This window comes from Humulus lupulus, chromosome 5 (genome assembly GCF_963169125.1).
Source record: "Humulus lupulus chromosome 5, drHumLupu1.1, whole genome shotgun sequence".
Classification (NCBI taxonomy): Eukaryota; Viridiplantae; Streptophyta; class Magnoliopsida; order Rosales; family Cannabaceae; genus Humulus; species Humulus lupulus.
In genome coordinates this window covers 143,921,434-143,993,522 of record NC_084797.1, presented here as the reverse complement: position 1 = coordinate 143,993,522, position 72,089 = coordinate 143,921,434, and positions in this window count along the sequence as shown.

Genomic DNA, 72,089 nt, shown 5'->3' with positions numbered 1-72,089 from the left:
TTACCTACACCACTAGCACCTGTGAGCCAAGGCCCAGCAAGAAAACACAACATCATAGCACAAACAATCATAATAATCAAATAACTCTTTAAGCATGTTCATGCACTTAGCAGTCCACATTAACCACATAATCCATAGACATAACCGGAAAATCCACACACTAATACTCAACTATTCAACATGTCATATTCAGCAGTTAACAACGATAACCAAATCACATAATAGCCAGGGTCGACGCCCTTAGGTCGCACCCACTGTTTACCCCACTGACTCTGGTCCGCTTAAACCGAGCTCAACTACCAGTGGCTGAGCCGTGCCCTGTGAGCCAATGTAAACTCCAACACTCTTAGGCCATTTTTCTACTATTCACATGGCATAATACCATCATACATAATGCATACAAGAATAAGGAGCCCTTAGTCCCGTCATTAACTCACAATCGGGTGCAGTTTTCTTACCTTTAATTCCAAGTGTTCTGGTTACGAGAGATGACCCTTGAGCACAATCCGTTTCTCGAGCCCTAGATTACACCTAGTCACAGCCAAGATAAGGGATTCCATCAATAATAATTGTATAAAGGTTTCCAGACCAAGTTCTAGCCTCCGGGACATTGAATTCCACCAAAAATGGTAGTGGAATCGATCCCGAGCACCCTAGGTTAGGTTCCCGCCCCTAAAATCTCCATAAGGCCAAAAATGCACTTAAGAGCCGCGACCCAAGCTTCCTATGCCGCGGCCCGCCCCTATGCAGAGGCCCAGCCTCACCATATAACAGACACGGGCCGCGGCCCAACATTCCCCATGCTACGGCCCATCCCTCTTCCTCATCTCCCATCTGCTCCAGAGGGCTACGACACACCAAGAACTGAGCCGCGGTCTGACCCCTTCGAACCCAGAAAACCCACCATTTTTAACAATCAAACCTCACTCAAATCCACCCAAACCCATCCTAATGATACAATTCAATTATCACAAACATTCTAACATGTTTCCAGCAACATAACCCAACAAAAACCTAGCTTAGAAACTCATAAAAATCACACTTTAATCTTTGAAACCCACAAGCTTAAGAGCACTAAAACTAGCCAAGTAAACACAAAATTCAGATGCTAACTATAAATTAGAGCTTACCTTCACTGAAGAACCAATCCACCAAGCAATTCTTGAGCTAATTCCCAAATCCTTAGCCTCAATTTAATCTTCAAAACTAAGATCCCAAAACACTTAGAACCCAGCTCAAAACTTTAGAATTTATGTAGCTAAACCACAATCCAACACTTACCTAAATTACTGGTTTGAACCTTCAAATTGTTATTGAGATATCCCCAAGATTCCAGCTCAAACCTCTGAGTTTTTCACCCAAATCCTCCTTAGTCCCAATGGTTCCTTGAGAGAAAGAGAGAGAGTTGAGCTGAGAAGAAAGAAAGGGTCGGTTTGGAGGTTTCTAGCTAATTCCTTCTTTGTTTTATCTTACTTAAGTTAATCCCAAAGCTCGGGGTACCAAAAACGTCCCTGAGGGATAAATGGCAAACTTCCCCAGTATTCCCACCTAGGCTTCCTAACCTGAAATATATCTCCAATTATTTATTTCCATAACCCGATAACCCAAATAACCATCTAATACCCAAAATACCCCTTGACTCGCCCCAAGCCAAGTATCGGGTCCCGTAGTGACTTTCCCGCTACCTGGCTCCCTAGGATCGCCTCAAGTCGCATGTTGCAGATATATATTCACATAATTATGTGGTCTTCACAGTTATGGCATATAATCACATTTATGCCCTCAACGGGCTAAAATTACAAATATACCCCTTTAAGCTAAACATGGCCTACATGCATACTAATACTCTTAGACATGCATTTCATATATCCATATACTCATATAAGCATGCATATCACATAACCATGCATTTCACCATTAATTCCCATAACTTCCAATTATGCCCTCCTGGCACACTAATCAAGGCCCTTAAGCCTTATTAGTAATTTTGGGTCGTTACAACTATCCCCTCCTTATAACAATTTCGTCCTCGAAATTTACTCGAACACATTAGATAGTGAACCTCGTACCTCTGTCTATAATTTCGAAGGTCCAACGCCTTTACTTTTTACTCTTCAATAACATTCTTACAAGAGTAACAATCTTGTTCCACAGGATCTTGTCTGATAACTATACTTTCGTTAACCTTCGCTTGCACATCAAACCTGATGAAACTCCAGGGTTTGCTTATTTATTCAACGGTCGCTTTATTGTTTTATCATCGATACCAGAAATACTTATGAGTCATCACCCCTACCAGGGTGAGATCAGCTTATAGGCCCCCGGCCTAACCCTTGGTGCAACCTCTGATTTCCTGTTGAATTGGGAGTCAAAACTTCCCTTTCTGTCCCAAAATATCATACTCTTCCTTGTCTGCACTACTTGGAGAGATATAAATCTCTCATCCTGGAACTTTGTATTCCAAAGTTAACAATTTACCAACTCTTATGTCCTTTCAAATACGCAGATACTCCTGCCTTAAGAATTCCAACAACCTCTTTGGTTTTCCCCCAAACCAATACTGAACCGTAGTATCCACTACCTTTCATTTCTTCACTTAGCATAGTACTCCTTGCCTTTTATCTTCCATGTCCTATGCTATGTCACCTTAGCTGTACTCCAGCATTCATCACTGTGACTACCTTATCAAGGATTACACTTTCCTTAATATCTCAAATATCTGCACATTCAATGCGTAATCCCTTAAAATAACCGTTAGGTCCTCAGATTTCCATTCCATCTGCAATCAACCACTAACTCCAAGTTTCCACTCTATTCTCTTTGTTATCTAGTTTCTTTCCAAAACTTGGAAAACTATAGGGTTTTAACTCAGCATTATCAATGCTCTGCCCCATTACCAGTTCACATGAACCAAATTACATTAACTCATTCTGCTGAGTTAAATTTTTATTCCTGTCCAATTATCTTACTTATAGTCTAATGTGGTCCTTTGCTATGATCCACCACCACATCACTTTACCTTCCAATACCCGAGCATATTAAATTTTGTCACCTACTTAACCCTCTTGATACAATATACCCTAGGAGGTGGAACGATATCCACTTAGAATTCTCATTTCCACACCAACCTCCCATCGGACCACTCATCCGATCCTTGTACCTTAACTTGTATTACACTAATAGGGTTCTTCCCCATCTCCACAAAACCATCACTCTGGATTCCATTGTCCAAACGAATACGTATCTATTCATCACGACACACTAATGCTATACCAATCTCAATCGTTACCTTGTTCATTCCACTGTCGCCCATGGCCTTCTGTTTAAGTAACATACATCTCCCAAGTAGGAGATCTGCCTCCAATTAAATCTCGTCCTCGTACAATCGAGGATTCCTAACATCAACCATCCATCCATTACGTTTCACTAAATCTTGGTTTCAAGGTTATCTTTCTTACAAATGACCAAACGCTCAAATACCTTACACTATGCATTCATCGCCAACTTAACGTTCCATGCATGTCGGCCACGTTCCCATTCTTTCACCTCCCATGAGGCTCGATCCATCCTCTCGGCAGTCTGTGCCTGAGCGCGTCTCAGCCTGTGATGTACCACACACAGTTTCATGTCTTATCAAAATTGGGTCCTTCATGTTACCCCTTGTATTCGTCCATTACACGCATATTCCTATATCACCAAGTGCTAATCAATCCTCACCCTGTCTTCTGAACTTCTGATATGACACTATCCATTAAGTCTAAGTTCAAGTTTTTCTGTCATTCTAATCTCTGGTGTAGCTGTCTGCTAAGACACTTACGTAGTAGATAACGCGTTTACTGGCCTCGTTGTGCTCTCTATCCTTCAGACATTCTTCAGTAGCTTCTCTGTGGCTTCAGATCAAATTTCTTCATACCTGACCCATGTAGCATTATACTAAATACCCTTGGCGAGACCGAAACTGACACTTTCTGGAGCCTTACTTGTGACCCTGCTTCCTTGGTATTAATATCATGAGTGTAGTAGTCATTTGCATTCACTTCTAACTGAAGAGTAGTCAAACATATCGCCAATAAACCTGAAGGTGACTTATTCACACTGTTCTTATCCCCTTCTGCTTGTAAAATTTATGACCAATAGATAGAAGAAAAAGAAAAACAAGGATAGCGCTGCTCGTGTATAAAAGTTAAGCTTTTATACGACCATCATTATCCTCATAAAAACAAAATAAACATATGAGCAGGTTGGAAAAACTTTTCAACTCCAAAAATAGGCATGAAAAACCCAGTTTTTCCGAAATACCCAAAATTGAATTTTCACTTCAATTTTGGACCCAAAATTAGTGTAAATACAATGCTCCTTCAGAACATTGTTTTATGCATTATACTTCCTAAAATCCCTATTCTAGCATAGTTATTCTATTTAGTTTTGCTTAAACCCGATTACCCAAAAATAAAAACTTCTCAAGAACAGTGTGAACCTAGTTGTGAAAATAGGAAAATCATAGCCAAAATATGTGAAAATTGTTACAATAGTGAGGAGATGAAGTCGAAAACTTACTTGAAGTATGGATTTGTTGAAGAAAACATGAGAATGGTGCTTGAAGTTGATCGTAGATGCCACGTATCGAATTGAAGACACTGGTTTTCTTGGAGGGTTTTCTGAGTGTTCTTAAGGAGAGAGAAGGCTCACGTAAAACCTGAAAAGAAGTTGAAGGGTATATATTTATACTGATCGGGGCCTTAATGCAAAGTAATGATGAGATTTGATGGTTTTTTCATGGGAAATAGCAATAACCGTTGAATCATTTCTGGGAAACTGTAAAGGTCATGATTACTTGCTTTTTAAAAAAAGTAAGTGCTGACAGATGTCACAGGTCAGCTGGATGGCTACTCGAGTAAGTTTATTAAATGTTGATTGCATTAAAATAAACTTGGGGGGAAAATGTTTACCAAAAACTATTTGCTTGATGATGTGGCACGATTAAGGCGCATATGAGCAGCACGTGACTCTTTTTTGATGAAAGTCTAGTCGACCAACGACTAGGAAATTAAGCTACCCGATAGGCACGAGGGACACACTAAGTAATAGGGAAGCTGATGTAGTGACATATGCGACCAGATCTGCTCGTAGGACCGAAACCATAATTCAAATGCTGTTATGAGTTGGATATTTCTAGAATATTTAATTCTCTTTATATGTCAATATCATTATTTCTGTTATTATTCAAATATACTTGTAACACAAGTTAAGGATGGCCCATAGGTCCATATGTACATCCTTGAGCCTATAAATAGGACTCATGGGATTCATTGAAGGGAGAGGCAATTTTTTGTATTAAGAGAGAATCATTTGTAATCAAGAGAGAACTATAGTGTTTTTATCCACTAAACTTGTACTCACCTCCAAGCTTGTGAAACTCGTGAACCCTAGTTCACTTATCCCAGATTTTGGAGTTCTATATTAATAAGAACACGAAGTGAACGTAGGTCATTACCATTCTTTGGGGCCAAACCACTATAAATCTTGGCGTCGTTTACTTTCTTGCGTTCAATTCATCTTATTTCAATCGTTTTTAGTGACTCCGTGTCATTGACCAAATTGAAGGTCAACAATGTAATTTACATGTCTTAGTATTTAAGATACTTTTACGTTACCTTCAAGTCTATTTTAGAAACTAATTAGTTATCATATAATATAAAAAGTTACTCCTATAATTCTAAGTTACCATGTATAGCTTATTAGAAAATGATAATATTTAGTATACTGCATAGTTACTTTTAAAAGCTATATTTTCTTTGTTCTTAAAATGATTTAGGATACCAATTTGTTACCTTTTGATATATGACTGAATTTTTGGGTATGACACAAATTTAAAGCAACCAACGAACTTAGTGAATTACCAAAAATAACCATTTTATGTTCTATTTAAAAGTTACTAAACAATATCCTAAAGAATATTTTAAAAAAGTTACTTGAAATGTTTCTAAAATGTATCTTTTAAATGTAAAATAAGAATACACTTTTTGATATATTAAATTTCATTTAAGTTTAATATTTAGTTACTTTTTGGTTAACAAAATATGAAAGGAAACTAAATTGTTGCTTTTTATTCTCGTCATCTTCTCCAGCGACGACGAAAAAACATATGCTTCTCACATATCAAAATGACCACCTTGAAGAGTAGGTTGCGATGGTACCACTCTTGAGCCCAACCGACGAACGGTGTCGCCGAAAAAGATTTTTGAAGTTAAGGAGGAGTGAGAGAAAGAGAGAAATAGGTATAGGTGAAAAAAAATCAGCCAAAACCTGAAAAAGCAGTAAACAAAGAATGATATTTGTGTAAATTAAATGAGCCACAATATTTTTATAAATAAGATGCTAAATATTGTGCTACATGTAAAATTTCCAAAAATAAAAGCTTAATTTAAAAAAATACAATATGATGGATTCATCGTGTTTATAAATATTGTTGACTCGTGTTTTGGATGACAATTTTGCGAATAGAACAAACTCAAGAAAGGGAAAGACACAATTTTTTACATGATTCAGCTCCAATAACTATCCTATGTACATGAGTCACTTTTATTGATCGTGAGTCAACTGAACTTTCTTAGCACAAAGTTTCCCTTTATAATTCAAAAGCCTTCCAATACACAAATCACTCGTGAAGAATGTGTCAAGTTCCTATTTATAGGCTCGCATATGTTATATTTGATTAAAATAAAATAACAAAACCCCTAAAAATATGCAAAGGATTATTTAATTAAATAAAATAAAACAAATGATGAGTTTAAGAAAAATAGACAAGTCTCAACCTTTCTTGCTCTACGAGGTGCCTAGTGTTATAAGTACACGACTAGGTCTTCAGTGCTCTATTGACTTGTTCGTTATATACAATGAGTAGAAATAATATATACTATTTGATCGACTAGGCTCTTCATCTCACCATGCATCGTCCAAGTCCAACTCCATGTTATTACACTTGTTTGACATGTGCCACCAAATCAGCTTCTCAATTATTGACACATCATCACTTGAAAATATGGATAACATTTGTCCTCCAAGTCCATTTGGTGCTTGCACTATAATGGATTTAGACGAGTATAAACCTTTTCAAGTAATACATTCACCTTCAGTCATCAGGTGACATGTGGCAACTCCCTGTTGTTTCTAGGAAAAGAAAACCCTTTGGAATTTCAAAGCACCCAAACCTAAAAAGTCTTTTCGAATTTTATTGACTTTCTGAAAAATAAACATTTATCAGGTGAATCGTACCCACAGTTACACACATTACCCAAGAAATTGGGGCTTGTAAATATGAAATCTCCATCTCTGTCTAAACTATACACTATACACATTCATACAAAGCACTCAAAAGCAAAACCCAGAGAACTAGTGAAGAACTAAAGCTTCAATCCATTCAAATTTTGATCTCATCTAAAGATTTCGAATCCCACCCTTGTACTATCCTTTCATGTAAGTCTTTGAACTCATCTTTGTTAGGATTAATGCCCTAAAAGCATGTAAAGAAATTTTATTGATTTAAATAAAATTACAATTTCATTATATTTGAATGTTATAATTATTGTTTACATTAATTATATAATAATATCAAGAAAATTCTTTATTCATTCACGAGAATATGATCTTGTACTAATACGAGAGAATTAAGATCATATATAATGAATAAAATGGTCAGTAACATATTAAAGTAAGGAATCTTTAATGAATGGTTACTAGTGTGTTTTACTAAGCATACAGGATGCAAGTGATCTAGATTCAAATTATTGATGTGGGTAGACAACTTAGTAAATGTGTTATATATAATAGAGATTATATATGACATGACCGATGATAATTAATTATCTTTATAAACTTGTTGTTTGATATAAAAATTTAATTCTTATCATAATAAATGATCATTTGTAGACCAGTCTAAATCCTGAGTATTCATGAACTCCTGTTTGTGTTTATTGGATCTTTTGATTCACTTGTTAAGGTTTCTCAGTATAATGAGGCTAATGAATTTTATTTTGGAGATTCAATATCATGAATGGCTGGGAACATGATTTACAATAATATAATCTATACTTTCCTAACGGATCAAATATTGGTTCCCTTAAGGGTTAATTCTGGAACTATATAGTTATTGAGCTCAAATCTATAATTTGATTATAGATTAATTATTCACTAGTGAATGAGGTAATTAGAAGGGAAAAACAGTAATCTTGACCAACTCTAATTAACGAACCGATAAATGGAGGACAAAAATATATTTATTGATTATATATATCAATGGATTACAAGAGAAAACTTTGTAAATATAGTTCTATAAATACTTAGAGTACAATTCCATATTTATAGTGGAGTAATCATGGAATTAATAAATACGATTATTAGATTAAAGAGTTTAATTAATAATCTGGTTTATTGGAGCTTCGTATTATAGGTCCATGATCCCCAAATCACCTCTGACCTACACTGTCAAGGGTAAGGATGTCAAAAGAAATATTTGTAGAGATGACAAAATTGCAAAGGAATTAATTTTCCACAGCAAGGAAATAATTATGTGATAGTTATGGGCAATTTATTAATTATGAAATAATTAATTATTTAACTATATAGTTTTTTATTTTGAAAAACTATAGGTTAAAATTAATATTAATCATGTTTGGATTAATATAAAGAGAGATTAATAATTATCTTATAATAATAAGATATTTATTTATTTATTCAAAACTGATATTTTAGGATAAAGTTAATTTTGAATTAACTGATATTTATTTTGGAATAATTATATTTTCATAAATATTAATTAAATAAACAAATGAGAAAATTAGGGAAAACCCTAATGTCGCTCACGCCACTCACTTTATTGCACAGTGAGTGGCACCACACAAGGATATTTCCTATCCATGAGATTAGAATTTTGAATTTCAAATAATTTGTTTATTAAATTATACATATATATTTAATTATTATTTTTTAAATAAAATAAAGATTAATTAAATTAGTTAATTATCTTTATAAACCCGAAAAGAAGCGACACTTTTCAAGAAATGGTGTTCATAGACTGTAAGACTCTCTCTCTGGTAAAAAAGCGATAGTTTTTCCTAAACCTGAAAATCTATTCAATACATTTTGTCTCTATCAAACCTCTCTAGATCTCATGTGTTAAGTACATCTAGAGAGTCCTAAATCAACCTTTTGAATCCTACGTGCCAAGACACGTCCTTGTGTGTTTGAGGATTAATCTAAATCAAGTTGTGAGATTTCATTATTTGGATTGGAAGATTTTTGATTTATACAAAAAATCTGTGGATACTTGATAGGCTTCAAGAGGTATTCTTTAATCTATTTTTATGTAACGCCCGGCGTTTAGGGCACCGGGTAAACCTTAGTTCAGTTATTTTAATTCCCTATATTATGTATTATGTCAGGGGAACATTTTATGTTATAAGAAGTTGTGATGTTTGAATGCTAGTCATGTTGTGGTAAGTGCGTTTTTTTTTTAGAAACCGAGACCTTTGGTCGTGGACTGGGTCAAAAACTCTAATCAAGTAAAAATCTCGGATTAATTAAATAGGAAATACTATGGCATAAAAATATAATTTTTTCTGGTGCTTGGACTTTATAGTCGAGCCAATATGTTTAAGAAAATTTGATTGAGGTTTGAATATCAATCAACTAGGCTTAAGAATGAGAATTTCTTGCTCGAGCCTCTAAGGGAATTTTGGTCATTTTGATAAAATTACCAAAATTATGTGCTATGTGAAAAAATTATTTTGGGTCACATTTAATTTAATTAATTAGGCTTGGTGATATTTACAAGCTATAGGGTAAAATTTTAGGGAATTTTAGATAAGTAAATTTATCAGAAGGCCATTGAGTGGCTAAGGAGAGGGGTAAAGGAGCAAGGGCATTAAGGTCTTTTCAAAGGGAGGAGGGGGGGGGGGGGGGGAGGGTCAAGGGTGTGCCTAGGGCTCTCAAGAGCCTAGGAAACCTACCTTAGGAATTGGAAGAGCCTCACCCACTCATTGGCTTAACCCTAGTCATTCCACTCTTACACAACTAATCAATTTTTTTTTTTAAATTTCTTTTTCTCTCAAGAAAAAAAAACACCTCTTCTATTTCCTCTCCCCTAAAACCGAACCCTAGCCCCATCTACACTCCATTGCTTCCATTTTCACTCCATGAACCTAGGACACTCATTCCCCATTGAAGGAGGGAGGAGCTCAAGAGCACTAAGGAAGGGTAAGTTTCAAACCCTACTCCACTTTTCTCCTCTCTTTCTCTTCAAAATCGAAACCCTAACGGTTATGTTGCATGCATGTGATCTAATAGCCATGCATGGCTTTAATCTTGTGTTCTAGGGTTCAAGAGTGGTGGTTCTAGGAGGATCTCAAAGATTTGAAGCGTGTTAATGTTTTAGTGAGAACAAAAATAAATATTTCAGAGTTTTGGAAATTTTCCACTCATCTCCATCTTCTACCCTAACATTTCCTTTTTAAAAATCTGCATGTGGAATCTTGGGGCTCGGTTTGAGTGTATAGAACACAAGGAGGAAGTTTGAAAGGCTAAGGGAACCTTATCTCCAAGCTAGAACCATCAAAGGTAGATTTTTGGTTGGTTCTTGAGTATTTTTGGTTATTGATATAGATCTGGTTGTATAGGTTCTTTTGTTGGTTTTTGGAGTTGATTTTATGCTTGAAGGTTAGCTTGGTTGATTTTCATGCATGCATGTGGCTAGAGTTTTGCTAGTTGTGTTTAGTTTTGCTAGAATGTTTTAAAATGCATGCTGCCAAGTTTTCGTGGTCTAAATTCCAATGGGTTAGATTGTAACCTACTACCAATGTTTGTGGAAATAATTTGTATGTTTGCATAGTGTCGGATGAGTACTTGAGTTTAGGATTTTGAAAATTGAAAAAAGGTGTATCGCCCTACTACCTTAGAGCAGTTACTAAGTGAGGTTAAAATGTGCAATCAACTCGCTAGTCGAGGTTTTTAAAGCAAAAGTGTGATTAAACAGAAGTTTAGGCTGTAATCTTTGAAAAGGTACTCTATTTCATTAAAAGTTCAAAAGTTTACCATTTCGGGATCCCATAATTTAGTTTATAAAATATTTACAACTCAAAGCAAGTTTATAAGTAATTAACCATCAAAACTAGGGTTTAAACAGCCATTTCTCAAAAATATCCCCAACCAAGACAATCGGGCAGACCGAACATGTATGCGCCGCCCCCACGGCCTCCGTACTCATGGCTGGTTGACTTTCTCTTTGCCTTTACCTACAGCATAGAGCACCCGTGAGCCGAAGCCTAGCAAGAAAACTCAAACAGTACACAACACATGCATAATATACAATCACTACAATAGATATCTCAAATCTAGTAAGACAATCCATATAATCTAACACGTATACGACCATGTCGTCCTAGAAGCGCTACCAAAGCCTGGGATCTCGATCTACACCGTATGGATATCCCAGGTATCCACTGGGGTCTCACCCTAACCATGAGCACTCCATGTGCTAAGTGGTATTCTCGTCCCCACTGCCGTTCTCGGCCTTCGCCGTTCTCGGCCATTCACCGTTCTTTCAGCTATAATCACATATAGCACTCGCATTCAACAATCAAACATATAATAGTACATTTAGAGCTATAGCCTAGAAAAAAATATAATCTAGGGCTGCGCCCTGCAACAATTCAATGGGCCCAAGCCCTGCAACATGGGTGCTACAGTTCTCTTACCTGTATCCCGAGCTTTCGATGCCCCAAAGCCGCGAGCACGGTCCTCTACCCCGAGCCTCTCCAAAGACCTAGTCACAACACATATGAAACATCCTTTATCACTAACCAATATAAAACCACTTCCCGGGACCAATCCCACACTCCCGGAACCCCCAAATCCCTAAAACAATACACCGAAGACATCCCCCGAACCCCCGGAGCAAAGGCTCAAAATTGAAAAATCTCATGCTCTGAAATTGGCCTAGCGCCGCGGCACTGCCCTAGAGGGCCTCGACGCCCAGCAAATCAGAGAGCTCGCCCTGCCTAGAATCAGCCTCGCGCCGCGGCGCCCAAGAACAGGGCTGCGGCGCTCCTTCATGAGGCCAGAAATCTGGGTTTTTCCTCCGCATTTCCCCGAGCCAAAACACTCCCAGATCATCCCAAACTCACACCTAAGCTCCAAAACCAATTCAAAACCCCAAATAGACCCTTCAGCAACCTATAAACATCATAACCTAGCTCAATTACTCAATCACACCCAAAAATCCACTCTTGAGTTTCATGCCTTAGTAATTCAAACCAGAAAGTTAAAAGCTTAAACCCAAACCCAAACCACACTTCAAATTCCCTAACTCATAACAGAAATAAACTTTGCAATTACACAGAATCCTTACCTTGAGTGAAGAATCCAACCTTTAGCTTCCTTGCTTCCAGCTCCAAGCCAAGCCTTATAATCCCTCAAGCTGAATTCCCACAAAACCAGCCACAACTATCTCTGAATTTTCATTCTTCTTTCTAAAATCAAACTTAAAACTCAATAAAATAAAAGCAGTTCTTACCTCAGGGAAATCTTGGACTAAACTTGATCTTGGTTACTTCAAATATCTCAATTCTCTTCCTAGGGCTCAAATTCAGCTTCCTTCTTATTTTTTCCCCTTTCTTTCTTTCAAATTCAGCATAAACTAGGATATCAGCAAGTATAATACGTATTCCTTTCTCCTTCAGCTAAAACTTATCTATCCTTAGCCAATTGACCATTCTACCCTTCCTTTAATATCCCTTTCCTAACTAACCTCAAGGGCTCTCTTGTCTTTTCTTATCTATTACAATTCTACCACTTCTTCCAGCCAAGCTTGTTACTCTCAGCGGTTACTAACGGTTACACAAGTTACCAAATTACCAGTTACCATTATCTCCCAAGAACTAAATTACAAAATCCTCGGAATACCCCTAGGCTCCTCCCGAGCCTGGTATAAAATCCTGTTGTGACTTTTGAGTCATCTAGCTCGCTAGGACTGTCTTGGTACATGCATCACACTGATATCACCACACAGACGTGGTACAAATTACACAATACAATTATCGCATTCATGCTCTCAGCGGGCTAAAATTACCAGTTTACCCCTATCATGCAAACGGGGCCCACATGCACATTTATACCATCTAAATAAGCATTCTAATCACATATTCATTTAAATTCATATATTAACATATTAATTCACTTATTGCCCTCCATGCACGCTAATCAAGGTCCTAAACCTTATTAGCAACTTAGGGTGTTACAAAAGGTGTTTTCAAACTGAAGTTATGAACATTTTGGCATCTTGATGCAATCTGGAAAATTTCTGGGCCGCATGCACTGCCCACAATTTTTTTGAATATTGAACACGTTTTACCAAGCTAAAAGCCATGAAATTGGGTAAAATGTTAGTTTAAATATGTATAAGGATCACATAAATTTTTTAGAGGAAAATTCAAAATGGTTAAAGTGTAAAAGTTTTTCAAAGTTTGCCCTAATAATCTGAAAACGAAATTTCTGAGCAGCAAACATTGCTCAGATTGCCATACATTAATGAATGGGTTCCCCTATCATAAAAATTATGAAATTTTGATAGAAACTAAATTAGATATGATTAAAGATCCTGGTAAAATTTTAGAAAAATCTGGGCTATGATGTAAGAGAAATTTTTTTAAGAACCCTAAAAATCTAAGAAAAACTGATGGGCAGCAGGCATTACCCAGATTTCTGTAATGATTTAATGGGTTTTGCCTTCCCAAAATTTTAAAAACTTGGTGAGAAATTTTTTAAGATAGGTACTAAGGCCCTGGCAAAATTTTAGATTAAAATATGTCACATTTTAAGAGTAGTAAGTTTTCTAAGTTACCTAAAAACTGGAAAAAATAGTAATTTCGAACCTTAACAAAAAAAAAAAAAAAGAGTTTTGGGAGGTAAGTTCTCCTAATCTAAATTGAATTTTTGACGTGGGCTTTTTCCTAGTTCCCGTCATTAGGACGCATAATACATGAACAAGATTTTAAAGGGTTGTGGTTAGAGAACCTAACATTGAATATGAGCCTAAAAGTAGGATTTTTATCACTTTAAAATGAATAGTGAAAAAGTTAGGTTCAGAATTGGAAATGAAGTTGGTTTAACAAATAGCTAAAGTATTGGATATCTAACAAATCCCAAATTAGTTTAAGGTTATTGAGAATTCATTTTGTACCATTTTCTAAACTCGGGGTCAAATTGCCCTTTCTTTTTGAAAATGGCGTAGTAGAGATCCTAGGTTATGGATTTAAAGATGGTAAAAATGAGAGTTAGGTTTTATAAAACCGTAAAAAGTATTATCGTTAGCGGATAATAAATAATAAAAGATAAAAATGCGATATTTTGGGTAAAGAATGGAAAACGGTAAACTCCGTACCTGAGTAGAAAGTGGGTGGTTTTCTAAGATTAAGAGTCGTTTAAAACTTCTTTTATAAGTAACCAAAATACGCGTAATACGATTGAGAGAGTCTTCTATAGATAGAATATTAAAATGCACAGCATGGAGAGCATGTTGCGGTAAGGACGATTTTTCTCAGGAAACCGTAAATTTATTTAAAGCAGAATCTTGTCTTATACACTGTAAAGTGTATAAGAGAAATGTTTGTATAGAGTCTCCAAGAGAACTTTATTGAATGTAGCTATCATGGAATATTAATTATAAGAATATGCCATAGTTTAATCCGAGTCACTGTGTGGTTTCACTACAATGTTATTTAAGCATGAAGGCTCACTTCTAGATAAAAGGTTTCCACAAGAAAGCGCTAAGGAAGCCGGGTAAGACAACTTATGATATGTTTGACTACAACACGTTAATGACTAGTTTAGATAACTAAGTTATAAGCTAATAATTAGAACTAGTCTTAGAAGGTTTACTCAAGACTGTGGTCTATAGGGTTCGCATACTTATGACTAAGGTAAGCAGTCTGACTAGCTACCGTGAGAACTATGAACTTTGGCTAGCCACTGGGGAGCTAAGTAAGAAATTGGTTCGCCACTGGTGACTATGTAACTAAGGTCAGCTGACCACTGTAATATGTAATAAGTCTGGTTGAACATCCGTGACTTAAGAGTCCGGTTAAACTCTGGGATTCATAAGTAAGTTGATTTCGATTCCGTCTAGCTATCGTGACAAATATGAACTCCGGCTAGCCACCGGGAAAATAAGTAAGAAATTAGTTGGCCACCGATGACTATGTAACTAAGGTCGATTAACCACCGCAATATATAAGAAGTTTGGCTTAACACCCCTGACATAAGAGTCCGGTTAAACTCTGTGAGACGTAAGTAAGTTAATTCTGGAATCAAATCTCTATGTCTAAGAAAGTATGCCAAATTCTTCTAGGAGTCTGGGCAACCAGTGTAACTAGTTTACACTCGTCGATGCTATGGTAAGATATGTTAAGCGATGTTAAAATATGTTAAGTTATGTTGAAGGTTCCTCCGGAACCCTAAGTAAGTATGTATGCTAAGATATGAATGACTAAGTAAGTATGTATGTTATGATACGAATGACTAAGTATGTATGTTATGATATGACTGAGTAAGTAATATGTATGTTAGCAGTTAAGACTGTATGTTTGCTCTGGGATTTTCTTGCGTGCAGGTGTACTTTCATGATATAAATTTTTGTTATGAGGCATGACCATAAGTTTGCCAGGACGTTCGCACATTCTTAAATTGTATGTTAGGGTTTAGTTTCATCATAATCCTATTCTTGGTTGATTATCTTCCTATTTATAGTTAGTTTAAGTTCATGCTTCGTTTATGTGGTTATGTTTGTTAACTTGTTCTTACTAAGCGTTTCTCTTACCTAGTTGTTTCGTGTTGTAGGTAAGATCAAAGGCAAAGTGGATCAGTGAGCGCTAGAGTTTATCTGCAAGGATATACATGTGGACCAACCTTTTGGGAATTTATGTTTTGGGGACTAGAACCCATATGATAACTACGAAATTATTTTTGGCTTGTTGAATCTTTTAAAATTATGACATTGTAATTTTCTTTTTAGTATGCGCATACTTTCAAACTCTTGCATGTTTTGAAATTTTTTTATATGGATTTTTGGTTACCTTATTTTATAAAATTGTTAAGTTTTTCCACAAATTATGTTAAGAGATTTTACAAGACGTTATAGTTGGTATCAGAGCACCAGGCTAAACTGGTTCTGTAGACAAACCCATATGTTCATTGGCGAACCTACTAGGTTGTAGGACTTTTGTATAGTTGTAGCAGGCGTATGTAGAAACGCCACGCGTAGCTAGGGTTCTCTTTTGTATTTACTATTATGCTAACTAAAAATTTATAGCATGATCAATCATGATCATTTTGTATTGCTAGGGTATAGCCTTGGTTGTTATGACTATCTGTTTTGTATGACTTCTGAGCCCCGACTAGGGTTAGATTTCCTTTTACTTTTGTAAACCCTTTTAGACTTTGCGTTGACTGTTATGATATGGTTTAATATGTTTAAATGCAACCTTTTGTCTAATGGCTAAGTTCTATGATTGGTTATTGATCACTTGCGTAAAGAGTAGCATGCGTATGCTGCTACTAGCTCAGAATTCTCGCATCGAACAGGTCCATAGGAGGCAGGTGGACTCTAGTGCCCGCCAAATAGAGATGTTTTAGACATTAATTCAATGCTTCCCAATAGCAATGGCTAACAATTGGAACAAACCAGAAGTAGCTGCGGCTGAAGTAATGAACCAGAATCCATCAGCTGGTGGGGCATGGGTCGAACCACAGGTTGAGGCACCGAAGGTATCCAAATAGAAAACCAACTCTGAATGGTTTGGTCGCTAGAACCCACCCACCTTTGAAGGTACTGCTGACCCAGTGGTGGCGAAAGAGTGGATCAACATACTAGAGAGGATGTTCGATTTAATCGATATTACTGAGCATGAAAAGGTGGTTTGTGCAATTTATATGTTGACAAAAGATGCCCGCATCTGGTGGGATGTTGCAAAGAAGGGTCATAATGTGGCCGATTCTTGTTCAACTCTAAGTATTACAGCCATACCGTAATTGACGACAAGGTGGTAGAGTTTACGACTCTAAAGTAAGGGAATTTGAGCGTCCGAGAATATATCGGGAAGTTTGATCACTTATGAAAATTCACACCGGACCTAGTTAGTACTGAATCAACCAAAGTATGGAGGTTTATGAGAGGACTTCGAGGAGAGATCAAAAAACTCGTGGACACCGGGAAGACAACCCCGGAAACATATGCAGAAGCAGTGGAGCGGGCGCTTCACCAAGGGTCATGGTCTGAACTAGAAAGGAAGGAATCCTAGAAGTTTGAAGAAAGAAAGTTTTCCTTTGGCAATTCGGGTCAGACCCAAGCTAACCGGAATGACTCCAAGGGAAGGTTTTTCCCCAGAACCAACCACAATAAAGGGAATTTTGGAGCCCAAGGAGGCTTAAGGCCAAGTAGCAATGGGAATAACAAGGGAAAAGAGGGACCGTTTGACAGTTGGACTGGGGGTTCCAACAAACAACCCAAGCGCGAATTCGAGTACTGGCCTGTTTGTGATAAGTGTGGCCATTGACATCTGGGTGAGTGCAAGGCAAGGGCATGCTATGCCTACAGAAAACTAGGGCACCTTGCTATGAATTTCCCAAGTCCAAATTGGAAGGGCGACAACAACCAACAAAAGCAGATACGAGCCCCACCACTAGTCTACACTCTTACACAAGGCAACAAAGAAGCCAGGCCATCTGAGATGGTGTCAGGTAAGATCTCTATTACCCAAACCTCAGCATATGCATTAATGGACACTGGTGCATCACATTCTTTTGTAGCTGCTTCTTTTGTTGAAAAATTGAATAGAATGTCTGAGCTTATGCCTAGTGTCTGTGGGGTATCGTTGTCTTCAGGCGGTCATGGGTAAGAGCCGTACCAGTTTAGGTAAAGGGACGAGAATCGATAGTAGACCTGTTGATTGTGGACCTACACATTTATGATGTAATATTAGTGATGGACTGGTTATCTATGTATGGTGCCATAGTGAACTGTAAGAAGATGAGAGTGGCTTTCAAACCGGCAGGAGAAGAGCCGTTTATGTTCCAAGGCACAACCAGGGAAAAGAAATTTGCGATGATCTCTGCTATGAAGGCGAGGAAGATGTTAGGGGACGGTTGCATGATATATCTAGCCCATGTCATGGATAAGGATAAAGAAGGCATGCTACAACTAGCTAAAGTACCCATCATATGCAAATATCATAAAGTATTTCCTAATGAGCTTCCCGGGCTACCGCCAGAGCATGAAGTGGTGTTCGAAATAGAAATTAGTCTGGGGATGGCGCCCATTTTGAAAGCTCCGTACTAGATGGCACCAGAAAAATTGAAGGAGCTGCAGGCTTAACTGCAGGAGCTGTTAGATAAAAAGTTCATAAGACCAAGTCATTCTCCGTGGGGATCCTCGGTATTGTTTGTAAAGAAGAAAGACGACTCCATGAGAATGTGTATAGACTATCCGGAGTTGAACAAGGTGACAATTAAGAACTGGTACCCACTTACCACGATCGATGCTTTATTTGATCAACTCCAGGGAGCATCAGTATTCTCCAAGATAGATACCCGATCATGTTACCATCAGCTCAGAGTTAAGGAGTTTGACATACCTAAGACATCATTTTGGACACGGTATGGTCACTACAAGTTTGTAGTTTTTATCCAAAAAGTAGGCATGGGTGACGTTGCAAGCATTTTTGACACGTGGTTGACACCTGGCAGGAGTTCTGTTCGACCATCGACCAGTTAGATTCCCCTGACCTAACATTTGGATTTTATATACGACCAGCCTGGTCGTATACTCGATATATTTTGAGATAATCTTGTACCATCATAATCAGATCCGAGATTATCTCCCATGATCCACAATGATCTGATTATTTAGGAAAGAATATCTATAACTAATTTGTGTAATCCTCCTTGAGCCTATAAATAGAGAGAAATAGCTCAAGGAAGGGACTTTTGGCTAATTTAAGTATATACTTTACAAGAGAATTAGGGCTATTATCTTACGATTGTATTATTCATCTGTCTAAGGTCTTTGAAACTCAGAGAACCCTAGTTCTTTTATCACTCCTTTGAGAATTAATATCAATAATAGCTTAAGTGGACGTAGGTCATTACCAATTCGTGGGGCCGAACCACTATAATTTGTTGTGTCGTTTACTGTTCTTTCCATTAGATCTATTTCAACACCTTCCATCACATCAAGTATTTGACTCCGTGTTAGTTGACCAAAACGAGGGTCGACAGTAGTGATGGCCTTCGGACTCACCAATGCACCTGCCACATTCATGGACCTCATGAACCGAGTGTTTAGTGAGTTTCTGGATAAATTCATCATCGTGTTTATTGACGATATTTTGATATACTCGAGGAACCCGTAGGAACATGTGGTGCATTTAGAGATGGTTCTTCAGCGTTTGAAGGAACAAAGACTTTATGCCAAATTCTCCAAGTGTGAATTTTGGCTGGAAAAGGTGAGTTTCTTGGGCCATGTGGTGTTAAGAGAAGGAATATTCGTGGATCCTACCAAGATAGAGGCAGTAAGTTAGTGGAAACCTCCGAAAAATGCTCAGGAAGTGAGAAGTTTTCTCGGATTAGCAGGGTATTATAGAAGGTTCGTAGATGGGTTTTCAAAATAGGTACGCCAATGACTGCTCTTACCCCTAGTAATGCTAAGTTTGTATGGACTGAACAATACGAGAGGAGTTTCCAAGAACTAAAGATGAGGTTGACCACGGCCCCAGTGCTAACTATCCCAAGTGGGATAGAGGGATACATGATCTACATCGATGCCTCACGACAAGGAATGGGGGAGGTACTTATGCAACATGGCAAGGTGATAGCTTATGTGTCCCGAAAGCTAAAGAGTTACGAAAAGAACTACCCGACGCATGACTTAGAGTTGGCTGCAATAGTGTTCGCATTAAAAATTTGGAGGCATCCTCTCTATGGGATACATTGTGACATTTACACCGACCACAAGAGCCTCAAGTATTTCTTCACCCTGAATGATTTGAACATGACGTAGCGCTAGTGGTTAGAATTGTTTAACGATTATGATTGTAACATTCTATACCATCCTGGAAAGGCCAATAACGTGGTAGATGTTCTGAGTCGGTCGCCGATGGTGAACATGATGGCAGTGTGAGAAATGCCCTTGGAACTACAAGGTGACATCTCTACGTTGGATATCGAGGTAGTTGTTAGCAAATTAGCAAATCTTTCAGTGAAACCCACCATTATGGAAGCCATATAAGGAAGGGAACTTTTGGAACCTTGGTATGAGCAGATCAAACATGAGGTGAGGAAGGATATGCGACCAGGATTCCACATATCAGAAGATGGGGTGTTAGGATTTAAGGGTAGAATTTGTGTTCCTGAAGATACAGAGATTAAGAAGCCAATCTTCTATGAGGCACACAATGCCCCTTACGCAATGCGCCCTGGCGCCAAAAAAATGTACCTTGATTTAAGGAAATATTTTTGGTGGCCAAAGATGAAAAAGGAAGTAGCAGAATACATGGCTCAGTGCCTCACCTGCCAATAAACCAAGGCGAAGCACCAGCGACCAGCCAGGTTGCTGCAATCGCTAGAGATTCCAGAATGAAAGTGGGAGATGATCACAATGGATTTTGTCACTGTACTGCCAAATACTCCTAAGGGTCAAGATACGATATGGGTTATTGTTGATAGATTGACCAAGTCGGCACATTTCCTACCTATTAAGATAACTTATTATGCGAATAAGTTAGTAGACTTATACATAGCAGAGATTGTACGACTACATGGAGTACTTAAGTCCATCATTTCAGGTCGAGATGGACGTTTCTCCTTGGCATTTTGGAAAAGGATGCAAGAAGGTTTGGGGACTCAACTTAAGTTTGGCACTACTTTCCATCCCCAAACAGATGGCCAGAGTAAGTGAACAATCCAAACCTTGGAAGACATGCTGAGAGCCTGTGTACTCGACTTCCAGGGGTCGTGGAGCCAAAAACTTTCACTGATGGAATTTGCTTACAATAATAACTACCACGACTCTATTAAGATGGCACCATATGAAGCCTGTATGGGCGAAAGTGTCGATCCCTGATTCATTGGCACGAAGCCAGTGAAAGAAAATTCTTGGATAGAAAGGGAGTGGACAAAGTTACCGAGGATATCAAGAAGATTCGAGAGAGGCTGCAGACCTCCATAGATCGACAGTGAAAATATGCAAACCGACGCTAAAGACCCTTGGCATTTTGTAATGACCCAATTAATTCTAATACTTTGGACCATTAAAACTACTTATACATAGATACTACTTTTGAGAATACATACATAAGAAAAATTCACAACTTTATTAAAAACCACAATGTAATTATTGAAATACATAAATGAATGGTATGGGATCCCATTGTTTGAAAATAAAACATAACTTTAAACTTTAATTGAAATTGTTTACAAACTAAGTGCGCAAAAAACATAATAAAAAGACTGAAAATAACGTTGTCCTCAAATCGTTCACGCAGTCCATCGAATCCATTCTTCCTCAATACACAGGACAAGCTACCACGAATCCTTCCACTGCCATATCTATTTTCATGCATACATAAAAATAAAGGAATGAGCCTAATGCCCAGCAAGGAAAATCTACATAAAACATATACATAAAACTATATCTGTAATGACCCAAAGTCACTATTATGGTTTAAGGGCCTTGATTAGTGTGTCGGGAGGGTATATTTGGTCCATGTGTGAATTAATTGATTAAATACATGATTATATGTTAAGAATGCCTGTTTGATTATATCAATGTTAAATTGTGATTAAACGTTATAATTGTGAGAACTACATTATTATGTGGGCAAATCTGCAGCATGCAACTTGAGGCGATCCTAGGGAGCTAGATAGCGGGAAAAGTCACAACGGGGCTTAGTATTTGACTTTGGATAAGTCAGGGGTATTTTGGGTATCAGGTAGTTATTTAGACTATCGGGTTATGGAAATAAATATATGGAGATATATTTGAGGTTAGGAAGTCTAGGCAGGAATATTGGTGAATTTTACCGTTTTGCCCTCGGGGACGTTTCCGGAACCCCGAGCCTCGGGATTGAATTAACGGGATAAGGGTAAATTGAATTAAAGGAGAACAGTAGAAAAAAAATAAGACCGACTCTTTTTCTCAGCCCTTTTCTCTCTCTTCTCTCTCAAGGAAAACACAAGAAAAACACTGAATTTTTTTTAGGAGTTCAGCTGGAATTCAGTGGATTGAAGGAGTGATTTAGAGGCTTAGCTCAAGAATCATCCAGGAAATTTAATCAGTACTAAGGTAAGCATTGAATTCCTTTCTTTTTGGTTAGAAATTATGAGTTATGGCTGAGTAGTGAGATAGTTGTGATTTTGATGTTAAGGGCAGAATTAAGGTGGAAAAGCTTGGGAATTGACTTGGATTTCCGTTAGAGAAGTGGTTCAGCAGAAGAGGTAAGGTCTAATTCATGATTTAGAGGTTTAAATTCGAGTTTTGCATGGATGGTTGGGTGTTTTGAAGTTCTTGAGTTTCAGAAATTGAAAGTAGGATTCCAATGAGTTCTAAGTTAGGCTTTCAGTTGAATTATGTTGTTAAAGTCATTCTAAAAGTGTTGGGATTAATTGGTTTTGAATTAGGAAGCTTTGGGATGATTTTGGGTAAGGTTTAGAGGTTGAAAATGGTGGAATTTCTGGACACGAAGGGAAGGGCCGCGACTCTATTCTAGAGTGCTGCGGCCGTAGGATGCAAAGGAGCCAGGGAGGCTCGGCCAGGGGTAGCGCCGCGGCGCCCAAAGGAAGGGCCGTGGTGCGTGTCTTCTTTCAAGGGTGGCTTTGGTTCTGTTTTAGGGCAGGGCTGCGACTAAGCTTCAAGGGCTGCAGCCCTTAGGTGTGTACTTGAACGTTTAGGGTTGTAAAGCACGAGAATCTAGCCTAGAGTGCTCGGGATCAATTTCACTACCGTGCTTGGTGGGATTCGATTTCCCAGAAGCTAGTTTTGTACCCGGAAACCTATATTTGAATATTAATGAAACCCAATACCTTGGTTGTGATTAGGTGCTAAAGCTAGGGCTCGGGAAAGGATCGTGCTCGAGGGACGTCGCTCATAACTAGTGAACGAAGAAGCTAAGGGTAAGAAAACTGCACCCAGTTTTGTATTTGTAATGGGACTAAGGGCTCCCTAATATGTATGCATTGAGGTTGAGGTTGTAGGCAGGGACGCGAGACCTAGAAATGTGCATTTTGCCTTAGTATGGCTAATGGTTGTTTGTATTTTGGGGAGTTTGTAATCCAACTTTTACACTCTATTTTTTTTGGGAACCCATGAATATAACTGTTTAATTATACAAAATGAAACTTTTGAGACCAAAACCTTTTTAACCCTAGCTCATACATGTTTAGTGACACGTTTTTTAAATTATTGACTTGATTAGCAAGCCTTGCACCTTTGTAAGTACACAATGTAGCGGTCTTGGCTATCCAGGGCGTTACAATATCATAAACATATATTATAAACATATGTCATATACTACAATGGCCATTATACTACTTGGGGCTTGTTAACTAAACAAGTCATATGCCCAATAGATTGATGGGGCTTGCTAGCCAAGCAAGTCATATGCCCATAATTTACTGGGGCATGTTAGCTATACAAGTCATATGCCCAGGGTCTATAAGCATACTATACATAATGTAAAAATAACATAACATAACATAACATAACATATCATATAAACATATATAATTCTATCCTATTTTCCTTACCAAAACTGGGATTTATGAGAACAAGGACGGAATTCGGAACACTCCTAAAACCAACAATAAGAATGTGAGTATTTCTAAAGAAAGAGATGATCAAGAAATGAACTAAACCACCAAGATGAAACTTACCGCAAGAAATCTTAAGTTCAAAGAACTTAAATACCTAACCAAGAATGGAAAACAATGAGTTAGGCTTTGAGTAAAGAAAACTAAAGGAAACTAAAGAAACATACAGAAATGAACTTAAGATTAGGAATACCTTTGAATGTACTAGAACTGAACTACACCTTGATATTGGAAACACACTATTTATCTTACTTCCCAAGTGTTTATAAAGCTTAAGATGATAAATCTTATACCCCAACCCAAGTGTTTATCACTCTATAGTAACCCTAGCAGCTTGAAGGCACTAAACACAACTTGAAGAATGAGAGAAATGGCTGGGTACTAGGTCCTATTTATAGAGTTCAAGGAGTGAACTACCTCCTTTAAGCTTGAATAAAAATAATGAATATTAATTGAAAAATGTGTGAATATTCGTTCAACAGAGGCTTAAGACTCGGTCAAAACGTTCAGAGGCTTGTCGAGAGGTTAAGGAATGAATTAAGCTCGGTTTCAAAATCGGTTGAAAACATAACCCATTATAGGCGATATATCGCCTGGGCTTTTACCCCAAGTGTTCGTCGATTCGTTTGTGTGAAGTTCACGTGTTTTTCGTATTCCCCGTGTGGCGATACATCGGCTCCTAGGCTGCGATATATCGGCATATGTGAATATATTAAACATGTAATTGCACATTTTCAGCATAATTAAATTGATTAATCAGGTTTGACTGAGTAATACGAAATTCCAGCAAATTCTTGAAGGGTCTAGAGCTTCTAGAAACTTCTATTTTTGAATTATCCACTTAAAAATGCTTAATTCCTCAAATAAACAAGATTGTGACAAATGTCATGCTCTTAATGGTCTTAGAAGGTTGTATAGTTTTCTAGAACTTTCTTTTATTTAAACTATAGTTAAATCCTTAAATAAACCTGCACACGACAAGTGTCACAATCTTATTAATTCTATCTAAATCTTATAGTATAATAAATGACACCTTTATAATCAACTATATTAATCAAACCTTATGTTATAATTAATATTCTTAAACTATAGGTTAAACTTATAAAATCTTTAAGTGTTGCTACGAGTGTTCAACTAAGTCCCAGTTTGAACCAAAATCCACAGTATTTAACATACTATAACTACTACTAGATATTACTACTACTACTACTATCTAGCTAAGTAAACATTTTGGGACTCTACACATTTGAAGCCGAAGATAAGGTGCTCCTGAAGGTGGCTCCATTGAAGGGAGCTCTGTGTTTTGGTAAGAAAGGAAAATTAAGTCCAAGGTATATCAGACCTTTTGAGATAGTGGAGAAAATCGGCATGGTAGCCTACCGATTAGCTCTCCCACCTGCGTTGGCTCAAGTACATGATGTATTCCATGTATCTATGCTGAGAAAATATGTTGAAGACCCGAGCCATGTACTTAGTTACGAACAGTTGTAGGTGGATCCGAACAGTGTTACGAGGAGAAACCGGTGAGGATTCTGGATTGTAAAGATACGGTGCTGTGTAATAAGACTATACCCTTGGTTAAGGTGCAGTGGTGTAACCATGGGGTAGAAGAAGCAACATGGGAACTTGAAGACCAGATGAGAAAGTTATACCCACAGTTGTTCTAAGTTTCGAGGTTGAAACTTGTATAAATTGTAGGTATTGTAACACCCTGCGTTTAGGTCGCCGGGTAAACCCCAGTTTGGGTATTTTAATTCCCTATATTATGTATTATTTCAGGGGAACATTTTCTGTTACAAGAAGTTGTGATGTTTGAATGCTAGCCATGATGTGGTAAATGCATATATTTTTTAGAAACCAAGACCTTTGGTCGTGGACCGGGTCAAAAACCCTAATCGGGTAAAAATCTCGGATTAATTAAATAGGAAATACTATGGCATAAAAATATTAATTTTTTCTGGAACTGGGACTTTATAGTCAAGCCACTAAGTTTAAGAAAAAATGATTGAGGTTTAGATCTCAATCAATCAGGCATAAGAATGAGAATTTATTGCTCGAGCCTCTAAGGGCATTTTGATCAATTTTATAAAATTACCAAAATTATGTGCTATGTGAAAATTTTATTTTGGATCACATTTAATTTAATTAATTAGTCTTGATGATATTTAAAAGCTATAAGGTAAAATTTTAGGGAATTTTAGATAAGTAAATTTATCAAAAGGCCATTAAGTGTCTAAGGAGAGGACTAAAAGGAGCAATAGCATTAAGGTCTTCTCCAAGGGAGGAGAGAGAGAAAGGGGGGGGGGGGGGTCAAGGCTGTGCCTAGGGCTCTCAAGAGCCTAAGGCACCTACCCTAGGAAGTGTAAGAGCCTCACCCACTCATTGGCTTAACCTTAGTCATTCCACTCTTACACAACTAATAATTTTTTTTTAAATTTCTTTTTCTCTAAAGAAAACAAAAACACCTCTTCTAATTCCTCTCCCTTAAAACCGAACCCTAGCCACATATACTCTCCATTGCTGCCATTTTATCTCCATGATCCAAGGACACTCATTCTCCATTGAAGGAGGGAGGAGCTCAAGAGCACACTAAGGAAGGGTAAGTTTCGAACCCTACTCCACTTTTCCCCTCTCTTTCTCTTCAAACCCGAAACGCTAAGGGTTATGTTACATGCATGTGATATAATAGCCATGCATGGCTTTGATCTTATGTTCTAGGGTTCAAGAGTACTGGTTCTAGGAGGATCTCAAAGATTTGAAGCTTGTTGATGTTTTAGTGAGAACAAAGGTAAAGATTTTAGAGTTTTGGAAATTTTCCACTCATCTCCATCTTCTACCCTAACATTTCCTTTTTAAATATCTTCATGTGAAACCTTGGGCTCGGTTTGAGTGTATAAAACACAAGGAGGAAGTTTGAAAGGCTAAGGGAACCTTATCTCCAAGCTAGAACCATCAAAGGTAGATTTTTGGTTGGTTCTTGAGTATTTTTTGTTATTGATATAGATTTGGTTGTGTAGGTTGTTTTTTTGGTTTTTGGAGTTTATTTTATGCTTGAAGGTTAGCTTGGTTGATTTGTTGATCTGCAAGCTGATCTGTAAAATATGCACGCAAGTGTACGTGGTCGTGTCAAGTAATAAACAATTTCCTTTAGTTTAAAGTTATGTTTTATTTTAAAACAATGGGATCCCATACCCCACATTTATGAATTTCAATATTTACTTTGGAGTTTTTAATAAAGTCGTGAATATTTCTTATGTATGTTTTCTAAAATATAGTAGCTAAGTCTAGTAGTTTTAATGGTCCAATATCTTAGAATTAGTTGGGTCATTACAACATCATATTGTATGTGATTTAATATATCTATATATGTATGATCCTGTCTAATATTAATAATTTTTTTTAAAAACTCCATTCCGCTATGTATCTTTGATTTACACTCTTAATACAAACAATTGGTACCAGAGCAGTCTACACATATATATATATTAAATTTTGTGTGGATTTCTTGCATTTGTTATATGTATGTTGATATGTATATTGAATGTATGGATATGTTTTTTGAATGTATGGTTGAATGATGGATCGTTAATTACATAGTGCTATTGGGCCAGGAATTTGATTTTCTAGATTTTATGTAAGCCATAAAAAGCATAGGATTTTTGAAATATGTATTTTAAGAATATGTACACAAAGAAGAAAGAAGGACCTGAGCCCAAGCTGCACGCACCAGGCCTAGGTGCACGATCACCATTGCCCTGTACGCTTGCAACCCAGCCTCGTGGATCCCAACGCACCCATGGCTTGCACACACCTGCATCCCAACCTCGTGGTTCCCTGAGCACCCACGCCCTACACGCCTGCAGCTTAGCCCCGCGACTCCCTGAGCACCAGCACCCTGCACACTCGCAGCCAGCCCACTCCCCTACGGCGTGCAGTTCCCCAGCCACCTGCACCGCCCATGCCGAGTCGTTGGCTTCTTCATGGTGCCGTCGACCATAGTGGTCTTGGGCACCACTCTTGTGCCAAAATCTAAATCCTATTTTTGTGAAATTAATCTTTTATTTAATTAATTTTTAAATTGTTTTAATTTAAAAGTTTAATTATCTTATTTTATTTTTATTAGAAAAATAAAATATCTTTTAGTTGGTTAAGATTTTATCTTAAGTTTAAATAGTTATTTGAAATATTTAAATTCAAATAAATTAAAAAGATGACAAAAATAGTTATTTAACTAAAAATTAGTTTTAATTAAATAAATTAATTAGAAAGTTAGTTTCTAATAAATTAGTTGGGCCTAACAAATTACTAAAGATTGGCAAGAAAGCCTAAAAGAGAGGAGAAACATTCTTGGAGTCTTGAAAACAACCTAAAGGCTATTTTGTAATTTCATTTCTATAATTTCAAAAGTTATAAATTTAGAAATACCCAATAGTACTCGATTCATCATTTACAGTTTATTATTTATTTATTTATTGTATTTATTCAAATAAATGTTAATTAATATTTGATTGATAACATGATCATGCATTAGTCAATTACATGCCATTCATGAAACTCTACACAATTTTCATTAATCATGCATCATTTAGAAACATGATTATTTATGACTGTCCTAATTGCATATATGAATTATTTTTGGAGAAATCATTTGCATGTAAACTACTAAGTATTATATTAGTTAAAAGTTGGTAACTCACACCATAATAAAGACAATAGTTATTATAGGCCTTTAAGATAACAAACTTTATTTAGAAAGTGTTTTACTATAGTTAGATGAATGTAATGGGTAATTATCTAGATCACATTAATTATAGAAACATGTTGTGTAACGACCCGAATTCACTAATAAGGCTTAAGGACCTTGATTAGTGTGCCAGGATGGCGTGTTGGGATTTATGTGTGATTTTATGACTATTTAAAGCGTGTTAATTGACTATTTGATTATTTGAGATGCATGACTATATATATTAGTATGCATGTAGGCCCGGATTGTGTTAGAAGGGCATAATTGTAATTTTGGCCGTGTTGGGCATAACTGTATTAACATGTGATGATTGTTGAGACCACAGTGGTATGTGGGTATATCCGTGATTGGTAACTTTCGGCACGAGGCGATCCTAGAGCTGGATAGCGGGGAAAAGTCACAACGGGGCATTATAATTGACTTTGGACAAGTCAAGGAGTATTTTTGATGTTGGGTTATGAAAATAAATAATTGGAGATATATTTGAGGTTAGGATGCCTAGGCGGGAATACTGGGGGATTTTACCATTTTTGCCTCGGGGACATTTTGGTACCCCGAACCTTGAGGTAACCAGCTTAAGTTATAAAAACAAAACAAATAAACCATTTGGAGACTTAGAGAAACCGACCCAGCCTCCACCCTCTCCTCTTCTTCTTTCTTTCCTCTTTCTTTCATGAAATCCACAGAAATCTTAGGAGAAATCAAGCTTGAATTTTTGAAAATTGATGGTGGGATTTGGAGGTTTAGCTCAAGAGTTAATCAAGAACAAATCAGGGTAAAGGTAAGCAATTAATTCTTTTTCTCAAGTTAAATCCTGAGATTTTGTTGGGTTGTGAATGGTTATGGATTTTGATATTCAAGGTGGAGTTTGAGGCTTGAAACTTTGAAGATAGGTCATGGGATCCTTTGGGAAACGATTCTACAACTGAGGTAATGTTTAAATTAAAGTTTGATGGTTGAAATTGAGAATTTCCATGGTTGGTTTTGAGTTTTAGGTTTGAAATTTCAGAAATTTGGAATTGGGATTTTGGTGAGTGTTAGGGTGGATTTTTGGTGGAATTGTGTTGTTTAAACCATCCTAATGTTGTGATTATTAATTGGTTTTGAATTGGGAGCTTTGGGATGGCTTAAGGTGAGGTTTTAAGCTTGAAAATGGTGGGTTTTCTGGGTTCGAAGGGTCGGGCCGCGGCATGGTTCTTGGAGGGCCGCGGCCCTTGAAGGCTAAGATGCGCTGAGGATGGAGGGCGGGCCGCGGCATGGTCCTTGTAGGGCCGCGGCCCTTACCTGTTTCTGGGCATTTTTGTGGCCCTGTTTGGGGGCCATGCCGCGGCATGGCCCAACGCTTAAGGAATTTTGGGATTTTGAGAATTTAGGCTTGGAAATTTAACCACGGGTGCTCGGGATTGAATCTTTTTATATTTTTGGTGAAGTTCAATGTTCCGGGGACTAGAACTTGGTTTAGAAACTCATTTGAGATTTATCTTATTGGTATCCATTATCTTGGTTGTGACTAGGTGTTAAGCTAGAGCTCGGGAAGTGGATCGTGCTCGGGGGCCGTCATTTTTCTATTTAAAGCATTTGGAATTAAGGTAAGAAAACTATAACACCCATAGGATAGGGCGTGGGCCCATAGTGTGATTGCCGGGCATGGCCCTATATTGCATGTTGCATGATGAGATGATTGCCGGGCATAGCCCTATGTTGCATTACATGTTAGGGTGCAGATTTAAATAAATTGGCATTTGTTTGAATGTTGCTTGATTTATGCTATATATGATTATAATGAAATGAACGGCAAGGGCCGAGTGCGGCGTAGGCCGGGTACGGCAGCGGAGCCGGAAGTAACACTAAGCACATGGGATGCTTATGGTCAGGGCAGGGCCTGGGACCCAGAGGATATGTGTGAGATCCTTGCGGTGAGGACCGAGACCCCAGGCTTCGGTAAGGCTTCGGGGGCGGCATGGCCGCGTTTGCTTAGTCTAATGGTTGACTTGTTTGTTGTATGTGGATTATCTGTTATGTTAAACTGTATGAATTGCATATGTTATGTTATGCATGAGTTTTCTTGCTGGGCTTCGGCTCACGGGTGCTTCGTGTTGCAGGTAGGGCAATGACTGAGTCCACCAACCATGAGTACGGAGAGCGTGAAGCGACGCGTACATGTTTGGCCTGCCCGACTGCTTTGGTTGGGGGTTTATTTGAAAATGGCTGTAATAATCTATGATTTTTATGATTTATCAACTGTAAACTTATTTCAAGATGTAATTAGTTTTCAAACCCTATTTTGGGATCCCAATTGTTTAATACTAGAAGTTTTATTGAGCCAACGCATTTTCAAAGATTACAGCCTTAACTTTCTTTATTAGTCACACTTTTGTTTCAAAACCTCGGTTAGCGAGCTCATTGCACTGTTTTGCCTTAAAACTCACTTAGTAACGGCTCTAAGGAAGTAGGGCGTTACATGTTGTTTTATAACTAAATGTATTTTGTATTTAATTACATTCATAGGGTTATTAATAAACCAGTAATTAATCTGGAATTAATTGATTAGTTTAATAAAAACATTATTTCTAAAATAGTAAGTGGGAGAAGGTGATCATCTCAATGTGACCTATGGTCTCCATTCTTAATACAACACCGTGAGATATGAATAGGGCCTTAAGGCAGCTTTGTTTCTGTCCCCCTAAGGAAGGTTTCAAGACATATTAATATCAATGTTGGCTTCTTACGAAGATAGAAAGAAGTGATGTATTTTAGGCTTGACCAACCCTAAGATGTCCTTCAATCGTGATGATTATTAGAGATGTGAGCGACCAATTTCAAACAACCTTCTACAATTACTAATCGATGAGGAACCCAAATAGAGACCTCTATACCGAACCTAGTAACTAGGATCTAATAGCATCAAAGAGAATATGAGGAAGTTATCACCCAGGCCCCTTACGATTGACACATCAAGGAAATTAAATAAGGTCACTAATGCTTTCTTCATATGAACTAAAATTCAATAGACTATAGTTCCTCTTTCACACAGTGCTCAAACAATCTTTCGATCACTACTCCATTTTTTAGTGTCACAAAACCTCCATCTGCTAGAATGGCCCAAAGAAAACAAGTCGCCCATATAACCAAAAGACATAACCTGCTTCTTCATAATGAGCAAGAAGATTCTACGTCTTGCTTCTCCAGAGTGCTAAAATTTTTAAGGCATGAGGTTAAAATAGACCCTAACGTTCCATCTGCTTCGTAAGTCAACTTTATAGTTGAATGATCAACTTTGTCCAATATAATTATTAACATACTTTCCTTGTGGCGCGACTTTAAAGGTGATATTCACATAGTGCTATTAGGCACCAATGAGCGAGCCAATGCTTTCACAAAAGCTTATAGTGCCTGGTCGGTGTATCATTGCAAGGAAAGGGCTATCATGAATTTGCATATCTACTTCAGGGACTTTTGGAAGTATTTCAAGATCGCATCATACCAGCTCGTCCCAAATGGGTACCGTGTGCTATTAGCTCTTAAAATCCTTTATTACAAACTCAATTGGGAAGCCTAAGATCTATCAAGATCCATTACTTGCTCAACCTCAAAGAAAATTTGGGGCATCATGGATCAAGCTTCTTCAACCTTCCCTACCAAGAAAAAGTGAAATATTGTTAGAATTGGTTAAAATACAAAGCTCAAGTGGTATTTCAAAAGTTATGTGTAAAACCCTAAACGGTTTCACATAGTGAAGATGTGAAAGTTGAATTTTTGTTGTAGACATTAAAAATAGTATTTTTGGGTCCAAAGTGATACATTGCGGTATCTAAGGATGCTAAAATTTTTTGGAAGCATTTGGAGGTGTTTAAGATCACTTTTGAGAACTTGGAACTGTCCATATGGCATTGCGTCACCTCCTAGGAGGCGATGCATCACCTAAAACCCTAGGGCTTGGGTGAAGCACTGCAAGCGATGCATCGCCTAAAACCCTAGGACTTGGGTGAAGAACAGCAGGCAATGCATCGCCTGCTAGTAGGCGACCAAGTTGGGTCCAAGGGCTATAGGATGTGCATTTGTAGGTTATGCCTCAAATAACAAAGATTATAGATTGTTAGACTTGGAGTCTAATGTGATAATTGAATCAAGAGAGGTTGAGTTTTTTAAGAACATGTCATGCGATGAAAGAAAATCAAAAGAACCTATTTAAATTAGATAGCCTCAAGAGGAGACTCCTAAAATGGATAGTGAGCAACCTTTATGGCCTAGAAGAACTTGGGATCAAGTGAAAAGTTCTCTCAAGTAAAGACACATTATCTACTAGAAGGAAATAATGAAGAAGTTACATGGAAATATCAAACAGTAGCTCAAATAGATTATGATCCCAAACTTTCAAAGAAGCTATGTCCTTAAGAGACTCCGCTCTTTAGAAGGAGGCAATAAATGATAAAATATATTCAATTATGTCTAACCACACTTGAGAATTGGTTGACCTTCCACAAGGGTCTACACCAATTGGGTGCAAATGGTATTTTGAAGAAAATACCATACCGATGGCACCATACAATCCTTTACAACTAGATTAATAACCAAGCGATTTTAACAAATGAGGGAATATATTACTTAGACATATATGCACTGGTAGCAAGGACAACTTCTATTAAATTTTTATTTGCCTTATCATCTATATATAATATTTATTTTCACCAAATGGATGTCAAAATGACATTCCTAAATGGAGATCTCGAAGATGAGGTCTATATGGAACAACCAGAGAGTAATGAACATAAAGTGTGTAATTATATGGTTTGAAACAAGCTATAAAACAATGGCATAAGAGGCTTCATAAAGTCATTATTTCAGATGGGTTTAGACACAACAACACAAACAAATGATTATATGCTAAGACTTGTGATAACTATGTCATACTAGTGTGTTTTTATGTAGATGATATGTCGATTTTGAGTAATGAAATGAGAGGAATAATAGAAACATAGAGGTTTCTCTCTTCTAACTTTAAGATGAATGATCTTGGAGAGTTCGATACCATTCTAGGTATCAAAGTTAGAAGAAGGAGTGGGGGTTTTTGATTTAAGTCAAGCCATTATGTTGAGAAAGTGCTTGAGAAATTTAGTCATCTCAAAATCAAAAAGGAAAATACACCATTCGATTAAACACATGAAACTTGAAAAGAATGAAGGAAGAGCAATGACTCAATTGGAATATGCAAGTGCATAGGGAGCCTAATGTGCGCTGCTCATTGTACTAGAACGGACATTGCATATGCGGTTCGTAAACTTAGTAGCTTTACTAGAAACCCAAGTATCAAGCATTGGAAGTCTATTGAAAGGATTCTAGGATACCTTAAGTGTACCAAAGAATATAGCCTTCACTATTAAAATTTTCCTAGGATACTTGAAAGATATTCCAATGCTAGTTGGATATCAAGAGTGGGAGACAATCTTTCTACCACCAGTTGGGTGTTTATTCTTGGAAAATGAATGATCAAGTGGAGGTGTGTGAGGTATCATTGATTTTATCATAAGGAATACTTGGTGAAGCTTTTAATCAACAAATGATTTCGAGAAGACTTTGTGGTATTTTCACTAAGGTAAAGTTTAAGTCGAAAGACACTTTATTTTAGGCACAAACATTGTACATGAGCTAGAAGAAGAATTTTGTATTTAACCAAGCGGGAGAATGTTAGGATTGATTAAAATACAAAGTTCAAGTGGTATTACACAAGCTAGGTGTAAAATTCTAAATGGTTTGATATAGGGAAGATGTGAAATTTGGATTTTTGTTGTAGGCATTTAAAAATTGAATTTTTCTGTCCAAAGTGATACATTGAGGTAACTAAGGATGCCAATTTTTTTTGGAAGTATTTGGAGGTGTTCAATGTCACTTTTGAGAAGTTAGACCTGCCCATATGGCGTTGCGTCTCCTCCTTGGAGGCGATGTATCATCTAAAACCCTAGGGCTTGGGCAAAGCACAGCAGGCGATGCATCGCTTACTAGTAGGCGACGTATCGTCTGATGTGTCCATACAGACACATGTTTTAAGCTCCAAATGTTGTGTTCAAAGACTTAATGACTATTAACGGTGAAATCTCATCAACAAAATTAGATCGAAAAACTCAAAGGTAAGTCAGGTGATGTTCAGATGAGAACTTAGAATGGACTTATGGAAGGATAAACGCAGATCAACAATGGAGTAAAAACTGTATATTGCTCAATAGCTTCATCTTACAATGAATTTTCCAACCCCCTATTCTGAGGGGTTAAGCTCTATTTATAGCTAGGCTCTAATGGCCCCTTATACATAGTGGTCCCTCAGGACAAAATAGTACATGAGTACACTATCAGGGTAATAGCACAGGTGGTAGTGGTGTTGAAAGAGTGGTGGTCTGCTCTAGTACGTGTCAGGGGTCTGCAAAAGTACTCCTGTCTTGGTACCATATTATGCCTCCACTACTTGTTGAGTACGGACCTCATAAGCGTGCTGAGGGAGTCCTGACCATGTACCATTCTTGTACTGCCACTACTTGTCTGGCGTGGACACCGTATCATCCGTACTCTAACTCTTCTTGGTCTGTAGGCTCATTCCATATCTCTTCTGGCTTCATGTCGAATCGTTGTGAGGCCCTTTCTAACCTTCCCCGACTGCATGTTCAAGAGGCTCTTGGTGCTAGGCCATGGGGCGCTTGGGGTGCTTGGTCTTCGAGGTGAGGTGCGCCTTTCTTGGTGCGAGACACTTGGCCTCACTATGCGAGGCTATACGAGGGGTGCTTCACTTGGCGTGAGACCCATGGCACAAGACCCTTGGTGCGAGGCCCCTGGGTGCATGGGGGTGTGTCGTCTCGCAAGGCGCAGGTGGTGCGAGGTACCTGGTGCATGGAGGTATGTCATCTCGCGAGGCGCAGGTGGTGCGAGGCACCTGGGTGCACGGAGGCGTGTCATCTCACGAGGCGCAGGTGGTGTGAGGCACCTGGGTGCGCGGAGGCATGTCATCTCACGAGGCGCAGGTGGCACGAGGCGCCTGGTGCGTGGGGGCGTACCATCTCACGGGGTGCCTAGGTGCGCGGAAGCGTGTCATCTCACAAGGCATAGGTGGTGCGAGACACCTGGGTGCACGGAGGCGTGCCATCTCGTGAGGCACAGGTGGTGCGAGGCTCCTGGGTGCCCGGAGGCGTGTCATCTCGCGAGGTGCAGGTGGCGCGAGGTGCTTGGTGCATGGGGGCGTTTCATCTTGCGAGGCGCAGGTGACGCGAGGCACTGGGCATGGCCAAGGCCCTTCACGAGACCTCGGCGTGAGGCATTTGATGCCTTGTGTGAGGGTCTTGCGACGTGAGTGGGCGTTATAGGAGTTTGGACTGATTGCTTGGGAATTTTTTATCGATGTGGAATCCTTGTCCCTTATTTGGCATAAAGTGACTTTGTGAGGCCTAGGGTCTTGCAAATATGTGGCTTCTTCGGGGCATTTGATGACCTTCTAACTCTATAGCATACTTGGCACCTTCAGTGCCCCTTAGCTGTTCACTTCAATAAGGGACTGAAAACCTTTTTTTTTCTTGGCGAATTTTTGGTATCCACACTTGCCCCCTAGTCTATAGGGAGGCCTTTAGGCGTTCTTGTAGACTCTTCTCTTTCTTTTTATTTGTTATTAGCATTATATATTTTTTTTGTTTTTATCATGCTCGAGGTCCTTTGGAGCCCACACAAAAGGGAGTTCGATAGGTCTCTCTTTGGTGCACCTTGATTGTATCTATAAGGATATGTTGACCCCTTGGGTTCTAGTTATCCTTTTATATACTTTTGCGCGTGCTTATTATTTTTTGCGAGAAGCATCCTTCTCGTCATTAGGCATAGTACTATTTTTGCAAGCATCTTCTTTGAGACCCTTTTCGCAAGCGTCTTCTTTGAGACCCTTTTTGGAAGCATCTACTTTGAGACCCTTTTTGCATGCGTCTACTTTGAGAATCGTTTTGCAAGCGTCTACTTTTGAGACCCTTTTTGCAGGCGTCTACTTTTGAGACCCTTTTTGCAGGCGTCTACTTTTGAGACCCTTTTTGCAAGCGTCTAATTTTGAGACCCCTTTTCGTAAGCGTCTAATTTTGAGACCCTTTTTACAGTCGTCTACTTTTGAGACCCTTTTTACAAGCGTCTACTTTTGAGACCCTTTTTGCAGGTGTCTACTTTTGAGACCCTTTTTGCAGGCATCTACTTTTGAGACCCCTTTTTGTAAGCGTCTACTTTTGAGACCCTTTTTGCAGTCGTCTACTTTTGAGACCCTTTTTGCAAGATTATACTTTTGAGACCCCTTTTTGCAAGCGTCTACTTTTGAGACCCCTTTTTGCAAGCGTCTACTCTTGAGACCTTTTTTTGCAAGCGTCTACTTTTGAGACCCTTTTTGAAAGCGTCTACTTTTGAGACCCCTTTTCGTAAGCGTCTACTTTTGAGACCCTTTTTGCAAGTGTCTACTTTTGAGACCCTTTTTGCAAGCGTCTGCTTTTGAGACCCTTTTTGCAAGCGTCTGCTTTTGAGACCCTTTTTGCAATTTTTGAGGTGATCTCCCCTCGGGTCGGAACTTTCATGGCTAGATGGTCTTCGTTCAATCTCAAACTTGATATGCGACCCCTCTAGCATGACGCCCCCTTCTACATGGAATCTTCAAACGTATTGGTTGTAGGGCGACTGGAGGAAGGTTCGGTTTCTTCAACATGCGAGTTCTTACGACCCTCTTCCACCCGTATGTACTTCCGTGCTCTCTCGAAGAAATCATCTAAATTTAAAACTTCTCTTTTGAGCATGTTATCCCATAGCTTGCTCCCTAGTCAAACTCCAGCTGTAATAGGCATCTTGAGCTCCGTTTTCGTTAAACTTCCCACCTTTGTTGCTTCTATATTGAACCTATGGATATAGTTCTTCAGACTTTCATTTTCACATTGCTTTACGTTAGTGAGGCTGGTAATTGGCATAACGTAATCACAAACCGCATGGTGCTGCTGAAGAAATTCGCCAGAGAATTGTTGCCATGATTTGATTGTTCCTGGCCTTAGCCTCTTGAACCACTTGTACGCAGCACCTTTAAGCGTAACAACAAAGAAATGAAATTTTGCTCTGGTGTTGACCCCTCTTAACCTCATCAAGTCATTAAAGTAGTCTAAGTGATACTTTGGGTCCGTACTACCCTCGTATTGAGTCATGTGAGGCTCTCTGAGGTTGACGGGGATTTTCTCAGACTGGATCTCCCTTGTGAAGGGTAAATCATGGTCAAATTCTTCATCTTCTTTGTGCCCCCCAAGTGCGGTGATAATCTTGCCTTGCGAGTGCGGCATTTTGATGTCTAGTTCCCTCCACTTTTTGCTTAAGGAGTCTTGCGAGTTCTCATACTGGTCCCTTGCCTTGGTTGTGCTCCTCAGGGGAGCCGCGGGGGGTGCGTTTCTTACTTCTGACCTTTTCCCATGGAGCTTTTCTCTTAGGCCAGGGGGCACCTCTTTTGAGGTGACTTCTGCTTTGTTCCTACTACCATCGTCTTCCCTCCGCCTTTGCTTCTGGGGGCATTTCATCGGTCTAGACCCCTCATGGTACTTTGTCAGGGGAGTTTTACTGGTGGAAAGTCAGGTTCTCCCATCGTCTACAGGGGGCAATGTTTTCCCCTTTTTCATGCTCCTTCTCTTTATGCTTAGGAAGGGGTATGCTCGACTTTCCTTGTAGTAGGTCGTTTAAGACCTCTTGCATGCTCTCTATCGTGGTTTCTAGCCTTCGAGTCTTTTTATGTAACTCTTGAATCTCATCCTTGTAGAAACGAGTCCTTGAGCTGGAACTTATCGAGTGCACCCTGGGACCCTTGCCTGGCCAGTGCATCGATGGACCTTGGTCTTAGTGGCCTGAGCGTGGTGCCACCGGGGGCCGGTGAAGTGGATGCACTAGCGGCTCTGAATGACCTTCGTTGGGCCGGATAGCCGGGGGCGATGCTTCCTTCTCCTCCCTTGGGGGAGGAGGTTCCTCCGGCCTACCTCCATGCTTAGGCGGTGAAGGGTCTTTCATGGAAGGCCTCCTCTCTACTCCGTCCCGGCGAACCTCATCATCTTGTAGTTGCAGTAGGCGTTTTGAACGCCTTAGCATTTTTCTTTGTTGGAAGTGATGAAAGAACATTGGCTTGATGCTTGTTCTTCCCACAGACGGCGCCAAACTGTTGATGGTGAAATCTTGTCAACGAAATTAGATCGGAAATCTCAAAGGTAAGTCAGGTGATGTTTAGATGAGAACTTAGAATGGACTTATGGAAGAATAAACGCAGATAAATAATGGAGTAAAAATTGTATATTGCTCAATAGCATCAGCTTACAATGAATTTTCCAACCCCCTATTCTGAGGGGTCAAGCTCTATTTATAGCTGGGTTCTAATGGCCCCTTATACATAGTGGTCCCTTGGGACAAAATAGTACATGAGTACACTGTCAGGGTAATAGCATAGGTGGTAGTGGTGTTGAAAGAGTGGTGGTCTACTCTAGTACATGTCAGGGGTCTACAAAAGTACTCCTGTCTTGGTACCATATTATGCCTCCACTAATTGTTGGGTATGGACCTCATAAGTGTTCTGAGGGAGTCCTGACCATGTACCATTTTTGTAATGCCACTACTTGTCTAGCGTGGACACCGTATCATCCGTACTCTAACTCTTCTTGGTTTGTAGGCTCATTCCGTATCTCTTCTGGCTTCATGTCGAATTGTTGTGAGGTCCTTTCTGACCTTCCCCGACTGCATGTTCAAGAGGCCCTTGGTGCGAGGCCATGGGGCGCTTGGTCCTTGAGGTGAGGTGTGCCTCTCTTGGTTTGAGACACTTGGCCTCGCTATGCGAGGCCATGCGAGGGGTACTTCACTTGGTGTGAGACCCATGGCACGAGACCCTTGGTGTGAGGCCCCTGGGTGCGCGGGGGGTGTGTCGTCTTGCGAGGCGCAGATGGTATGAGGCACCTGGTGCATGGAGGCGTGTCATCTCGCGAGGTGCAAGTGGTGTGAGGCACCTGGGTGCACGGAGGCGTGTCATCTCGCGAGGCGCAGGTGGTGCGAGGCACCTGGGTGCGCGGAGCCGTGTCATCTCGCGAGGCGCAGGTGGAGCGAGGTGCCTGGTGCGTGGGGGTGTGCCATCTCATGAGGTGCAGGAGGCGCGAGGCACCTAGGTGCGCAGAGGCGTGTCATCTCGCGAGGCACAGGTGGTGCGAGGCACCTGGGTGCACGAAGGCGTGTCATCTCGCGAGGTGCAGGTGGTGTGAGGCACCTGGGTGCGCGGAGGCGTATCATCTCGCGAGTCGCAGGTGGCGCGAGGCACCTGGTGCGTGGGGGCGTGCCATCTCACGAGGCGCCTTGGTGCATGGAGGTGTGTCATCTCGGGAGGCGCAGGTGGTGCAAGGCACCTGGGTGCACGGAGCTTTGTCATCTCGCGAGGTGCAGGTGGTGCAAGGCACCTGGTTGCGTGGAGGCATGTCATCTCGCGAGGCGCAGGTGGCGCGAGGCGCCTAGTGCATGGGGACGTGCCATCTCGCGAGGCGCTGGTGGCGTGAGGCACTGGGCATGGCCAAGGCCCTTCACGAGACCTAGGCACGAGGCATTTGAAGCCTTGTGTGAGGGTCTTGCGACGCGAGTGGGCATTATAGGAGTTTGGACTTGATTGCTTGGGAATTTTTTACCGGTGTGGAATCCTTGTCCCTTATTTGGCATAAAGTGACTTTGTGAGGCCTAGGGTCTTGCAAATATGTGGCTTCTTGGGGGCATGTGATGACCTTCTAACTCTATAGCATACTTGGCGCCTTTAGTGCCCCTTAGCTGTTCACTTCAATAAGGGACTAAAATCCTTTTTTTTTTCTTGGTGGATTTTTGGTATCTACAATGACAATGCCTACACTATAAATGGAGACTTTTAGAGTTTTGATAGACTTGATTACTTTTTAAAATCTCTTTATAACACCTCCCTCTCTCTCTCTCTCTCTCTCTCTCTCTCTCTCTCTTTCTCTCTTTCTCTCTTTCTAGTTCTCTAGATCATAAGTTTTCTCCAAGAAATTCATAAAGAAAGTGCTTGTTTTTGTGACATTCAAGGCTTGTTCAATCCCAATTCCCTTTCCTACTAGATAAAGCATCAAGCATCCATCAAGGACTAGGAAATAGATAATTTGGACAATGATACATCTAATGTATAAGCCTATGTTTTGATTCTCATCAACAAAGGATTCAAGTGGTATTCTAACAAGGGTTTGAAGCTTGCAAGAAGATCCAAGATTTTTTTCTACAACTAGGGTTTGCATTATTCTATCCGAATCTTTTATTGGACGCTGTCAAGGATAATTATGTGTATATTCTGATTATTGTGGTTGTGTACTTTGTCCCAAAAAATACATGGTTGGAATGAAGTGTTGAAGAGAGTGAGATTACACCACCACTCTAGAAAAACTCCAAATGAAAAATAAAATCCAATGAACTCAAAATAAGCAAATAATCTAAGGGGAAATTGAAAAATGAAAACAAAATGTTGCATGTCGTAAAACACTGAAATCATTAGGGAGAACACCAAAAGGCTTATACACAAGGAGTATCACTCTCCAAATTCACTATTTTCTAGACGTTGCTAGATGCTTGAGGCCTTTCCTAAGTGGAAAAGGAATCAGAATTGAACAAGTATTTGAAATTCATAAGACAAACACTTTCTTGATGAATTTCTTGGAGAAAACTTGTAATCTTGGAGAGCTAGAGCGAGATACAGGTTAGAGAGAGTTGAGAAGTGTGATCAATGCTTCACAAATCTAAAATGCCCCTTTTATAGTATAGGCATCATCATTAGTTGTAACGCCCTACTACCCTAGAGCCGTTACCATGTGGTTTTAAAATGTGCAATAAACTTGCCAATCGAGGTTTTAGACTAAAAAGTGTGATTAAATTAAAGTAAGGACTCATTTAATAAATTTTCCATAAAATGGTTTAAACATTCATTAAAATTATATAAAAGTTACATGGAATCCCAAAATGTTGTTTAAGACATGTTTACAACTCAAAAGTATTTACACAGTCGACCTAGGCGACAAAATCGATCATTTACACAGTGTTCCTCAAAACTACCCCAGGCGTGGCGGCCAGGTTGGCCAAACATGTAAGAACCACTCCATGCCCTCTAACTCATGCTTGGTTGACCTTTCCCTTGCCCATACCTGCACTGTAGAGCACCCGTGAGCCAAGGCCCAGCAAGAAAACTCCACAAACATAGCACATGACAATTCCTTTAAGTAAATGCATAACTAAACAAACACAACAATGACCTAAGCTGATTAAGGTGCGTTACCAGGCACCAGGTTCACGGTCCTAACCTATCGGGTGAGTAAAACACCCTAGATCGCCATGCCATGGTGGCTTGCATTCAACATGCTTATTGCCGTTTTCAGACCTTGCCGATCCGTCACAAACATATACATGACATAACATTTACAGACATTCACACATAACACTAAGCATGGATAATCGAGCCATGCCCTGCTCTACAGGCACAAACCATTTTCTTATCTTGAGTCTCGAGTTAACAGTACAAGGCGATCTCGAGCACGATCCCTAATCTCAAGCCCTAGCGGTAATATCTAGTAACAACGTAATAATAATAAGTAACAATCAAATCCTATACCAATTAAAAACTTTGGAACAATATACTAGCCTCTGAGACCTCTAATTCTACTAAACCAGGTAGAAGAATCCATCTCGAGCCCTTAAGTTTGAGTTCTCAAGCTTAAAAATCTATTTAGGCTATTTTCTTTAATTAGAGTCGCGACCCAGCCCATAGGGCCGCAACGCGCTACAATTTAGAAAGCCCAAGGCTCTCTCTTGGGGAATACGGGCCGCGACGCCTGAAGAACAACGCTGAAACTTGAGCTCGAAACCCGAAACCCAGAATTTTCCCTTGCATTTTCTCAAGCCAAAATCACCAAAACTCATCTTAATCAGCAGCTAGAGACTTTTCTATTTCAGTGGTTGGTTTACTAAGGTATAAAGGTCAGATTTGCATTTCGATGGATTCTAGTATCAAGCAAGAGACTCTAGATGGGTCTCATACAACTCCCTACTCCTTAAATTTGGGTACGACGAAGATGTATCAAGACCTGAGAACTTTGTATTGGTGGCCGGGGATAAAGAACGACCTAGTGGATTATGTGGCTAAGTGTTTGACCTGTGATAAAGTGAAGGTTGAACATCAAAGGCTAGCACGGTTGCTGCAGCCTTTAGGGATTCCAGAATTGAAATGGGAGGATATCACCATGCACTTCGTGGTTGGATTATCGAAGATAGTGGGACAATATGATTCTGTGTGGATGATTGTGGATAGGTACACCAAATAAGCACATTTTTTGCATGTTAGAACAATTGATACAGTGGAGTAGTATGTTGTGTTGTATATGAAAAAAATTGTGCGATTTCATGGGGCTCTGAGGTCGATAGTATTCGACATGGACCCCACTTTCACCTCTAAGTTTTGGGAGAGTGTGTAGAAGGCTATGGGCATGCAGTTGCAATTTAGTACGACCTATCATCCTCAGATGGATGGACAGTCTGAGAGGATGATTCAGATACTGGAGGATATGTTGCAGGCCTGTGTTTTGGATTTTAGGGGATCTTAGAGTAAGTAACTCCGTTTGATTAAGTTCTCGTATAATAACAGATATCAGACGACTATTGGAGTGGCTCTCTATGAAATGTTGTATGGGAGGAAGTGCAGATCACCCATCCATTTGGGTGAGACAGGTGAGAGGAAGTACTTAGATCTTGGGGATGTTCATGGGACCAATGAGGTGATTGAAAAGATTAGAGCTCGGATGCTCGCCTCCCAGAGTCGACAGAAGAGTTACTCAGACATGAGACACAAGAGTGTAGAGTTTCAAGTCAGTGACCATGTGTTTCTTAGAGTTTCTCCCTTGAGAGGGGTGAAACGATTTGGAGTGAGAAGCAAGTTAAGCCCTAGGTTTGTTAGCTCCTTTGAGATTCTGGAACGAGTTGGAGAGGTAGCTTACAAATTGGCTATGCCTCCAACCTTATTAGGGGTTCACAACGTATTTCACATATCCATGCTCCAAAAGTACGCATCAGATTCTACGCATGTGCTAATTTATGAAAACCTGGAGCTAGATCAAGATTTGTCTTATGAGGAGAAGCTGGTTCAGATTCTAGACTGAAAAGATAATGTCTTGTGGAACAAGACCATTTCCTTGGTAAAAGTGTTGTGGAAAAACAGCAAGATAGAAGAGGCTATTTGGGAGCTTGAGTCTTACATGTGGGATCGATATTATGAGTTATTCAGGTAAATTTCGAGGACAAAATTATTGTAAGGAGGGGATAGTTGTAGCATCCCAAATATGCTAATAAGGCTTAGTGCCTTGATTAGCATTCTCGGAGGGAAATAATTGATTTAATTATGTTATTACGTGGATTAAATGATTATGTGATTAGAAATGCGTGTTTAGTTGAACTAAATATGCATGTGGGCCCATTTTAGTTACTAGGGGCATATTTGTAATTTTATCCCATTGAGGGCATAAATGTAAATTATATGTGTGTTGTGCTTGAGACCACAAGATTGTGGAGATATATTTTGTGATGTGTGATCCGAGACGGTCTTAGGGAGCAGAGTAGCGAAATAGTCACAACGAGGTTGAATACCCCGCTCGGGGTGAGCCTAGGGTATTTTGGGAATTTGGCGTGTGTTCGGGATTCACCGGATAGCGGGTAGTTATTTAGTGATTATTTGGGTATGTCGAGATTAATTGGGGATTTATAAGAGTACTCGAGGAATTAGCGGGATGAGGAAAATGACAATTTTGCCCTTGGTGGTGTTAGACGGGACTAAGGATTTACTTAGCGGCATTTTGGGTATTATACAACTGGTGATAGACTTGGTTTTGGCCTAGGACTCTAGAACATATCGGAAACACCGTCTTAGCCTTCCCTTTTTCTCTCTTTCGTTACCCTCACTCTCTCTCAAGGCTAAGGAAGATTTTTTCTACTGAAAATAAAGGGAGGAGGCTTGAGGATTGAAGGAAAATGAAGTCTTGAAGTAGTTAACATCAGCTGAGGAATTGAATTCGCCATTAAGGTAAGGATTAAATGTGTTTGTTTGGTGAATTCCTGCTGAGATTTGTGGTGTAACTAGGTTTTAGACTTAGGCTGAATTTGATCTGAATTGGGGGATTTGGCTAGTTGTCTAGGGTGTTTATACTGCTGATATTGTTTTGATATGAATTCTAGGTTTAATTCTGAGTATAGGGGTTGAATTGGGTGTGAATTAGTAAGTTTGGCTAAGGAAAACGTAGTGAAAATGCATGGAGTTTCTGGGTTTTGGGGCTCGAGTTGCGACCCTGTTCTTCAGGCGCCACAGCCCGCATGAACCTAAGAGGCCTTTGGGCCTCTGAAATGTCCAGGCGTCGCGGTGCAGGCTGAGGTGCTCCATGGACCATGTCCCCAGAAGAGAGCCCTAAGGCTTTCTGACTTGTGGCGTGCCGCGGCCCTAGTAGGCGGGCCACAATTAAAATTAAGGGAAATGGCCAATTTAGGGTTTTAAGCTCGAGAGCCCAAATTTAAGGGCTCGGGAAGGGTTCTACTACCCAGTTTAGTAGAATTCGTGGTCCCAAAGGGTAGAATATTAATCCGAAGTTCTTAATTGGTTAGGGCTTGATGGATTTCTATTTATTGATGTGTTGTGACTAGGTTTTACGCCACGGCTTGGGTTTAGGGGATTGTGCTGGGGATCGCATTAAGCAATCAGCTCGGGACACGGGTAAGAAAACTGCTTGTATCCATAGAGCAGGGCATGGACCTATTTTTTGTGTTTAATGTGTGTGTGAATACCTATAAATGTTATGCTATGTTGTGCATGATTATGAATGAATGTTCAAAGCCGGGAATGGCGAAGGCCGAGAACGATAAAGGCCGAAAATGGCAAAGGCTGGGGACGGCGAAGGTTGGGATCGACATTAAGCATGCTAAATGCAGGTCGCTAGGGCAAGATCCTCTAAGGGTGCTATACTCACCTTCTCAGTGAAGACCGAGAACCCAGTGCCTGGTAAAGCACCTAGGTCGGCATAGGGCGCTATATGTTTAATCTGCTATCTGTTTAAGCTGTTTAGTACTAGATTGAATTGTGATATGCTATGTGTTCATTTTTCTTGCTGGGCCTCGACTAATGGGTGCTCTATGGTGCAAGTAAGGGAAAGGGAAAGGTCGACCAACAATGAGTTGGAGACCATGGCGTGGTGTGTACATGTACGACGTACCTGGCTGCCACGACCATGGTTGTTTTGAGGAATATGCTGTAAATGGTTGGTTTTGTTGCTTAGGTCGACTGTATCTTAACTTTTGAATTGTAATACATTTTTAAAACAGTATTTTGGGATCCGAATGTATAACTTTTATGACTTTAATGAATGCCCAAATCTTTTATAATTAACGTTCGTCAAATGAGTCTTTATTTCAAAATTTTCACACTTTTCAACCTAAAACATCGATTAGCGAGCTAATGGCACATTTATAAATCACATGGTAACGACTCTAAGTTAGTAAGGTGTTACAACACATCTCAAATATATCTCCACAATACTGTGGTATCAATCATAACACACACATAATTACATTTATGCCCTCAACAGGCAAAAATCGCAAACATGCCCTTATTAACCACAATGGGCCCACATGCATATTTAATACACCTAAACATGCATATCTAGTCATATTATTATAGAACTCAAGAAATTAAATAATAATACACATATATCATAATTAATTCACTTACTAATGCAATTAAATCAATTATTGCCCTCCCGACACACTAATCAAGGCACTAAGCCTTATTAGCAAATTTGGGTCGTTACATTAGTCATAGCCAATACTATTAAGAAATAAAAAAAATGAAATTTGGAGCCAAAATGCATATTCCTCGTACAGGGACAAGCGACATGTCGCCTGTTGTAGCATGAACCATTTTCAATTCTGTGTGCGACGCAGTGCCATTTGAGAGGTGACACATCGAATCTAGGCCTGGTCAACTTTCTCAAAGTCAATCTTAGACACCTCTAAATGATCCCAAACTTTATAGGAATGCTTGGATACCTCATTGTACAACTTTAGACCTAAAATATAATTTTTACATGTCTAAAACTCAAACTAAAATTTAACACCTTCATTATATGAAATGTTAAAAATTTTTTATACCTCAATGCATAAACTACTTTAGGCTTTGTATTTTATCAAATCCTAACATTCCCCCGTCTAGTTAAATATAAACCTCTATCTCTAACTCAAAATAATTTTTGTGCATAAAGCAATGTATCTTTTTATTTGAATTTTACCTTAGTGAAAGCATTACAAAACCTTATCAAAATCGTTGGTTGCATCATTGCATTGAACCAAATATTCCTAGTGATAATGCCAATATTACCTTACACACCTTTACTTTATCACTCATTTTTCTAATTTTCTCGCTTTGCACTAACATTGCCATGTGCTCATCTATTCATAAACTTTCCGATGAGAAACTCCAACTCCTATGACAGGTAAGACCACCTTTATGTTCAAATAGGTGAAATGTTTACATCATTTTTGTTACATTTAGAGTTGCTTGTTGCACTCAACTGAACGTAACCCTATTTCAGTAACCCTCTTTTTAAGCGTAACCCTCTTTCAGTAACAACTAGCTCCAAACCATCTCAGATGGGTCTCATAATTTGTATTAGTGCTACAACTATTCACTTATCAATGACTTGTTCTTACCCATTGAACTTTACACATGATTTTGACAACAAGCTTCGAGCTGGGTTGCCATCATTAGCGAATCTCTTATTCTAAGAGTTTCAGTCTCATCCGTCTAAATGTGGAACTTACCAAACTTCTTGTAAGTGGTTTGGTAAATGGATCTACCAAGTTGTCACTAGTTTTCATATATGAGATAAATATGATTCCATCTTGAATCAATTGTCTCACATACTCATGTCTTAGACTTCCCATTGTAAACTTCATTATAGGCTCTAGCAAGAGTGGTTTAACTGTCACAATTTATCGAGATCGTTGATACTTTATTCGTAGAAATATGGATATCCAACATGAGATCCTTAAGCCACCCGACCCCTTTGCCGGTTGCAACTAGAGCTATAGTTTTGGTCTCCATGGTTTAGAGATTGTTTTCCACACCAAAAATCCAACTTGCATTGGAATATCCTTCTAGTATCCTAGAAAAATTTGAGTAGTGGATGCTAAGTTCTTTAGTTCTCTTGAGATACCCCATATCTCTCTAAATAGCCCTCCAATGCTCAATATTTGGATTGCTAGCAAACCTATTAAGTTTACTAACCCTATATGAAATATCCACTTTTGTACAATGAGCAATGTACATTAGACTTCCTATTACACTTGTATACTCAAGTTGAGCCACCGTTCTTCCTCTCATTTTAAGCTTCATGTTTGAATTGAATAGTGTATTTTCCTTTTTGATCTTGAGATGAAAAAAAATTTCAAGCACTTTCTCAACACAATGGACTTGACTTAAAGCATAACTCCCACAGTTTCTTCTAATTTTAATACCTAGAATGGTATAGACCTCTCCAATTGTAGGATCTTGAAATTTGAATCTAGATCCATGCTCCTTATTATTTTTTCAAAAACATAATAGAAACATAGAATAGCATGGAATACATATGAGCCTTAGATTCGTAAATTAAAATACAAAGATGTAGAAACTTATGTATACGCAGCGAAACAATGTCTCATTCCTTTAGATTCTCTATCCCTTTGTATTTTCTGAATGCAAGGAATTGTCATGAATCTAAACCCTTTAGACTATGCCAAAGTCTTCCAAGCCTACCTCTAAATCAAGTCTAACAAAGAGTGGGCAAGTTCTCAACACATGCGATAGAATTAGAGAGGAAAGAACAAGGGAGAGAGCGGCCAAGAATGAATTAGACTATCTAGATTTTCACTTACCCAAATTAATCAACTGAGACATTCTTATGAAAACCCTAGACATCACATTTCTTATATAGGCAACTTAATGGACTTTATTTTAATTAAATTAATTGAAATAATAAAAAAATCCAAAGCCTTGGGCTCCCACACATGGACTTGGGCCCAATCTCTATGTCTTGAATTTAAATCTCAATTGGACCAAAATTCAAAGCATTTTTATTTATTTATATTTTAATTAATTAAATAAATAAATAATTATATCCTTATTAAAATTAAGTAATTATAATTTGAAACTTGATTTAATATTATTTATTTATATTGACACCAATTTATCAATATTAATAAATTTGCCCAAAAACTCTCTTTTATTCTCAAATTCTTATTACATGTAAATATCACTAAATTGACCCAGTTAATTTGATATTTATAATTGATCATTAAATCAATTGTTTGAGACTATTAAACTTGATTTGATAAGAGACGACATGGGGACCATAGATCCATGAATAGAAGCTTCAATAAATTCCAGTGAGTTTATTTATTAAATAAATCATCTCACAATTTATTAATTCACCATGACTCCACTTTAGATTCAGAATTGAACTCTTGAATTCATAGAACATATTTTCTGAACCACAAATACATTATCCATTGTTATAACCACTACAGTCACTCAATCCTCTATCGGTGATTTACTAACGAGCTAGGTGCAAAATTACTATTTTACCCCTCATTAGTCTTTTATCCTTCACTCCCACTAAGTTCCTTATAAATGATATTTCTGTGAACTTAATCACAGAAATGAGATCTCAATCATTTAACCTTTTGAACAAACAAATTAAGGAAATCATCTTTTCACTTCACATACAAAATTTATAGATTTCATATCTATGAATAATACTCCCACTCAATTACACTACTGTTGTTCGTGATTTCACTAAGTGAGACGTGGCATGCATTAGGAGTAATAAGGTCCACGCGGAAGCTAGTTAAGCCTCTTGGAGCTTGCCTGGAGCTCCTCAGAAGGAAAACCTTGCCTTTTTATTGACCATTCACTGCCCCCGAAGAACTATGTCTTCGAGGAAGGCTACTTCTCGAGAACCACATGCAGAATGTCCTCTCCAGTTTTTTTTCTCCATTCAAGTCCTCTCGGCCTGCGAGATCCATCCTATGGGCCTGAAGTAGGGGGCCAGGTGTCAAGCACGACGACCTTGGACCACAAGCACCCTAGTGATATCTTACTGTTATGGTGTCGAGTCTGTACAAGCGTCAAACAAGATGTCTCACGACGCTGCTTGACATGAAAAAATGTGCAGCTACCCCCTGACACTGCTAGGGACGTGCTACCCCAAAAAGTAGTGGGCTGAAACCTTGTAATTGGGTCCATTGTGATATGCCATGGACCACCAACATATTAACTATTGGAATGTATTGTTTCTTGTAAAGGATTGCAGATTTTTGTATTCAGAGCATTGCAAAAACGCTGCCTGAAACTCCATAGCAGCTTGAACCCTCAAGATTCTCTCATCCTAATACAATTGACTTGTGGACTAGGGTTAGTTAATAGCTTGAACCACATAAATCTTTGTGTCTCCTTCTCTATTTCATTAAGCTTTTATTTAATTAGACGTTAGCGAAAAAGCTAGTCAACATTTTCATGCTTTCATTGAAAGCTTGAAGAAAGCTTCAAGTCCAACCATGGTGACTACCAGACGCAATGTTACTAATGAAGTCCCTCATCCCACCGTCGTTGAGGGAGGAGAACCAAGTCGTCCACCTCCACCAGCTGATCTGGAGGTGGCCCATGACGACTATGACGGGAACGATGGCGAGGACGAAGATGACTACTACGAAAGTGAATACTCCTAGTCGTTCTATATGGAGGAGTCACCAAAACTAGTGGCCCTCAAGGTCAAAATCGCCTCCCAGCAGCAAAAGATAGAGGCTCAAGAGGGAAGTATCGCCGCCCTATAGGAGGTAGTCAATGCCATGCAGGCTACTTAGGCAGCCAACTGGCATGCCACATACGTACCCAACTGGAGTGCCACCTGCTTAACCAACAAGGTGTCCCCCGAGCACCTCGTTGATGTAACGACCAAAAACATACAAGATAAAAAATCATGGGGAAATTTAAAACTTTCACTTTAACTCTTCATACCGAAAATTCATATAAAAAAAGTTTTAAAAAGGTCGTGTGCGCACACATTTAGTTTAGCAAACGAAAATACAAATACTCATCCAGAGAATTATAATAAAGTAATTATCCCAAAAGTAATAACAAGCTTTCTACTTTTCTTTTCAAAATGGTGATCCATCAAAAACCTCCCCAGGTCAGGCCATTTGTACATATCCACAAGCAATCTCTTGTGCTCACTGCTCTGCCCTGCCTTTGCACTAACCTACAACATGAAACAACTAGGTAAGAGAAAACACTTAGTAAGAATAGCCTTACAACACAAGTATACTAAACCCAGTAACAGGTTGACCTAAGGTAGTTATCACTACCGGTCATTAGGGTATTGGATAAGTTCCAACCCTATCATACAATTCTCAAATAATAGCCAAATCAGAATCAAATACAATGATTGTACCTAACAACAAATGTCACACATAATATAATAACATGCACTCAAAAAATCCCAGAACATTCGATATATATATATAATTACACAGTTTAATCAATTTGATCAAACACAAAGGTTCCTGGCTCCAACCCGGAATCACTCTTAACATCCTGGCTCCAACCCGGACTATCTTACCATGTCCTGGCTCCAACCCAAACTTTATCTTACCATGTCCTGGCTCCAACCTGGACTATATTTTACCATGTCCTAGCTCCAACCCGGAATTTAATTTTACCATGTCCTGGCTCCAACCCGGACTATAATTTTACCATGTCCTGGCTCCAACCAGGACTATAACATTACCATGTCCTAGCTCCAACCCGGACTATAATTTTACCATGTCCTGGCTTCAATCCGAACTATAATTTTACCATGTCCTAGCTCCAACCCGAACTATAAATTTACCATGTCCTGTCTCCGACCTAGACGGTATTACACTAAGGTTCTGGCTCCAACCCGAACTCACTTACCATTAAGCCGCATAATGCATAAGCATTGCAAAGATGGGTATCAAGCATACCCTGGTCTTAATGACCCAAACAAAACTAGTGTAATCTACTACTACAAGCACCCACACACTAGTATATTCATGTTATAGCCAAGAAAGGGAAATGCTAACTTACTTGGAGTCCTTAGTTCCCAGCTGGATCCTTAATATCGCCATCCGTTTTTCCCTTTTGCGGTTACTGTAATTAGTACTACTCAGATTAAATTATGACATATTCTTATAGCTAATATTCTACAATAGTTGCATGAAATAAACTCTCAAAGACTCTATATTGTAGCCTCTTATACACTTCATAGTGTATACGGTCGGGTTTTCTTTTCAGTCTTTTAGTTATCATAGGAAAATCGGTCTCACAGTATCATGCTCTCCATACCGTGTGTTCTAATATTTCTTTAAGAATGAATTATCTTATTTGATCATTTGGTACTTTGGTTTTAGAAAAAGGAGTTAACAAAAATAACATCTTTAGAAAAATACCATAATTTTTCGTCCTTTTATGGAGTTCACCATTTCCTTTCATAAAAACCAAAATTGTAATGCCATAGATAGCCAAGACCATTACATTGTGTATTTTAAATAGTGAAGGGCTTGCTAATCAAGTCATTTGGACATAAACGTGTTACTAAGGTAATTAATGGATTAGGGTTAAAATATTTTGATCATAAAGTAGTTGTTTTTCATTAAAAAGTAAGAGTTTGTACACAGGATCCCAAAAAGGTGTTTACAAGGCAATTACAACCCTCAAAATAATTACAACAGAAGCCAGCCTAAGTGGCAAAATATAATTTGGTTCTAGTTCCTGTTAATTCCTCGGTTGTGGCGGTCGAGCAGCTGCTGATGTACACACCGCCACTAAAGCTCTCCAACTCACGACTGATCCAGTTTTCCCTTTCCCTTATCTGCACCACATAGCACCTGTGAGCCAAGGCTCATCAAGAATACTTAATTCAACAAGCACCAATAAGAAAAAAAAATATCTACAAGAAACTTAGATCAATAATTTCAATCAACAACAGGGTATAAGCAATAAGCTTAACAGTAATATTCAGCTCAAACAAACACATAAACCAATCTCATCAACTAATACAATTAGTTAAGTGCAAACAACACTTCTGTTTATTGTATAATGTTCAGGCCCATCACCCTTAGGCTGAGTCCTCTAGTTTTATGGCTGACCCCGACATGCTTAGGCTGATAGGGCTGCGTTCTGCACGCTTGCTATCAGCCCTCGACGCCCTTAGGCTGCTGGCCTTCAAAATAGATATAATCACAAATATACATTGCACATCAAGCAATTAGAGGCAGCATAAACAAGTATGCCTATCTAGACATTCTCAGGTATAGATATATTCACAATCATAACATATTCATTAACAAGGGTCCAAGCCCCATTCATAACCTGTGTGCAGTTTTCTTACCTCGAGTCTCGAGTTGAAGATGTAAGACGATCCTGAGCACGATCCTCAATCTCGAGCCTTAACGGTAAACCTAATCACAAAGCGATAATGGGTAACCATTAAAACCTAAACAAATTAAAAACTTTAGAATAACATACTAGCCTCCGGGACCTTGAATTCTACTAAACCGAGTAGTAGAATCCTTCCCAAGCACTTAGGTTTGAGTTCTTGAGCCTAAAAACCTCATTTGGCTATTTCTCTCAATTAGAGTCGCGTCCCAGGTCTTAAGGGTCGCGTCGCGCTACAAGTCAGAGAGCCCCAAGGCTCTTTCATGGGAAACATCAGGGACACGACGCACCCTACCCTGTATCGTGACGCTTGGGCAACATTAAGGACCCCCAGGGCCGTGGAGCCTGAAGAATAGGGTCGTGACGCTAGCCCAAAACCCAGAAATCCCTTACATTTTTCTCGAACCAATTCCTCAAAATCCAACCAAATCAAAACCTAAACTTGATTTCGAATCCATTTTAACCACATAATTTTATCAGCAACATTAGACTATCACAAAACAGTCATCAAAATCCTCTAAACACCCTCAAACTCAAAACCAGCACTAGAGCCTTAAACCTAGAAAAACACTTAAACCATGGCTAGAATTCATCAAGAAAAAGAGTTAAGCTTTCCTCAACTAAGATTTTGATCCCCCATGAGTTCGTCTACTTAATCCCAGCTTCAATCCCCAGTCCTCAAGCTTCAATTCTACAACTGCTGAACCAATTCTCTAAGAATTTCACTAAAATTCCATGCACCCCAAAGGAGAGAGAGAGAGAGAGAGAGCTACTGAGAGATTGAATTTCTTCTATTTTGGTTCTTTCCACAGAGTCATAATGACTATGATATCCCATGGTAAAGTCTATCCTAAGCCTAGGGAATGACCGAAAAGCCCCTAGTGTTATCTCAACCTCTTAATGCCTTTAAGGGCAAACCTGTCATTTACTGCATTTCCCGCTAATCCTCAAGTGGTCCTATAAATGCCCAATTAATCTCGGCATGCCCAATTAATCGCCAAATAATTTCCTGTTAACCAATAAATCCTAAATACGCACTAAGTCCCCGAAATACCCCTAGGCTCGCCCCGAGCTGGGTATTGGACCTCGTTGTGACTATTCCGCTAATCCGCTCACTAGGATTTCCTCGAGTCGAATACTGCAAATATATCTACATAATAATGTGATCTCAATCATTTAACACATATAATCACATTTATACCCTCAACGGGTCAAAATCACATTTAACAAGAACGGGCCCACATGCATATCTAATACACATAAACATGCATATATAATCATATTACCATATAAATCATGTATGCCACATAGTCACACATTTAATCAATAAATTCCACACACACACGCACACACACACACATGTATATATCCAATTATGCCCTCTCGACACAGTAATCAAGACACTAAGCCTTATTAGAAATTTGGGACGTTACAAACATACTCCTTTTTGGCTCTTCAAATATTATTATTTTTGAAAAGTTACCCTATGTTTATAAAGATCCTTCTTAACATAAACTTCTATTTTTACCAAGTTTAACGATAGTCTAGAACCTCTTTTGTGGTATTTTTGAAAAGAAGGGCAATTGGACCCTTAATTTATAAAATTGTAAAAATCACACTTTAGTTAACTCAAGCTGATTTTGGATTGGTTAAACCTCCAAATCCTTAGTTACCTTTGTAAAAGAACCATTTTTCCCATTTCCAAAATTATACTTTCCCTATTTGATTTAAAGTGAAAAGTCCCATTTTTAAACTTTTTCCATAAGTTGAGTTTTTGGCCAAATCCCCTAAACTATAGTTCACGTATTTTGTGTCATAAGGACGGGAACTAGGAGAAAATATCACGTCAAAACTCATTTTAGGTTAGGAGAAATAACCTCCCAGAAATCAATTTTTGTTATGGTTCGAAATTACTACTTTTTCAGATTTTAGGGAAAACTTAGAAAATTTGTTTCTCTTAAATTGCGACACAATTTTCTCTTAAATTTTACATGAGCCCTGATACATTCTTCAAAATTTCATAATTTTTGGGATAGAAAAATCCATTTAAATAATTAAAGCAATCTGGGCAGTGCTTGCTTCCCAGAAGTTTTTTCAAGATTTTAGGGAAATCTTTGAAAATTTGTTTTTCTTAAAACATCGCATATTTTCCTCTACAATTTTACAGGGACCCTTATAAATGTATCAACTAACATCATACCAAATTTCATAGATTTAAGATTAGTAAAACCCGTTCAAAAGATAAAGAGATCTGGGTAGTGCATACTGCCCATAAATTTTCTTGATTCGTATCACAATGCCAAAAAGTGCATAACTTGGGCTTAAAAATACCTTTTTGTGATTTATAAAAGCATAACATCAAGTACTCTAAAAAAAATACATAAATACACAAATTATTTTCATAAACAAAGGTAGTAGGGTGCGATCTGCTCCGTTGGAAGCCAGACCATGAATTTTGGCAACATGCATTTGTGCTAACACTTAACCACAACAAACATTTCTAGCATACACCCTAGCCACATGCATGCATGAAATTCATCGAATCACACAATCTCAACCTTAAGCATAAAATAGGCTCCAAAAACTATTGGAATACCCTATACAACCAGATCTACGAAAATCGTCACAAAACTCAAAGAAACAACCATAGATTTCTACCTTTTGCAGCCCTAGCTTGGAGATGTAATCTTATGTCTTCAAAAACTTCCCTTCGTGCTCTACACTCTCAAAATCGATCCCCAAGTCCCACATGTAGATTTTTAAGAAAGTATTAGGGTAGGAAGAACTTAGATGAGGGACAAGAACATGCAAACTTAAAAAAAAACCTCTTACTTTGCTTTATTTGATCACAAAGGTGCTCATTCTTTGAGATCCAACTCATAAAAGCTTCTCTTGAACCCTATAACACAAGATAAATGCCATGTATGGCTATTATATTACATGCCTGCACAAGGAAATCCCCTAGGGTTTCAGGTTTGAAGGGAAAGAGAAGGAAAATGCACAAAAGATTTGGTACTTACACTAGACAAGGGTTTCTTCTTGAACTTCTTCCTTCTCCAATGGAAAAGATGAGTGTAGCTTGCTAAGAAGGGAGTATGTTGCAGAAATGGATGTTAGGGATAGAGAGGGTTTTAGGTTTGGGAGAAGGAATGGTAGAGAGAAAACAATTTTGAGAGAAAAAATGATTAAACTCTTAACTTGTGAATAGGGTAAAACTCTTCATATTCTTGGCTCTTTGGGGTATGTGTCCTAGCTCATGAGAGCCCTAGGGTCTACCCCTAGCCTTTCCACCCACCTCTCTCTGTCTCTCTTCCCTTGGAAATTACTCTTATACCCATACTTAATTTACCTCAGATATAAGGAACCCAAGGGTCCTTTGGAAATTTTGTGCTCTAAATTTCCCTTAATTTTTAACCTATAGATTTTAAATCTCCAAGAGTAATTAAATAAATTAATTTGTGACCAAAAATAACTTTTGTCACAATATCCAATAATTTTTTCAACTTATCACATATTGACCAAAATGCCCTTAAAGGCCCGAGTAAGAATTTTTCATTCTTAAGCCTGATTGATTGGAATTCAAACTGCTTGTGCATAAAAGGCAAGCTCCTGAAGATAATCAGGGGCCCGATTTTGAGCGAACTACGTCCAGGGCAGCCCTTTGGCCAAGGTAACCCATACCCTTTCAGAGAGTTAGATCGGGCTGCTGCCAGTTATAGGCTAATTTGATTTAACCCTAACCAGCTCGTTAGACGTCACCCTACTGATCCAGACCTTAACATAACCCTCCTACAGTGTGTGGATCATTTGGTGGTACGCTATGATCATAGCTACCCGAAAGGAACCATCATAGTTGACAACACTTTACATTTCAGATCCACCATTTTTGAGGAGTACGAGACAAACCGTAGGTCTTGGCCTTCCCTGCTCCATGTCGTGTACACCCCTGGTTTTAGGTAGTACGTAGATGAGTCAAGCGTCGAGGAAGGACTTGAATCCCCTAGGATCTAGGAGGTCATAGCTTTAGACTCCCCCTTCCTCTGTTAAACCCAGAGTTGGAGGTTGTGCCTAGCCCAATCAATTCATGTTATTTTTCTTATATTTATAATATTTTTGAAGCATTACTCCCGTGAATTGAATCCTCTGTTTGCTCTTTTTTCAGGTGAAGAGATGGAATTTCCAGGGGCTCCAAATTTTAGGGGTGCCTTTAAGGTTGGCGAGACCGGAACTTGTCTCGTGGTGAAAAGGCCTAGGGTGATGAAGAAAGAAACTCCAAAGACGAGGGGTATCACTAAATCCTCAACTAAGGATAAGGGTACTAGCACCGCTCGGGAGCAGCCACAAAGAGAGCTCCCCTCAGCTCCGGTAACAATGGTTACTGTTCATCAAGCTCCCCCTCCTCCTCCTCGACACATGCCTTCCTCAAATCCTCAAGTGATTCAAAGTGAGGCCCCCATTCAAAGCGACATTCCCATTGTCTTGATCCCGGTTGAGCCACGTGACTTGCAAGATCTCCGAGGCCTTTCGGGGTATTGTGTATGAGACATCAAGCCACATGGTGAGACATGCTTACAAAGCTAGTGCCAGGGATTCAAGGGCTATAAAGGAGCACAGCCCTGAAGACGTCCTTTAATCTGATATGGGGATGAACCTTACTTTGAGTCCCTTTCACCATCCTAACCTTTCCTTTTTTTTATTCTTGACTTAGTTCATTATTCTGCAGTCTGTCTTGGCCAAATATTGAAGCATAGATTGTGTTAAATTCAGGAACGAGGAACTCCGAGCTGCCCTAAATGTCGTTCAAGAGAACGAGTCCGCCAAAGTTGCCCTTAGTGTTGCTCAAGAGAACGAGCAGGCTGTCAAAGCTGCTCTTACTTCTTCTCAGGAGGGCTAGTGGTCTACAAAGGCCGCCCTGTCCACCTTTCAGGCTTAGAATGTGGAGGCGAGTCATTGTGCAGATCAGCTTCAGGCCGAAAATGAAGAACTCACAGCGAAGCTGATTGAGGTTGAAGCCAAGGCCAAGGAGGAAGCTGCAGTGTCCTCGACGAAAATGGAGGACATGCTTTACCATTGCTGGGCCTTTAACCAGGACATAAACTTCTCTTTTATGCAGCCCAAGTTGTGGGATCCATATCTTGCTAGGTACAAGATTCGATTCTCGCAAGAGCCCTCAGAGACCGACAAAACTTCCAGAGCTGCAGAAGGGGATGGTGAAGAGGTAACAATTCTCTTTTATTGTTATTATTTCTTTTAATTTTTTGTAACAATCCTTTTGGGACCAAAACAATTGCCTTCAGGCTTAGTTCGAGGTTTTTTCTCCTCGAGATGACAATATACTTTTGAATATACACTTAACTTGTGATCTATTTGTGTTTCCCTCAGTTTAATATTTTCTCATGTTTATAAATCCTTAGACTCTTGCACATTCGAAATCTTAGGGATTGACTTTTAGATCAAGATTTTGCTTGCTTAGTTGCATCATACCTGTTAAGAATCAGGCATCGGACCTGGTTATATCCAAGGTTTTTAATAAATTTAATAGCATTATACCTACTAAGAATCAGGCCTCAGACCTGGTTATATCCAGGGTTTTTAATAAACTTAGTTTGCATGAGGTTTATTGAAAACTTGAGCTTTAGAAAGCTGTTGAATAATCAATTTATCCAAACTCCCAAGTCTTTAATCATTATTCGAGTAAGCATAGGTTTCTCAAAATCTTTCCTCGATTATGTGCCCCCCAAGCAACTAGAATGTATAAACGTTCTTGGTTGCTTCTACAATGTGAGCTCGTAGTAATAAAACAAAGAAGTGGTTATTTAATAATCCAACTATTATTGAATTGAAATGGATTTTATAAGTAAGCCTTACATAAATGGTAGCACTATTGATAGTAATTTTTCAAATGAAGAGCATTCCAGGCCCGTGGGACTATTTCCCCACTTAGCCGGGCTAGCTTAAAAGTTCCTTCGTGTAGGACCTCTATAATCTGATACGGTCTTTCCCAGTTCGGACCTAACACACCATCCTCGGGATCTTTATTCGCCAAAAGACCCTTCAGAGAACCAGATCGCCTAATCCGATTTTGCGTCCCTTGACTTTTGAATTGAAATAACAAGTGATCTTTTGTTGATAATGGGTGAGCTGTAATTGTGATGCCTCACATTTTTCTTCGATCAGATCGAGGGATGCACTAAGTATCTCATTGTTGTGATCTTGATCAAATGTCCTTTGTCTATGAGTAGCCACCATTGCCTCAATTAGAAGCATGACCTCACTTCTGAAGGTTAGGGGAAAAGGAGTATGTCCTATGGATGTCCTATGCGAAGTTCGGTAGGCCCAAAGTACTTGTCGGAGTTGCTCATGCCATAATTCTTTGGCTTCATCCAACCTTTTCTTCAGGCTCACCTTGAGGGTCTTATTTATAGCCTCGACTGCCCATTGGCTTGTAGGTATGCTATCGACGAAAAACTCTTTGTTATGTCGTATCTTTCACAAAAGTCTGTGAAGAGATCACTATCGAACTGTGTTTTGTTGTCTGACACAATCTTTTTAGGAAGCCTAAATCAACATACGATATTCTTCACAAAAAAGTCCAGGACTCTCTTTGAGGTGATGGTTGCCAGAGGTTCAGCCTCTACCCACTTCGTGAAGTAATCAATCGCCACTATTGCATACCAAACTCCACCCTTTCCCATAGGTAGGGAACCTATCAGGTCAATTCCCCATGCTGCAAATGGCCAAAGTGACAAAATCAAGGTTAGCTTGACTGGAGCAGCTCGGGCAACTATGGCGAAACACTGACATTTGTCACACTTCTTAACATACGAGATCGAGTCTTTTGTTAAAGTGGGCCAGAAATAGCCCTACCTCAGTACCTTTAGTGCTAGGTTTTTCCCCCCACCGTGATCTCCACAAAAACCTTCGTGTATTTCTTGTAAGATGGTTTTGGCTTACTCAAGCAGAACACACCGTAGGAGGGGCAACGAATGACCTCGCCGATATAGGATTCCCTCAACTATTACATACCGTGGAGCTTGATAAAGTAGTTTTCTCGCATTTTTCATGTCATCAGGTAGTTTTCCAGTCGTTAAATATTCCATTATATGAGTCATCCAGGTCGGTCTTATGTCAATCATTCTGACCTCCACCATTTCTCCCATTACACTTGAGCTTTCCAAGAACTCCACCGGAACTACATTCAATGTTTCAGCCTCTTTGGTGGTAGCAAGTCGAGCCAGAGCATCAGCTTAGAATTCTGCTCGTGGGGTATCTGTTCAACAGAGCTAAACTCGAATTCAGAAAACTCGCCCTTTACCTTAGTCAGGTAGGCCTCCATCTTGATTCCTCAAGCTTGATATTCTCCCAATATATGATTTACCACGAGCTGGGAATCACTATAGCATTGGATGACATTCACCTTCAGTTTTTCGCTACCCGTAGCACTGCCAATAAGGCCCATACTCTGCTTCATTGTTGGATGCTTCAAACCCGGATCCAAGAGCTGTATAGAACCAATGGCCTTCAGGTAAGATTAAGATTATCCCAGCTCTTGATCCATTCTTGTTTGATGATCCATCAATGAAGATTTTCCATGATTCCTGCACTGGCTCCCTTATGAGCTCATCCTGAAAACCGGTGCACTCAGCCATAAAATTAGCAAGGGCTTGACTCTTGATTGCTGTTCGTGGCTTGTATAATATCTTGAACTGGCTAAGTTTGATGGCTTATTTTAAGAGACGCCTCGATGTTTCAGGCTTTTGCAATACCTGCCTTAAAGGTTTGTCAGTTAAGACGTTAATAGAATGTGACTGGAAATATGGTCTGAGCTTTCTAGAAGCAAAAATTATACAAAATTTTAGCTTCTCTATCAGTGGGTACTTTGATTCAGCTCCGAGAAGCCTCTTGCTTATGTAATATACTGGTTTCTGCGCCCGACTAGGTAAAGAAATAGAGACTCTCCATACGTCAGTTTGGATAGTACATGGGTTCAGCTATATGCGTCTTCAGATCGTGAAATGCCTATTCGCATTCTTCGGTCCGATCAAATTTCTTGTTTCCCCTAAGCAAGTTGTAGAATGGCAGACACTTGTCAGTGGATTTTGAAATGAAGCGATTTAGAGCCGCTACCCTTCCAGTTAAGTTTTGAACTTCCTTACGCGACCTGGGTGAAGGCATATCTAACAATGATCTTATTTTTTCTGGATTTGCCTCTATCCCCCTTGTGTTGACTATGAACCCCAGAAATTTTCCAGATGCCACCCCAAAAGTGTATTTTTTGGGATTCAGCTTCATGTCGTACTTTATCAAGATGTCAAAACATTCTTCTAGGTCGGATACATGGTTATTTGCAGTCTTTGACTTGACGAGCATGTCATCTACATACACCTCCATGTTTCTCCCAATCTGGTTAGTGAACATGTTGTTGACCAACCGCTGGTATGTAGCCTTGACATTTTTCAGTCTGAATGGCATAACTTTGTAACAATACACATTGTGCTCGGTCATGAAACTAGTATGCTCTTGGTCTGTAGGGTTCATCGTGATCTGGTTATATCCAGAATACGCGTCCATGAAAGACATGAGCTCGTGACTTGCTGTGGCATCTACCAACTGGTCAATCCTTGGCAGTGGGATACAATCCTTAGGACAAGCCTTATTGAGATCGTAGAAGTTGATACAGGTTCTCCACTTCCCATTTGGCTTTTGGACCAGCACGGGATTAGCAACCCAGATCAGGTATTTTTCTTCCCTGATAAACTAGCATTTTAGTAGACGAGCTACCTCTTCCTCTAATGCTTCAGCTCATACTGTCCCCAAAAACGGAGGCTTTTAGGACTTTGCAGGCACACTCTTGTCCAAGTTTAAGGTATGCATTATTATAACCGAACTGATTCCCACCATATCCTCGTTCTTTCGTAAAAACTCGACCAACTCCCTCTTCCTTTTGTCTTCAAGATTTTTTCCCAATTTTTACAACCCTTGAAGATTCTTTCGGGTTGATGATTACTTCGAAGAGCTCTTCTACGGCTTTGAGCTCAGACATGTCTTCGCCTACCCATGGATCAATGTCATAACGTTGGGGGACCTCACCATCTTTTTCTTGAGGTTCTTTAGTCCCACGAGTGACTTCCATTTCCCGAGACTCCTCACCTCCCTCATTTATGACCATCACCTGCTGCCCGAGTTGTGATTTTCCCTTCACAGAAATGCTATAGCATTCTCTGGCAGCGAGCTGGTCTCCTCTTACTGTGCATATCCCCGAAGTTGAGGGGAATTTCATTGTCAGGTGTCAGAACAACGTGACAGCTTCAAATGCCATCAGCACGGGTCAACCCAAAATTGCATTGTATGCGACCGGACAATCGATTACCACGAAATCGAGTATTTTGGAGACAGTTCGTGACTCTTCTCCCAATGTCACCACTAGTCTGATTGTCCCTATGGACATTGTTCCTTCACCCAAAAACCCATACATAGTTATTGAGGTCGCCTTCAAATCGGATACGGACAATCCCATTTTTTCCAAGGTGGATTTGAAAAGTAAATTTATGGAACTTTCGTTATCCACCAGTATTATCCGTACCCTTCGGTTGGCGAGCTGCACAGTTATCACCAGCGGATCATTATGTGGGAATTGGACGTGGCTAGAATCCTCTTCCATGAAAATGATTGGTTGTTTTTCATCCCACTGTTGCTTCGATTACCACTGCTCTGGGACAAACTCCACAATGTTATGAGCCTTCAACTCATTGATATACCTTTTTTGGGCCTCGCTGCTCATGCCCGCCAAATGAGGTCCTCCGGCAATAGTTGTTATATCTCCTCCTATCATAGGGGAGGATCGACCTGGTTCGTCTGAGCTCCAGATTGGCATACCGGAGCTTTTGGCACTGACTGAGAATTCTGCCCGAAAGTTTGATTGGGAACTACCTAATTTCGGGCGTACTAGGCCAATGGTCCAGCTTGAATGAGAGTCTCAATTTCATCCTTCAGCTGCCGACAATCATTAGTATTATGATCGATGTCATTGTGGAATCGACAAAATTTTGAAGGATCTCTCTTCACCCTCTGGTGCCTTAAAGGTTCTGGCTTCTTCCATGGGAGGCGATTAGAATTAGTCAGAAAGATACACTCTCGGGTGTCTGTTAGGTCAGTATAGGTGGCATAAATGGGCTTGAATTTCTCCATAGACTTGTTCTTCTTCGTCTCATTCTGGTCGCCCTCACCATTCCCATTCCTATTGTTATTTCCTCCTTGGTTATTCTGGGTAACGAGTTGAGCTGTAGCTGCAACATCCGTCACCACTCCAATGGGTTGGACAGGGGCATGGCTGGTTCCTGCGACAGAAGCTCTTGCCTCTTCCAAGTTTATCAACTTGTGAGCTCGGGCCAGAAATTCGTCTATGCTTTTAACTCCTTTTCTTTGGAGTTCTTGCCATGGGTTGCCCCCCACGAGGATTCCCGTTCTCATTGCCATGAGCTTGGAGCTGTCATCAACGTCCCTAGCTAGTGCAGCAACATTGGAAAATCTGCTCAGGTATGCTTTTAATGTCTCGCCAGGTTGTTGCTTTACGTTGGCCAATGAATCGACTTCAACATGAGCTGCCTGTGAAGCTTGCAATGCTCTTTTAAACTTGGAGGAAAATTTCTTCCATGAGCTTATCGAATGCTTCTTGCATTGTTTAAACCACTGCCTAGCAGGTCCGACCAGAGTTGTAGAGAACAAGATACATCTTAGATCGAACCCGACATTGTGGGCCATCATCATGGCATTAAACATCCTAAGGTGAACAGACAGATCTGCGTTTCCATCAAATGTAGACATGTGCGGCATCCTAAAGCCAATAGGATATGTTGTCACTACAATGTTTGGAGCAAAAGGTTCGAGCTCCTCATCTGAGTCGCAATCATCATTTCCCTTCCCAAATAAGAGTCTTTTCATTTTCTCTTCCATCAAAGCAAGTCTTTCAAGGGTTTGGTCCCTGGTCCCTAGGTTAGCTGGGAGCTATTCAAGAGCTCCCATCCTATTATACCCGTTTGATGGGTTGTTGTCCTTCTAAGTTCGAGCTTGGTTAGGTGGGACATTCCCATTGTTGCGTACAATGGATCGACCTCCCTCATGCCGAGTATAGCTAACATCCTCATTCTGAGCTGGATACCTTCTCTGTGAGTTCAAATGACCGTGCAGGTCGGGCTGTGGATCATATTGAGGACTTTGTCCTGAACTCAAGTGATTTCTCAAGTCACTCTCAGACCTGCCTCCATGCAGGCTCTCCGTCCAGTAAATTTCGTTTGTGAAACTTATGGTTCACAGTTGAGATTGAGGATTGGGATTCTCAACACGCATCCGTGGGGCGCAAGTATTTACAGACCCGGGGGGGGGATTTCTCCTATTGCTCCCATTAGCTGGAACATCTTGTTGAGGGCCAGGTGGTGTTGGATGTCTTACAGGTGATGGAGGATGCCTTATTGGCGAGGCTATCCTCGTTCCATCAGGGCGGACTAAATTAGCCCGCCTTGGTGCTATTCCAACATCCCTACTTGCCTGTGCCTGGGGCTCTGACTATGGCACAGAGCGATTTGCTGGAGCATTTTTCCTTCATGAGCTTGTCCCAGCCCCTCCACGCGGGATGTTAAGGGCATTTCTGGGAATCTGTGAAGAAGGTGCAGAGCTTGTCACAGTCCTGACCGACCACTGACATGTTTATGATGACCCTTGTGATGATCAGTGAGATGGGCACTCTAGTGGTTTCGCCTTGAAGGCATAGAACTCGAAGTGGCAGTTCTGATAGAACAAATTGGTTTAGATCGGTTATTCCTATGGGACTTATGAGACCCACTTTGCCTCTTTCTGAAATTAACGTCGGTTGTAAGAGGGGGTAACCGAGCCAAGACCACCTCAATCTTCCTGTTTTCCCAAGTGAGATGGCTCCTTAACTGGGCATTTTCCATCTCGAAGGAAGTCAAGTATCTGGATTAGGATTTGGTGATAGTGACGCTGAACTCCCAGCATCGTCTTGACCCACCAGTTGTTTTCCCGGACGTTGTTGAACATTTGGGCCGCTTTCATTGGGAACAGTGGTATGATGGGCCTCCTGCCTACCAGACTATTCCATCTCATTATCATGCATCGATCGAGTGAGCACCATGATGAAAGTCGACTGAAACTTGTGAAGCACTAATATCCTCTCAATGAAAGCACCAAACTGATGACGCAATTTTTCGACAATACTGTATTAAGAAATTAAATAGGTAGATTTGCGCTAGATTATAAACCGTAATGAAATAGTAAACACCCTCTCGAACACGCACAACTTTTACGTGGTTCATTGGCTAAAATCCACCTAGTCCACGAGTCAATATTATTACTTTCCTCTCTCAATTTCTGCAGAGTTTTGGTAATACAAAAATAATCGTCCCTTTTCCTGTCCAATATTCCTAGTATTTATAGGGGAATTCCATTGACAGGTTTGGGTAACCGCGTGAATAAATTACATGATTAAATTGTTATATTATTTCATATAATATAATGTTAGATTAAATAATGTGACAAAATGTGATTCGTCACACCTTGTAACATATTATTGAGAGTCACAAAAATTAGACACATGTGTGTGCCCAAATGTGACATATTTTGGAGTTACAAAATCAGTTACAAATTTGTCACTCTCAAATATTACCCAATAATGTGTATATTATATGTTACACATTTGAGATTGGATTTCACAAAGTCATGATGATATATGACTGTTGGAGGCATGTTTTTAACTCCCAATAGGTGTTTGGAGGTTACAAAATCATGTGGGAAAGGATTTGGGACGTTTTGGAACGTTTTGGAAAAATGACTATTTTGTGCTGAAAATGGCATGTGGCCGCGGCTTGGGGGACAGAAGCCGGTGGCCGCGGCCACTGAAAAGTCCTGGCCGCGGCCAGTGAGGCTGACAACCTATGTGAATTTTCAGTTTTTTCCAAATTGAACGGTTCTAACATCCCAAATCTCCATTTTAATTCCATAAACATCCAATTAAACATTGGTAACAACCATTGGGGTTGGTGGAATTTGAAATTCAAAGGGGTATCTCAAACTCTATAAATAGGAGCCTAATGCTCACTTGTATGACACACCATTTTTTCATCCACAAAGCACTTGGCTGGAAAATACACCTTGAGGCTTGATTATTCCAGAAAGCATTTCCAAAATCTGTGAGAGATCCCTTAGTGCTTGAGTTAGGGGGAAATAAGCTTTTGGACAAAGGTTTTAAACCTTGTTCAAGTTGGTGATCCCCACTACTCTACACTTTGGTAGTGTGAGAGTTTGTTTCTGTTTTCATTCTTTTATTCCTCTTGTTCTTCCTTTTTACTTGTATTATTATAGTATTGAGTTTGTAATCTTCTTCTTCTAGATCTTTCTTTTTACTTGTATTTTGAGCAATTGAGTTGTAATATTCTTTTAATCAATCATCTTGTCCATTGTATTTTTTGCATAGAGTTGTATTTTGGTTTTCCATATATCCATTAAGCAATAAAACATATTTTCCTAACATAAATAAGGTATATAATTAATACAAATTATTCCCATTTACATTGGGATATGATTTGATAACAGAATAAACATACTCCTGCTATCTCAGATAATAAATGATAGATATGTGATACAACTTGGGCATTAATGAGCGTATAAATAGTCTCTCAGTCTCTTGGGATCGTTCACTATGCGTTCTGTCCAGGTTGTGATGAGCTAAATGTCTCACTTGAGCTCGTGTTTAACGACTTTTTGAACCCCAGCTCATAGTAAGCTCAGAGGGCCCAAAGTTGGATGTATCGTGTCGTCGAACCCGCAAACTCAGGCTGTTCACATCACTGTTAGCTGTATATTCTGCTTGGCTACTTTTCCATAGATTCATCTGCCAGCTGTACCCAAGCTGAGTAATTGAACTCGTGCTAATTTTAGGGTACAACAATATAAAGGGAGAAAATAATAAATATCTTATTTATAATATGATATTTATTTATTTAATTTAAAACTGATATTTTAAGATAAAGATAATTTTGAATTAACTGATATTTATGTTGGAATAAATATCTTGTCTTAAAAGTTGATTAAATAAAAAAAATGAGAAAATTAGGGCAACCCTAATAGGGCTGGGCGACACACACTGTACAGTACAGTGTGTGGCGCCTAGCATCAGGGATTTATCCCTGAGATTTTAATTTTGAATTTCAAATAAATTTGTTTAATTAGTTATTTAATTATTCTTTTTAAATATGATTTAAATAGATAATTAAATGAAAATATCTAATAAATTTTATTTTGAATTATATTTTAATTAAATAAAGATTATTTAATTATATTAAATATCTTTATAAATCTGATATACGTGATATTCAGAAAATGATGGATAATCAAACTCTCTCTCTAAAATGATAGTTTTCTCTAAACCAGAAAACTATTCTAAACCTTCTCTCTGTCAAAACTCTCTAGATCTCATGTGTTGAATACATCTAGGGAGTCACATATATCAACCTTTTGAATCCTACATGCCCACACACATCCTTGTGTGTTTGAGGATTGGTTTGGAAGATCAAGATGTGAGATCTCAGAACACTGGATTGGAAGATCATTGATTTATACAAAAAGACTCAAGGACACTTGATAGGCTACAAGAGGTAATCCATGTTCTATTTGTATGTGATTTAATATTTATATATGTATATGTTTCTGGCTGGTATTAGTATTTATTAAAAAGGGTCCATATATTCCGCTACATACCTTTGATTTGATCTTTTAATACCAACAATTGGTACCAAGCAGTCTATACAAATATATATATATATTAAATAGTGTGTAGGTTTCTTGCATTTGTTATATGTATGTTGATATGTATATTGAATGGATGGATATGTTTTTTGAATGTATGGTTGAATGATGGATCGTTAATTATATGGTGATATTCGGTTAGGAATTTTAATTGTTTTTCCAAGATATTTTGTAAGCCATAAAAGGCATAGGATTTTTGTAATTTTATTTCTTGAAATTTAAATAGAAAAATTATGTACACAAGAGGAAATTGGAAGGACCCGAGCCACCAGCCATGGTAGCAGCTCGAGCCCTCTTGGCCACCTACGCACAGCCACGCCAAGCCATCATGCCTGCTTGCGCGTACCCCTGTGCACCCGAGTCAAGCCCCCGTGCCTGCCTGCACACTACTGCTTGGCCCCTACGCACGCCCCTGCGTGTCGCACCTGATGTGCCTAAATGCCCAGCCGCCCATCCCGAGCTTGGCACCTTGTGCCGCCGGCCCTAAGGCGCCATCTTGGTGCCCAAAACCCTAATTCCTAAGTTGTCATAAAATATCTTTTATTTAATTAATTTTTAAATTATTTGAATTTAAAAGTTTAATTATCTTATTTTATTTCAAAATAAAATATCTTTTAGTTGGTTAAGATATTTAATGTCTTAAGTTTAAATAATTATTTGAATTTGAGTATTTAATTATTTAAATTCAACTAAATTAAAAAGATGACAAAAATGGTTATTTAATTAAAAGTTAGTATTAATTAAGTAAATTAATTAGAACATTTGTTTCTAATTTATAAGTTAGGCAAGAAAGCCTAAAGGAGAGGAGGAACATTCTTGGAGAGTCTTGAAAGCTACGTAGGCTTAGATTGCAATTTTATTTCTAATTTTTTCAAAGTGTTGTAAATCTTAGAAATACCCATTAGTACTCGGTTCATCATTTATTGTTTATTTATTGTATTTATTTAAATAAATGTTCATTGATGTTTGATTGATAACATGATCGAGCATTAGTCAATTACATGCCATTCATGAAACCCCACATGACTACTCATTAGTCATGCATATTTTAAAAACATGATTATCTAGTATTGTCCTATTTGTTTATATGAATTATTTTTGGTGAAATCAATTGCATGTAAACTACTAAGTATTAAATTAGTTAAAACTTGTTAACTCACACCATAATAAAGGCAATAGTTTTTTTATAGGCCTTTAAGATAACCAACTTTATGTAAAAAGCGTTTTAGTAAAGTTAGATGAATGTAATGAGTAATTATTTAGATCACATTAATTATAGAAACATACTTTTTTATAATTATGTTTTTTTTTGTAATTAATTACATTCATAGGGTTATTAATAAACTAGTAATTAATATGGAATTAATTGATTAGCTTAATAAAACACATTTAATTTAAAATTGCAAGTGGGAGAAGGTGAACATCTCAATGTAACCTATGGTCTCCATTATTAGTACAACACCGTGAGATATGAATAGGTCCTCAAGGAGGCTTTGTTTCCAACCCCCTAAGGAAGGTTTCTAAACATATCAATACCAAGGTTGGCCTCTTATGAAGATAGGAGGAAGTGATGTATTGTAGGCTTGACCGGCCCTAAGGCAGCACTCTCTAAGTTAAGTCATGAAATCCAAAATAATGGGTTACACTTACAAAGATGTAATTAAACTTTTGCGGTGGATAATTACATCTTGAGCAAACCAGTAGTACTTTATATTTAAAAGAGAAAATAAAGAGTTATTTTAAGTTTTAAATTATAAAGATAAGATTGTCGTATAAGCTATCTGAATTTAACTTGACTGACCATAGGACGACACTTTATTTATTGGGTAGTTTTATCGTGCAAAAGTAAATGTTAATTTATGTGTTTTAATTTTTGCATTTATGCATCATGTTTACTTTCTAAAACATTGATATTTTTTCAAATGACAATATTATTGTGTTTTATTTTTAGTCATAAAATGTTGCCACCCAATTATTTTCCCATAACATGCCTGGTAATCCATAAAAAGATTGATGATCATATAAAGAAAGTAAAAATGACTGAAGAGGATGAAGATGGATGGGGAAATTCAACTTTGTTCGTTTTTCTGGCCAAAAATCTTAAACCTATCTATAATGATAAGAGGCTTCCTCATATACCTTCATGGGATGCAAGGAAAGAGGAATATGAGAAATATGCTTATTGGATGAGATCAAATCACATGTCGAGATTTTACTGTCTTAAGACCATGGAAGAGAAGCTAAGGAAAAAGTTCGAACACATGAATATGCTCGTGATTTGTGGGATGCTGCCTTTGAGGATTTATAGACAAGACCACAATCACGAAAAAGGTTGATATAATATACCTATATATTAGGCTTAATAGTGGATTATGATACATAAAGTTCTAAATCTTTGATTTAGAAACCACTAATCATGGTTTTTGTTATTTGTTCTTGTTTACAGACACTTGAGCGATCAAGAGGAACTTACAGATGGAGATAAAACGTTGAAGAAGAAAAGAGGAAAAGCGTCTAGTTCAAGAAAGCGTTAAAGAAAGTCCATTTTTTTTTTAAATTCTTTCGTTTTATTAAAAGAAAACTTTATTGTTGTTTGAACAATGTTTAGTTCATTTTTAGTTAATTTGGAATTTTATTGCATGTGATAACTTTAGAATATTTTATTTATAATTTGATTATTCTTAATTTTTTCTTTAGATATGCAATTGAATATTTGGACTTTATCGCCTTCGTTAAAATGAACGAACGCTCAATAATTCAGAATTATTTAATGTAGCAAAACCGCAAAGTAACAAGAGACAAAAAGTTTCAAATGAGGATGACACATATCTTTGGCATCTTAGACATGGTCATATAGGTTTAGAAAGGATAAACCAATTAACAAAAGATGGACTTGTGAGAGAACTAAGAATTGGAACTTTTCCGGTTTGTGAATCTTGTCTAGAAGGAAAAATGACCAAACGTCCTTTCTCAGCGAAAGGCAATAGAGCCATAGAACCTTTGGAGCTTGTACACATCGATATTTGTGGTCCAATCAATGTACAAGCGAGAGGTGGGTATGAGTATTTTGTCACTTTTATTGACGATTACTCAAGATATGGTCATACTTACCTAATGCTCAGGAAATCTGAAACCTTTGGTGAGTTTCAAGAATTCAAAGCTGAGGCTGATAAGAAGTTAAGTAAGACTCTAAAGACACTTTGATCTGATTGAGGTGGAGAATATTTGGATTTAGAATTCAAAGATATCTTGTTGGAGCATGGTATTCTATCCCAACTCACAGCACCAGGAACGCCACAAGAAAATGGTGCTTCTGAAAGAAGAAACAAGACCTTATTGCACTTGGTCAGATCTATGTTAAGCTACTCTTCACTTCCTCTCTCATTATTGGGATATGCACTTCATACGTCGATGTACATTTTGGATGTAGTCCCATCTAAGACCATTAGCAAAACGCCACTGGAACTGTGGAATGGAAACAAACCTAGTTTACACCATTTCTTCATTTGGGGCTATCCTGCTCATGTTCTTAGACCTAAATCAAGGAAACTTGAATCAAGGTCGCAAGTGTGGATTTTTTTTTCTACACTCCAGAAACAAGAGGTGGTTATTCCTATAGTCCTAAGGATCAAAAGGTGTTTGTTTCCACAAATGCGACCTTCCTTGAACATGACTATATGAGTAACTATAAACCTTGGAGCAAGGTAGTACTGGAGGAACTCACACTTGATAAGATTCCATCACAATCATCTTCATCATTAAATGATAAATGACAAACCGAGGAAACCATAATTCTTGGAAAAGAAACCCCGGTGCAACATTGTAGTGGGATGATCATGAAAATTTGATACACAAGTGCATGCAATCGATTCAAGTAATATAGATGATAAAATAGAGTATCGTTCCCACAAAGACTATTTCCCAATTACCAATAATTGTTCTTTAATTTCTATTTGGCAAAAAAAGTTTAGATAAATGAATTTAATTTTAAAATTGTAAATAACTATGAACAAAAATAACTAATTAAAAGATGAAAATCACTATTAAAAGACCTAGGGT